Source organism: Rhipicephalus sanguineus, chromosome 10 (assembly GCF_013339695.2).
Source record: "Rhipicephalus sanguineus isolate Rsan-2018 chromosome 10, BIME_Rsan_1.4, whole genome shotgun sequence".
NCBI classification, from domain to species: Eukaryota; Metazoa; Arthropoda; class Arachnida; order Ixodida; family Ixodidae; genus Rhipicephalus; species Rhipicephalus sanguineus.
In genome coordinates, this window is record NC_051185.1 from 75,420,622 (window position 1) to 75,492,710 (window position 72,089).

General features: G+C 46.3%; 2 long non-coding RNA genes and 1 pseudogene across 2 annotated transcripts; all 3 read right to left on the minus strand.

Annotated features, from left to right (window-relative positions):
- Positions 1-4,695: 4,695 nt before the first annotated feature.
- LOC125760165 (uncharacterized) lies at positions 4,696-48,226 on the minus strand. Its single transcript, XR_007417803.1, has 4 exons — positions 47,971-48,226; positions 28,044-28,255; positions 12,559-12,781; positions 4,696-5,263 (listed from the first exon to the last, which is right to left on the minus strand). It is a non-coding gene; the product is annotated as an uncharacterized LOC125760165 (long non-coding RNA).
- LOC119406505 (uncharacterized) lies at positions 23,466-24,314 on the minus strand (annotated as a pseudogene).
- On the minus strand, positions 28,351-33,904 carry LOC119372140 (uncharacterized). The gene is made up of 3 exons (XR_007417804.1): positions 33,711-33,904; positions 30,593-30,693; positions 28,351-28,438 (listed from the first exon to the last, which is right to left on the minus strand). It is a non-coding gene; the product is annotated as an uncharacterized LOC119372140 (long non-coding RNA).
- Positions 48,227-72,089: the final 23,863 nt, after the last annotated feature.

The window sequence follows — 72,089 nt, forward strand, 5'->3', positions numbered from 1 at the left end:
GAATGGCGAGTAGCCGGCAGTGTCGTGACGCGAGGAATTGTAGGCGAACGTCACATATGGCAAATGAATGTCCCAGTCCTGGTGATCAGCCGCAACGTATTTCGCGAGCATGTCGGTTATGGTCCTGTCGAGGCGCTCCGTGAGACCGTTCGTCTGTGGATGGTACGAAGTTGTAAACTTGTGCTTGGTATTGCAAGACCGCAGGATTTCTTCAACGACAGCTGAGAGGAAGGTGCGGCCACGGTCAGTGAAGTTGGCGTGGGGCTCCGTGCACTAAAATTATGTCGTACAGCAGAAAGTCCGCAACGTCGCTAGCGCAACTCGTCGGAAATGCTCGTGCGATAACGTACCACGTCGCGTTGTCTGTGGCGAGAGCAATCCATTTATTTCCGGAGCTTGAGAGTGGGGAAGGGCCAAGCAGGTCGAGACCGACTCGAAAACAAGGTTTAGCGGGAACCTCGATCGGCTGAAGGCAGCCAGCTGGAAGGGCAGACGGTTTTTTGCGGTGCTGGCAGGGCTCACAAGCGGCAACATAGCGTCGAACAGAACGGGCAAGTCCAGGCCAAAAAAACCGACGACGTACACAGTCGTATGTGCGGGAAACGCCCAAGTGGCCCGCCAAGGGAGCGTCATGAAGTTGGTGAAGGACAGTCGAACGCAGATGTGCCGGTGTGACGGGGAGTAAGTCGGAGCCGAGTGGATAGAGGTTGCGGCGGTATAGGATCTCGTCTTTGACGAGATACATTCGTGGAGGTGCGTCACGAGGTGCTGACTCAAGTTGGTCAATGATGGCTCGTAAAGATGCATCCCGGCGTTGCGCTTCGCCAATTTTGAGCAGCTGCGACACAGAAAAAACGTCTGCGATGGTGTCAGTATTGGCTGCTTCCTCCGCAGGGTAGCGGGATAAACAATCCGCATCCTGATGCAATCGCCCTGTTTTATACGTTACAGAGAACGTATATTCTTGCAGGCGTAGCGCCCAGCGAGCAAGTCGTCCTGTGGGATCCTTGAGTGAGGCTAGCCAGCAGAGCGCGTGATGATCGGAGACGACCAGGAATGGGCGCCCGTATAAGTATGGACGAAACTTGGCGACTGCCCACACAAGAGCGAGGCACTCGCGCTCTGTGATTGAATAGTTGCGCTCGGCGGGAGATAGCAGTCGGCTTGCGTAGGCTATAACACGGTCGTTTCCACGTTGGTGTTGCAGTAACGTTGCTCCTATGCCGTGCCCACTGGCGTCAGTGCGGACCTCGGTTGAAGCTGATGGGTCAAAGTGGGCCAAGACTCGCGAAGTGGTAACCAGGGTCGTAAGTTGAAAAAAGGATGATGCTTGATCAGGGCCCCAGTAAAAAGGGGCGTCTTTCATCAAGAGGTCGGTGAGGGAGCGTGCAATGGTCGCGAAGTCCTTAACAAAGCGCCGGAAATAGGAGCACAGCCCCACAAAACTTCGAACATCCTTTGGGGACCTCGGAACAGGAAAGTTTGTAACGGCGCGAATTTTCTCAGGATCTGGGCGCACGCCTGTGGCATCGACGAGGTGGCCAAGCACGGTGATTTGACGACGAGCAAAGTGGCATTTGGAGGAGTTCAATTGAAGTGCGGCTCTGCGGAAAACGTCAAGAATTTCCTCTAAACGATCGAGATGCGAGTCGAATGTGGGTGAAGAAACAATAACGACGTCGAGATAACACAAGCAGGTGGACCATTTGAACCCTTGGAGCAATGAGTCCATCATTCTTTCGAAGGTGGCCGGCGCATTACAGAGACCGAAAGGCATCACCTTGAACTGATAAAGACCATCAGGAGTGACGAATGCGGCCTACTCGCGCTCCACCTCGTCGACGGCTATCTGCCAGGAGCCAGACCGAAGGTCGATAGTTGAAAAATAAGTAGCACCATATAGGAAGTCTAGGGCGTCGTCCATGCGGGGCAAAGAATAAACATCTTTTTTTGTAATCTCGTTGAGGTGCCGATAATCTACGCGAAAGCGCCATGTTCCATCCTTCTTTTTGACAAGCCGACGGGAGAAGCCCAGGGGCTGCACGAGGGCTCGATAATATCTTTCCTGAGCACCTTCTGGACTTCCTGTTGTATTACTGTACGCTCCGACGTGGAAACACGATAGGGACGCCTGTGAATTGGATTCGCATCGCCAGTATTGATGCGATGCGTAACGACGGTCGCTTGGCTTAAGGATGTACCGGCAAAATAAAAAATGTCGCGATAGCGCCCCAGAACGTGGTAGCGAGCTTCAGCTTGATCTGACGTGAGGTCCGATGACACTATCCGTTTAATGTCGATGCCCGAGGAAGGTGATGAAGTTGAACCACGGGCTGAGCTGCAGCAATCATCCACTCAGAAGGGCTCTACATGGTGGCCCTGAAGAGCGGTAATTTGGGCCAGAGACATACCCTGGGGGAGAACTTGTGCAGTCAGTGCGAAATTGACAAGGGGAAGGCAAGTGCGGTTTCCCGTAATTGTCAGAATCGTGTGCGGAACAGCGACACCACGTGTAAGCATCACGGCAGGAAGCGGTGCAACCATGTAATCGCCATCAGGTACAGGTGGCGTGGAGGATAAGTAGACGTGTGTACCGGAGTTCGGCGGGAGGCGTATGAAATCGGTGCAACTGAGACGACTTTGAGGTGGGTCGGTCGGATCGGAAAGGAGAGGCAAATCAAGGTGAAGAGAGCCGGCTGAACAGTCTATGAGGGCAGAGTGAGTGGCTAGAAAATTCATACCGAGAATGAGTTCATGAGGGCAATGTTCGATAAAGGCAAAGAGAACGACAGTGCTTCTATCTTCAATAGTGACCCGGGCAGAGCATATGCCAATAGTAGCGGCAGTTCCCCCGTCGGCGACTCGTACGGCTCGGTTTAGGGCAGGCGTGACAACTTTCATAAGTCGGTGGCGAAGAGCAGCACTCATAATGGACACATGTGCCCCAGTATCTATTAACGCGGTTTTCCGGTCGGAGGCGCTGTGAATACGTCGGAGAGGCAGCACGGCGAGATTGTGGGGGCGAGCGAGATTGACGGCGAGCAGGGGATGGTGAGCGGTCGTAGCGAGGTCTGGTCAGAGGTGCGACAGGAGCAGAGAATGTGGTCGGCATAGAAGATGCAAGTGCTGATGATGACTGGGTGACAGAACTGGCCTGGTTTGGAGGCCCATAGTGTGCCGGTAGAGCCCAGTGGTTGCGGCAATAGCGAGCGATATGACCAACGCGTCGGCAGTTAAAACAGACGGGCTTGTCGTCAAAGGTACGCCATTCGGACAGGTTACGTTGTCGAGAATAGTTGGGAGCAAGTCGAGGAGCGGACGGCCGACGATAAAAAGGCTCAGCAGAGAATACAGGTGAAGCATGATTTAGGCCGAAGTTCAATAATTCCTGACGGACGACGGCCTGGATCAAGGAAACCGTTGTCGGGGAAGGGTCAGGCGTTGGGAATGGAGTGACCACCGGTTGCGCTGCCTCGACTTCTCGACAAATGATGCGGGTGAGGTTGTCACATCGAGGGGCCTGGCGGACGACGTCATCACAAGAGGAAGTAGGCACTGTGTTGGGAAGGCGCGTGATGCTTTGAGGTACGCGGCGGGCTTTAGCCTGTTCTAGACGGCGGCATTCTTTAAGGATCGTGTCGATGCTCGCGATGTTGTTAAAAACCAGCAGATTGAAGGCGTCGTCGGCAATACCTTTTAGGACGTGATTAACTTTCTCGTCTTCCGACATGCGCTGGTCGGCCTTGCTACAAAGAGCCAGGACGTCAAGAATGTAGGAAACGTAGGATTCAGTCGATGTCTGGGCACGCGTGGCGAGAGCCTTCTTTCCAGCGAGCTGACGGCCAGATGAATCGCCGAAAAGATAGCGGATCTTCTCTTTGAAGAGATCCCAGCTGGTTATTTCTTCTTCGTGGGTTTCAAACCATGTTCGCGGAGTGCCGTCCAGGTAGAAAAGAACGTTAGCGAGCATGAGTGTGCGATCCCAGCGGTGCGTAGCACTGAAGCGCTCGTACCGGTTCAGCCAGGCGTCAACGTCGATAGTACCATCTCCTAAGAAAGTGCCTGGATCTCGGGGAGGCGAGAACGTGATGTAGGTTGTCGCTGGGGCTGAAGGGGTCGGCGGTGATGAAGCTCCGGGAGGCGAAGTCGGTGTGGGGTCGTCGGTGTTGCGACCGCTGCGCGTTTCCATGGAGGCACGCGAATCGTACGCCTCCACCAATAATGTTACAGGTAGCTTGTTTAATAACTATTCACAATGCATAGCGCAGGGTGGACAATGTGGCGGCAGTCCAGCAACAACCAGAAATCGACGTCGTCTTCCTCTTTCATAGAGCCACGCTATCTGGTATCAATATTGTCATCACTATGAGCTTGCGATCGATGTTCACCTCCGAGTGATGAGATTTCACAGCGCTGCATTCATTCTCCTTGTTACAGTTAGCGCAATTACATCAGCCAGACACTGCCACGGTGGTATAGTGGTTACGGTGCTCGACTGTTGACCCGAAAGTCTCGGGATCGAATCCGGGCCTTGGTAGCCGCATTTGGGTGGAGACGGAATGCTAGAGGCCCATGTACTTGGATTTATGTTCACGTTAAATGACACAATATGGTCAAAAACTTTCCGCAGCCCTCCACTACGGCGTCCTGCGTGATCATGTCGTGGCTTTTGTTCGTGAAACTCCAACCATTATTAAAAATTTCAGCTGGGGCTAGCAGTGACTTCCTGTCGGTGAAGGAGTATAGCAAATGGAATTATGTTACTAGCCGCAGATTTACAACGTGCCGATCTATGTTAAACATTGGCGACTGTAGATTTATCAATTGTAATCATCCGTTGATTAACTAGAAGGACATGTGCAAAAATAAGAAATATAAGACATCATAGATTTAGTATTATAGTTGCGATACGTTCGACACGCCAAGTTGGCTTATCGGTGAGCCCGATTTTATAGAATAAAGCCGTGAAGTAGTTCAAACTCAGTGAGCTTGTAGGAAATATTTTTTAAGCTGAACGGTGTTATGTAAGCTAACTGCAAACAAACGACAAGTTAACATTCTTTTGTTGTAGTTTGTATAAACATGTTTCTTTTATGGTTCTCGTGACACTAAGCCTAACTTCCGTGAACAATTTCACTTCAACCTCGTTCCCACACTTTATCTGCCAATGAGATATTGTTGCGAAATATTCGGAATTCCCTGAACGGAGGAAAAGAGACCCCATCCACCAGAAAATTCGTAATCAAGCATTCTCGTATATTGTCTGCAAGAAAAAGAAAAGACAACAGATTAAAATACGTAATTTCTGCGACTCGGTAAACGGCAATGAATGTGCATACGTGGCAGATTATAGTGTGCATGATATTAGAAAACGTCAATTTAAGCAAAAAGGAACTGCTTTTTTAGATATTGGCGTCACAAAGGTAAAAATCTGTGATAAGCTTTTAAGACTCTTTTGACGTGAGCAATTCTCTCGCGTTGTCATTCCTAAGCTTTAACAGTTACAGGTATTTATGTTAGAATGTCGTAACATCAGCAAAACTCCTGCGAACTGGCCCCCCGGCCCATTTTGTGCACTTGCCCTTTTCTTCCCTTTTGTTTGAGTTGTAGGAGAGGGTACCAAAAATGCACACGCACGCGCTAAGGTAGGCAGTTACAGCCTTAAACAAAGAAAAGTCCGGCTTGTCGAAACGTTGGCTCTGGCGACACCCTGTGGCACCCCGGCGACACTCCAGCGACACATCCCTTCAAGATTCTATCTTATTCTGAACTAATATGCGGTTGAGTCAGAAATGTACTTTGTGTCATATCACTTCTGCACTGAACGATCGCTTGCGTCCCTTTTTCTAAGGAAAAAGCACCGAAATTACAGGCCCTCTGAACGCAGTCGAGTACACTGAACCCAAAAATCCGCAAAGCAGCTTCAGGAGTAATAGCATAACATAATATCGCGAGCTCATCTGGATTATTTTGAAGTCATTAAATGAATGAGAAACATAAACTGATAATTTTAAGTGTACATTTTAATTCATTGCACGGGATGTGAATTTACTTATAATAAAGTACACGTAGATTTCAGAGAAACCAATCAATGTTTCCGCGCTCTAGATGACAAACCGCCTGAGCATAGAACAATCTGAACCAGCCTATCTTACCATGTCCACTACAGCATTTTCTATTTCAGTGACTAGCCGTTGGTAAAAATATTACGAGCAGATTATAACTACAGATGATGGTTGTTTTACTTTCATGTGCCGTGATGCTTCGGTAAAACCCCCCGCTTCTGGCCGCCAATGGCCGCCAGTGAAAACATATGAGGACAAATAAAATATTTTTGTGCAGGAGGCATGACTTATTCCTTTAGGGTCAGTCAGAACTGGTTTTATTTAGGCATTAAATGAATTACAAGGAAGGAAGGAAGGAAGGAAGAAACAAGCGGAAAGACAGGGAGGTTAGCAAGTTCTTAGATGGCTACCCAGTGCTGGGGTAAGGGGTAAGGGGGATAAGAGATGATGGACGAGAGACGTTACAAAAAAGGAGAGTAAGAAAAGGGAGAAAAAAGCAAGGAGACTACGACACTGCTTAGAATCTGTCTCTAAGACCACTTGTCCGCAAGAAGCGCAATAATGATTTCAAAGCCTTCTGTACTGACAACGGGCGCGGCCGAGGTCCCAGGACCCTTTGTTTCGACTAAGTGTGCAAATGAATTAAAATATTTGTGTATACAGAAGGAGGTCCCGTAGTCAGTGACTAAATCGGAACCACTGTAGTTTGTACGGGCAAAGCAATATCGTGATGAAAGCAACTAAAGGAATCCTCATCCGTAATACTTGCAGGAGCATTTGTCACAGCAGTACCAATTCCTGCCAGCAAATGCGAGACATTTCTTAGCAAATTCTTAAATTTTGAGAGTATCTATCTATCTATCTATCTATCTATCTATCTATCTATCTATCTATCTATCTATCTATCTATCTATCTATCTATCTATCTATCTATCTATCTATCTATCTATCTATCTATCTATCTATCTATCTATCTATCTATCTATCTATCTATCTATCTATCTATCTATCTATCTATCTATCTATCTATCTATCTATCTATCTATCTGGCCGCCTATTACTTGGTGTTCGTGGCCGTTTCGTTAATCATATGTATACTAAAGTTGATATGGAATCACATGAATGCATATATAAACATAAATTACAGGTCATAACTAGAGGCCGGATATTTGGGCAATAAAAAACTCATTTTAGGCCCCAAAAATAGGCAGCCAAAACAACGTTTTAGGCTTTCAAAATCGTAAATATAGGCACAATAAAGTTTCACACAAAGGCAAACAATTTCAAACGAAGACGTGCGCGACCTCTTTCTACGACAGGAATACAATATTGTTATCCCTTAAGATGGCACAAAGGCGCCAACAGTTGCATATAGCCGCGCAATTGTGCTTTGTCCCGGATGGTTCGCGGAACACGGTCTCTCCCGTGCTCCGCACGGTGAGTCAAGTGTCCACTGTCTAATCGACACACTCCCTGGCTTCTCTCTTGTTTCCTTCCTTCCTTCTTTCCTTCCTGAGTGTCTTCTCGGCATAACTGAGAAGGGCACAGCAGGAGCAGATAACCAGCCCTCTAAAAGACCAAAAGAGAAGGATACTTCCTATTGGCCTGGTCAATTCGCGTATAGCCAGGTTCTACCCTGGCAATGAACCACTGGCAAAGCCTGAGCGATGGGGGGGGGGGGGGGGGGGGGGGGGGAGGAGGGGGGTTCATTTCCCGAAGCATTGCAGTTTTGGACTTGTGTATATTGCCACACGCGCTCATTTCTTTCTATGTTTTACGTTACCACACCCTTACACGTGATACTACTGCCTTGGGCAAGCCGCGCCAGGATGTCTGCGAACGTTCGAGATTGTAGTACATCATTTTCTTAAGTTGCGCACATGATGCGAATAGTCAAGATTATTCCAGAGCTTGCGCGACCGCCAGCGATAAGGCTCGAATGTTCGATGCCGCATGTATAAGTGCCGACGTCTTGCCGCGGTTCAGCTTATCGACGGCCGTCGCTCTGTTCGCCGCTATCAGTGTACAGTGTGTATTGCTGTAGTTTGATTTCCGTTTCTCGACTACATGTTCGGCCAAATAAAATGTTTCATCTTGGATATGCCGACTTCTGCCTTTGTCGACGTCACAACCGCTTGACAATATACACGCACGCATACAAACGCACGCACGAAAAAGCAGAAAATATGGTTAACCCGTCCCCGCCTCCAAAAAAGATTTATGGCTACGCTAGTGCAGTGAACACTTTACATATCATTACAAAAACAAAATCCACCTCCACATCACATTTTTCTTCCTGTTGTTTTGCGCTTCACTCTCCTTTCCGCTGACGGTTCTCCGCGGTCTCGCATTGGCCAACCGCTCACGCCATGTGTCTGCGGCGGGTAATGCACGCCGGCTTGTCCCACTTCACTGCTGCTAGCGGTTGTTTCCCGGAGTTTGTTGAACGATAGGGCTATGTTGAACCCCATAGTTCATGTCATGAAAAAATCCGTAAACAGGGGGTGGGTGCTCGAGCCGACGTTTCGACAAGTGGGCTTGTCTTCTTCAAGCCTTGAAGAAGACAAGTGCACTTGTCGAAACGTCGGCTCGAGCACCCACCCCTGTTTACGGATTTTTTCATCGCAGCTTCCATCTTCCACTTCTTGCCTTTTTTTGGATAGTTCATGTCGGTCATTCATGTTACCGTGCAAAAATGTTGCGCGGTAACACGAATAACGGTCTCAGACGGCTGACAGGAGCGAAACTTGAGGGCAAATAGTGTTAATATAAGCGCCACTTTTGAAAATAAGCATTCATAGACATTTGTAAGCATTTGGGCACAAACGCCCAAATAGGCATTTATAGGCACTATAAAAACACTATAAATGCCCTTCTTAACCTCTAAATTATGCTGATATATCAAAGTGGCGCGACAGGGGCGCAAGGAACAAAATAGGCATTTGCCTAAATACCGCTCTCTAATCATAACATGAAAATAATGACACCCGTGTCATGAACGGCATGATTTACATGCCACGGCCGTGGTGCTCTTGTGGCCTTTTAATTAACTTGATATATACCAAAAGTCGCATGGCATGACAGGAGCACATGAAGAACATAAGTGATAGGCCCTGACGTGCAAAGCATGACGCGCATCTCATGTGCGACATGATTTACATGGCATTGTCTCGGTGCGCGCACGGCTGTTTAATTAAATGGATATATCTCAAAACTGTAATGACGAGACATTTCTGTATTACGAGTATAAACGAGAGGTGGTAACAAGAAAATAACAATATCCATGTCATATACGGCGTGATGAACGTGTCACTCTCATGGCGCGCTCGTGGCCGGTTCGATAGCTTGATATACACCAAAATTGTTATTTCGTGACGTGACTGCACGACGAACATAAATGACAAGCACTAATATCCAAATCATGACATACGTGCCATGTACGGCATGATATGCCTGATACTGTCTTGGTGCGCTTTGGGTTGTTTTGTTCTATGGATATATACCAAAATTGGTATGGCATGATATCATAGCGTGAAGAATATAAATGACAGGTCACGCATTGTATATACCAGAATATATGTTTCATTAGCATGAGATATACCAGATTGTGCATGCATGCATGCGTGATAAACATGCAATAGTGTACTACATGTCATGACATGGATGACTTCATTTGCCTCAATGAAACAAGGCGATGTACGCAGCTCCTTGCTGGCTGCTTCGCATGACATCGATTCCAACAGGGCGTGGGAAATACCGAAGTTTTCATGGCAATGTTAAGTGCAAGATGTGGACTAAAGAAAGAAATTGAAGCTGTGACAGGTCACGTGAGCAACTGGAACGTGGTTGGAGAAAAACGGAGTTTGCCGTATATCGTGCCGTGGTGATTGCGAAAAATTGTCCCGACGGGTATAAGTTGGAACAATGACACGAAATTTCTTGTTGTAAACGCTACTAAATATAATTGTTAAAGTTCCAGGTTAGTATTTGTTTTACACAGTTAGTGTACTATGCCTTAGTTCACACAAACCAATTGAAACATGATAAATGAAGTCTTTCTTTCTGCATCGTTTCTTTAGAGCAACGAATTTTTCGTTTGGTGTCTGCTCGTGTCGTTCGAGGACGAATTTCGTAACAGCATTCATTGCTGGCAATGATTTTCAGCGTGAACCCCGCTTCGCTTATTACCCTTTACACAATCTCAATAGCAACCGTTATAACGGCGAAGTTGTTTAAAGGGGCCCTGCAACACTTTTCGAGCATGCTCAAAAAGCGCTGCCGATCGGTAGTCGAGGCTCCCGAGAACACGCGAGCCAAATATTATAGCGATGCGCACGGCCTGGAATTTACAATAAATTCTCAAAGTCAGCTGAAAATCGCTCCCTCTTCTCTCGACAAATGATGTATTAGTCCGCAAAATATGACGCGATTGTCGGCAGTTCCACCATTGGCTGATGTTATAATCACGATAACACCCTCATTATTACTTTCGTTGTTAATTTTGAGTTCAATAAGTACATAATATGTATGTTTATATTATGTTATCGCGTTAAAAACACCGAACAAACATTAATATTAGCACTTCCGGTCTCACCGACAGCTCGTCTGCTCGTAGTTGCGTGGTTCCGTTTTCTTCGCCATGAGCAGTGCCGAAAACGTGAATATTTCTGTGCTTTTGACCATCGGCGGTTGCCGTTGAGAGTGGCAGCCGTTCGAGTGTTGCCTCGTCAGCTGGGAACTGCATCGTCGGCACGTTCTCACGACCGCCCGAGGCAGCCGTGCAGCACGTCTCCGACAGCAATGCTGGCGTCCGGTAATGGCGGCGCTTCGGGGTCGTCTGCCAGTGCCGTCTTACGATGCGGTGTATCGGAGTATGGGCCGAAACCGATCTCAGCTGTCATTCGTTCCAAACGAGCGCGCAGGTTTGCTTCCATGGTTGGCAGAGCGATGAAAACACTACGGCGTTCGAGGTGCACACCCAACATTACCAAACCGACGCGCATTTTTCAAGCACGCGCGATACACATCGGCTCCGCTCGACGAGAACGACGCAGGCCAACCGGAAGTGGCGGCACAGACCACGTGGTTGCGCCCAGACGTCAGAGAGAAAAAAATGAAGAAAAAATTTCCGCCGGCGCTCTTGGGCGGAGCCTCGCTCGTCGGCGCTCCCTCCCTCGAGTCGCTGCCTAGCTCTCCGCGCGCTCGCGGCGTTGAGTTGAGGGAGAAAGCTGCGGAACGTGATCTCTATAATTTGGTAACACCACATAGACTTGACGGATTCGAAAAATTTTTGCGGCATATGACTCGTGAAGAGTCATACGTCAATAATGAGACTATTCCAATATAAATAAGAAAGGTGTTGCAGGGCCCCTTTAAGCTACCGGTAACTTGTGCTCTGTCGTGCAAAACTCCACAGGTGGGTATGCGCCACAGGAATTGGGCAAGCCCTACTAACGAGTACAGCAGGTGCGAGTGTGAAACGAAAACTCTGCTCGACTAAGTGAAGTGAAGCAGGAGAAAGGGAAAGAGGAAAATAGAAAGAAATAAAGGTAATAACGACATAAAAAGAGAGAAAGACAGAGGAAGACATAGAAAGAGAGAGAAAGACATAGAAAGAAACAGACACGAAAAACCAATGGAAAAACAGAGTGCGAGATATAAAGAAAGAAATAAAGAGAATAAAAAAAAAACAGAGAGAGAGAAGGAGATAGAAAAAATATAGAACGAAAGACAGAAAGAGACAAAAGGAGATTGAACAAAATAGATGCGAAAAGGAGATAGAAAACACAGAGAGCAAGTCAGAAAGGGAAATAGATTGGGAAATAAAGAGGAACAAAGAAAAAAAAAGAAAGAAGCAGAGAGATAGAGAGAAAAAGAGGGGAAGAAAGAGTAATAAAGATAGAAAGCGCGAGAGGGAGGAAGAAATAGATAAAGAAAAAAAAAGGAAGCAGTAGAAAGAAACAGATACAAAAGAAATATAGAAGAAACAGAGAAAAATAAATGAATAAATAAAGTGAAACAAGGAAGATCACCAAGTTGCGCTGTTCCTTCAGGCTTGGCGCCAATAGAGCGAAGCTGCCACAATTTTTCTTTCTTGTGCTTTCCGACCCCTAACACAATCTGTCAGGCTGTTTTGCATTCAGTGCTTGCGTCTGTAACTCGAGTATGAGATCTCTTTAAATATATCAAAATCAAGCTTTTTAATATGTTTGCGAAGCTCTATGTTCATATAAGGTCCCAGATCTAAAGCACAGCGGAACGGTTATACAGAGATTACATTCTGTGCTGTTATTTTTAAACGCATCGAACAGCTGGGCGACATTACATTCAAGTGTCCTATATATGGAAAGTGCGTTTCAGACGACATCAAACAGCAGTTCCGAGGCGCTACCATAAGTGCATTACGGCTACATACACGGTTAGGTTATCACAGAAAACACGCCATAATGATCACGCAGCGCTAAACAAACATAAGGAAGTAAAGCTCTCTTACGCCTTCCGTATAAGTTTCCAGAAGTCTGAAGAATTGTCATTGTCAGTGAAGCAGGGTTTAGGTGGTCGCCGAACGGGAACTCAGTTAGCCATACATAGAGATTGAACTGTTGCACTACGTTTGCTCCGTGGGACATCTTGGCTAGGTACGTAGCAGAGGCGTCCTTGAGATCAAAGTGGCATCTTGAACTCACGTGATTGGCTGAGCAATCAACACGGCACATCTGTAGAAGTTATAGGAGATGTATGATCCAGGAAAACTTCATTTTACCCCTTCAAAGATAATAGGGAGTTTTAGCTTGTAATGTATACTTCTTCACGTTACCGTTACCGGATTACGTTTACCGTTTTACCGGAACTCGAGTTTTAGTAAAGCTTTTTAGCTGCCCAAACGTAAACCTTTACGTACGTACGTAAACCTTTACGTTTGCGCAAAGCACTAAATGGTGATGATAATTGCATTTGAACTGCATTTAAACTACATTTAATTTAGATAATATTGAATTACGCTGCGGAAAAATCATAAGACAGGTTTTTAGCGTGCGCAGTATCCCGGTATAAGCGAAGGGGTGTAGCAATACCGGGTTACCGGACGATGGTGTCGACATCTTGTGACGCTTCGTGCAACCGCAATAATGAACACGTTTGTTTTCGCTTAGTGTTCTTGAGGGGGGAAAATGATTAAAAAGGCAACTCATCCGTAATTATGCCGCTGCAAGGCATTTACATTGGAAGTAGAACGTCCGATGTTCCTGCAATAACAATTTTGTGCTTGCCTGGTGCACCATGGCCCCGCTAGATGGCGCTACCTATCCAGCCTGTCAGCGTCTTTAGGCCTCTCACGTTTGCGGATTCGGCATTCTAGGTCACTCTAGCCTCGGTAAGCAGGCTGAAATAAGGGGATCGCAAGTGGCGCTCGCACTTCGGCTTATTTTGACTCGGCGGCTGGAGTCTCCGCGAAGCGGATATCGCGAGTAGCCACGAACGAAGGTGGATTTGCGAGATAGGGCCGTGAACGTAAAGCCTATCCTGCGAGTAGCTTACGTTCCGCAAAAGTTTACGTTCCGTAAAGGTTCGCGCATGCGCAGATTCCATCCGGTATCCGGTAACACGGTAACGTAAAGAAGTATACGTACAGGCTAAAACTCCCTAATGTTATTCGTAATATGATGTTAAACAATGTTAGTGAGACGTAATACACTCGTGATCTACGAAATGTCGAAATAATTTCACGACTGCTTCCACTGCCAACAACTGACATACGTGCAACACGAAAACAGACGAACAGGCGCGTACTAACAACAGGTCTTTTTCCGTGCCAGACACTTCCTGATGTACAACACGTAAACAACATAACAGGAAAAGAAAAACGAACAAAGAAAATGAAAAGAAAGAAACAGCACACACTAAAAGCACATGATACATATCAGTTAAAGGCGTCACCATCCATAAAAAAATAGCGAGGTCCCTCGTGCATCCACCTAAGATGACTCGAAGGCGAAAGCCATCTTCTATTTCTTCACAGTCAATGCTTTAGGAAGCCTACATGAAGGGCCGATCATGTAGGCCCTCTAGATGTATTTATCAGGCCCCGCCACCCTCCGAAAGCTTTGTGCACTTAGCGTGGTTTCGCATTGCCTCCAGGATTGGAGACACCTCACCTGGTTTTGCACTGCCTCGGTGATCAGCCCACCTTTGACTAAGCTACCATGTCATGTGATGACGGTGTAAGCTTATGCCACAGGAGCGAAGGAACGAGACGGCTGAACTAGAATCGACGCCAGCAGGGAACACCAGCCGTGGCTTCACGTGCCTCTGCGAAGCACCGTCTTTATTTTCTTCTCTTGGGGTCCAGCGCTCACCGGTTTTGTTCGCCGCCCAAAGTAGGGCGCTACAGCGGCATTATGTGGCGTTACGTCGCATGAAATCACCGCAGAATTTGTGACGTCATGACGACGTCATATGTTGACGTCACCACGTGATGGTGACTTTTTGTACGACTCGTCCCCGGCGCTGCAGGACGCGAGGCGCCGCTGACAACGCGGGACGCCGACGGTCAAATCTCGTGTTAAGTGAGGCATAGAAGGCTGTCGCTTTAAAACACTTAATGAAGAGTTAATTTTAACTCGGGTCTCGTTCTGGCAGACTTGATGCTTTCAGATAGTATGCGAGGGATTATTGGTCAGCTGCCAGCTCGTAATAAGTTCACGTGCTACGTGACGCCAACAGGCAGAAAAAGAGTCTATCTATCTATCTATCTATCTATCTATCTATCTATCGATCTATCTATCTATCTATCTATCTATCTATCTATCTATCTATCTATCTATCTATCTATCTATCTATCTATCTATCTATCTATCTATCTATCTATCTATCTATCTATCTATCTATCTATCTATCTATCTATCTATCTATCTATCTATCTATCTATCTATTATGTCCGGTGTTGTCGTCGGGTCATAGATGTACACGTGGGTCGCGGTAGTCCGAAAAGCGCAGACACCCTCGGACGGTTAAAAACGTTTATTCCTATTCGGATAACTGCCGGGAGAAACGATTAGTGGCTCGTTTGCGCCGAGTGGGGGAAGGGGAGGAGTCAATGAAGTTGTTTCTGTAACCGGTCTTCCGCAGGTTCGGAGGCTCGTTCGGGAGACAGGGATTGCTTGGGACACCTCTCCTCCCTCCTTAGATTTTCGCTTGGAAGCGATCTGGGGCCGCCGTGGGCGCGTGGACGCTCTGGGCGCACTAGGAAGGGAAGCCTCCGCTCGCTGGGTGTCGTTTCTCTTGTGTTCAGGGCCGGCGGACAGCGGCGCCGATTCATCTGGTGCGAGATGCCAGGCTAAGTGGGACGAAGCTTCCGTCGAGGTGGCTGCTTGAATGGGAGGTTCCCTTGGCAAGTTACCTGAACAACACAGGTGGTTAAGGTGGCGGCATGTGGCCTTTCCGCCGATGTCGACGAGCCATGACCGCAAACCTATGTGTTTGAGTGCCGTCGCTTCAACCCAGCGGGGCTTTCTGTAGAACTGGCGGGCGTATATGCGCTGTCCAATTTCAATTCTCCTGCTACGCGGGAGCTTTTCTTCTTTCGCCGGTGTTTTCGCTGAGGGCTTCTGGACAATTGCTGTTAGCTGTGTTCTCATTTCTCGTCCGAACATCACTTTCTCTGGCGTTTGATCAGTAGTACTTTGAACAGCGTTGAGCTGCCTGAAGAGAAAGCGCGCGATGCGGCTTTGCATTGTCCCAGTCTGATCTTTAGTAAGGGCGTGTTTTAGCTCATCCACGTAGCGCTCGGCTTGTCCGTTCGTAGCCTGGTGGTAAGGAACTGATGTAACATACGAGACGCCGTTGTCGCTGTACAACTTGAGAATCTCCGTAGACACAAACGGAGTACCGTTGTCAGAGACCACCTTGCGCGGTAGGTCGAACGTTGCAAACAACGACCGCAGAGTGTCGATAACTGCTGTGTAGTTGTAGCCATCTGTTTTACCTCAAGCCACTTGGTGTACGCGTCTACAACCACCAGGAATGAACTCCTTTCGATATGTCCAGCAAAATCAATGGGCAGGGTGTGCCAAGGCGTGTCTGGTCTTTCCCATTCAGGAATAAGGGCTCTTGGCGGGCTTCTGTGGTTGCATTGGCAAGGTTGGCAATCTTGAACTGTTGATTCTATATCATGGTCGATACCAGGCCACCACATATAAGTTCTGGCGCACTTTTTTATGGCAACAATACCTCGATGACCTGCGTGGACAAGCGACATGGCCTGTTCGCGAAGTGCCGCCGGAATTACAACTCTTGATCCCAAGGTGACGCAACCGCGATGAGTGCTCAACTCCGCAGCTCGCTTGCGGTAAGCGTTGAAGTGTTCACCCTTTAGCGTCTGCATGTTGCCTTCTTGTATAGCTTCGTAGACTTCCTTCAAAACAGTGCACTCCCGCGTTGATGCTGCTACCGTGTCAGCTGTTAGTGGAGAGTTCGGCAGGGCCTCGAGCATGAGTATATCACCAGGTGGCGGTGGTCCATCTATTGTGGTGTCGAGCGGCAGGCCGCTTAGTGCGTCGGCGTTCTTCGCAGTGCGATGTACGAGTTCGTAATCGTACGACGACATCTTGATGCACCATCGTGTCATTCGCGGTGACATTGTCTGCGGCATTGGCTTCTGGGGACCCATAATACCCAATAAGGGCCGGTGATTTATTATGAATGTCACTTTTCTGCCAGTGACGTAGTAGCGAAAGTGATCTGCTGCGTTGACAATTGCACGTCCCTCTTTATATAGCTGGGAATAATTCCTCTCTGCCTGCGATAAGGTGCGCGATGCGAAAGCGATCGGGGCTTCCCGTCTCTGGTCGTCAGCTTGGGAGAGGACGGCTCCCACTCCGTATGGTGATGCATCACAGGCTAGCAGTAGGGGGTCTCCTTTCGTCGTAGTGTCGCATAATAGTGGACTTACGTAGTAGTTGCTCAACAAATGACCCTTGGTGGCGTGGCGACCAGACTCTACATCAGCCATAAAGGAGCTCCGCAAGGTATATAACGCGCACACTTTCGCAGGTGATATACAGCGTATAACTGCACAGATGCCTGGCCAGATAAGGATACAGTGGATACCACGGGACACCATTTCTGCTCACATACAAGCTGACACCGCCATCCACAGTGAGCTGCCACGTACTCTAGAAGCGCCTTTCCCGAGTGATCCCCGGGTTGAGTTCCTCCACCGCAAGGAGATTCTCCGCCGCACCACACGAGATTTAATTCCACCGTGTGGTTCAAACCTCCCAGGCGGGCTTACCCGCCAGGAGGAGGTGGTGTTGCGGAGACTTCGTGTGGGGATTTGTGGCTCTATGGGCCCCACCATAGAGCATTGTTGATGTATATAGCGGAAGCCGGCCTCTACCTGTATATTTAACTATGTATGCCGTTGGGCAAACTCTCGAAATTAAAAAAAAAATAGATCGTTGGCCACTGTAGCTCGATGTTCAAAGAACCGGTCGGGGAACGTTAATAGCCCTAAGAACAACTGCATTTCTTGCTTGCTAGTAGGCTCTCGTGCTTCGGTGAATGCTCGCACTTTGTCTTCAGTGGAATGGATTCCATGCGCGTCAATTTGATGTCCAAGAAACTTCACTTCAGGAACCGCAAAAACACATTTTTCTTTGCCGATGCGCAAATGATAGCTTTTCCAAAATGAGCTCCAAGCGTTCTGTGTGCTCTTCTTTGGAGGCGCCACCGACAATAACATCGTCGAAGTAGAAGCAAACGCCAAGGAGCCCGCTAATTGTAGACTTCATAAAGTTCTGGAAGATTGCTGGCGCTGCAGCTATTCCGAATGGTAGCCTTTTAACTTTGTAGAGACCCTTAATGGTGTTTATCTTGAGCAGTTCAGACGTGATTCGCTCACCTTTAGTTGATGGTAGGCTTGTGTCAAGTCCAAGGTGCTGGAGATTTTCCCACCACGAAGCGTGCTAAAAACCTCTTCCGGCGTCGGCAGTGGGTAGGAAGATGCTTTTGTCGCCAGGTTGAGAGTGCTCCGGTAGTCTCCGCAGAGGCGTGGGGTACCGTTCTTCTTTCGGACGACAACGAGTGGTGTAGCCCATTCCGAATGTTGCGTCGGTTTGATGATCCCGTGTTCCTGCAGTCGGTCAAGTTCATTCTCGACTGACGTTCACAGGGCGAAGGTACCAACCTATAGCATTCAAAAATTTCGACGTCGCATCCTCCCGCAGCTCCAGTCACTGGAGGTTCGTTTTTTCCTGGTGTTTCTTCGGAGAAAACCGCTTTTCACTTATCTTGAAGCTTCTCCACTGACGGATAGCTGGGTGTGTGGTGAACTACGCCAATGACCACTCCAAGAGGGGTGAATCAGTTTCGCTTTTAAAGGCTTGATCCAGAACCGTGTACGACTAGCAAGGGGAGCTGATGGGTCTGACCGTTGTAGTACACGTCTACGTTGGTACAGCCCAGTAGTGGAATGGAACGTCCGGACCACGTTCTCAGCTGCATGTCGTCTTGCTGGAGAGCTGGCGCACTCTCGCGCCAAGTGGCGCGAAAAGTGTCCTCGCTGATGAGCGTACATGCTGCTCCGAAAGCCACCTGAAACCTGATGGGGCGCTGGTGTACCATGATTTCTGTCGTAATATTCGGTCGCATGCCGAGGTTGACAACGGCGTTTAAGTGATATAGTGCCAATGACGTTAGTGGTGTTCTGCTTGCATCTTGCGTCTGGCCCTCCTGTGCGTCGACATTGTTGCTCCGTTGCACTGAATTCTTCGGTCGTAGTTGTTTGCGCTTAGCGATGCATGACTTTTCAATGTGTCCCCGTTTTTGGCAAAAATTGCAGGTATCTGTCTTGAATCGACATACCTAGGGATCGTGCAATGTCGTCGCATCGCCAACAGCCGTGTGTCTTCTTGCTTCATTTCGACTTTGCCGTGGAATGACCTGACTGCTGACTGGTGTGATGTGCCGGGTCGACGTTCCGTCAAATATCCCTCTGCTGGTGACCGGCGCTCTCCGCTCGTTGGGCGATGCCGTAGGCTTTGGAGAAGGTGAGACCCGTCTCCGCGAACAGGCGTTGTTGTAGGCCTTCGTCACGCAGTCCGCACACAAAGCAGTCGCGCAACATAACGTCCAAGGGGAGCATAGTGGTGTTAGCAAGTGTGGCAGTCGATGCTCCCTCCTGCGCAGTAGCTGAAGTTGTCGAGGTCAACGTCCCGAAATTGCAGTCAGCAGCGAGCTTTTTGAGAACCGCTACGTATTCGGCCACTTTTTCGCCTTCCAGTTGGTCTCGCCGTTTCAAACTGGGTTGACAGTAGACCTCCGATGGCCTTGGGTCATAGTGTTCTTGTAGCGCTGCTACGATGTCGTAGTAGTGAACGGTTGCTGGAGTGCGTGGCTGAATCAGGGCACAGACTATGTCGTATGTCTGCTCCCCACACAGCGTTAGCAGGTTGGCTCTCTTCATTGCTGCATTAGTGATGTTGTTAGCCTCGAAGTAAAATTGCAGGCGTCCAAGCCATGGTGACCATGATGAGCCGTTGAATTCGGGTAGCCGATTTGGGAGCCCATGCGTAGCCATAACTTCTAGCTTGTCAAAAACGTTGCGTACCGCAGGTCTAAATCCACTTCCTCGTCGCCACTGTTATGTCCGGTGTTGTCGTCGGCTCATAAACGTACGCGTAGTCACGGTAGTCCAAAAAAATTTGCAGTGGCTTAGCTCGGCTATGCCAGGATATACCTAGCGTTAGCAAATGTTCAGCCGATTAGTCATCGCTTTCCAGTTTGTCTAGGATTATTAGCCTTCTTCTGTTCATTCTTCGTACGCTGAACCGCTAGTTGCCAGGCAACTACTTCGGGATCCGATGAGATAAGCTTCTCGGCTCTTCTGCGCCATGGAGCAGCATTTGCGCTCTCCTTCTCCATGGCGTTACCCACCTGCAAACGACAGTCAGAGGCGCTATCAAGCGGCCCCAGCGCAGTGTCAGCCGGCGACTGCACAGCGAAGGCGAATATCTGCGCGCGCGCCGGCGACACTGTGTCTATGGCTACGGCGTCATTGCTCTCGAATGCGGCGCAGACCAGCAGCGGCAAGCCGCGCGCGGCGGTGGCGGAGTCCTCGCGCGCCGGCGCCAGGGTGTCTGCCGCGCCTACGACGCCAATCCTCCCGAACGCGCAGATCAGCAGCGGTGAGCCGCGCGCGGCGGTGTCGGAGAGCGCGTGAGATGCCAGCTCCAGTTACCGAGCTGTGGGACATCACTGATCCTCGCGCATGCGCAGCACGGCTCGTGACCCTCCACGTGAAATCGGCTCCGGCTAGGCAAGTATAGCTAACGTTACAAAAGCACAGACAGCCTCGAACGGTTAAAAATAAGTTTATTCCTATTCGGATGGAGGCGGCAGCCGAACGATCGGTGGCTCGTTTGCGCCGAGCGGGGGAAGGGGGAGGAGTCAACATCTCGAAGTTGTTTCTGCAACCGGTCTTCCGCAGGTTCGGAGGCTCGCTAGAGAGACAGGAAGTGCTTGGGACACAACACTATCAATAGTCTCACGCAATTTTTGAAAAGTTTGACCAATAGGTACAATGTACCTGTAGTTTCTCCTGCGCCGCATAAGCTGGCTAAGCTTTGACCACGCATATCAGGGCCACCTGAGAAACCGACGTGCGGAAAAAACACGTCCAGCCCTATGTTACATGCGCCAAGGCATCGTGTACGAAATCCCACTCACTTGGGTAATGGTTCATATCGCAAAAACTTGATGCTTCAAGGATCGAGCACAGGAACACCAGCGATCTGTCAATAATAAATCGCCTTTTCATGCACCTATGCGTTGTAGGACCTGTGCATCACTAGTACTCCAATTCTGGGCAGAAGTTGGAATGAGCTTGCCACAGAACTCTTGGACGCGTATCTAATCAGAAAGAAAGAACGCAACTGTATCAGTGACATGTCTGTTGTGCTGCGCCGCAAAGAAAAAACAGTTCTTCGATAGATAGTTATGATCTGCATTTCTCTTCATCTTCCTATCTTCATGGTTGTTGTACTACTGCAACGTGTCGTGCGCTTGCGCGCGATAAGACGGCCATGTATTTACGTAATGAAGCTTTTCTGAATAAAGCTTACTTGTGAGTAGAGCTTGTCCGATAAATATGTGCTCTTTCTTTGTTCTGCATTGAATTAGCGCTCTCCAGTATATAAAAGTAGTAGGCTAATAGCCCATTGAGTACATGAAGTTTCTAAACTGACACGTCAGGCGCTACGACGTGTGCCGTAACATTGCTTGGTGGAAGCTTTCGAAGTAACTTGCAAACAAGCGGCTGTTCGCCTGCTTCTTGTCAGTGGCGATTTTTTTTAAGAAGTGAGTAACCTCTTGTCGCCCATATGTTCAGAAGCATGCCTCGCATTCGATAACAACTTCTTTCAAATTATCCGTGCAACGATGCGGAGGTCGTGAACGTAGGCTGCCAGTGAAATTTTTACTTCTGAAGGAAGATAGTATAGCCCAAAAAGTGTGCAGGTGCGTCTTCTCCTACCTATTGATGCGGCGAAGATGGATGTAAGATGCATAGCGACGTTGGTCAATACTATGGAAGACGGACGTTCTGAACGACTGTGAGTCATAGTATGGTATGGAATGGCTGCGGCCGTGTAGCCTGGTGGCGAATGATAAGCCATAGTAGAGGGTTTAAGAGTAGTGCTCCGTTCTTACGTTGCCAATATTGTTCGGGTGCATAATAAAACGACGTCAGTGAACTGCACCTCGGAATTCTAATTGTGATAGTTAATAAAATGGCACGTGGCTTTCTTAAGGTATCCTAGTGGTGGTAAAATAAATGGCGGTGTCAATAAATTTTTAACCGTTTTTAACCCCCTTATACAGTCTCCTCTGTCTCTGTAAAATGCCGATATTTGCGGTATTTTATAACGTCCTTAGGAAAGCTATATATTTTGAAAGTGTTCGAAGCAGAATTCTTATTCACTGCTCGAAGCTTTTCAGACAAATTTTGCAACAAATGTGTAGGTCAAATCAAAAATAAAATACAAAACTCACAACAACCTAAATCAGCGACCACAATCATGCCACGCTTTTGTGATTCTCGCATAGCGGGTAATTTAACGAGTAAAATATCAATTTGATGAAGCAACTAAATACATTTCAGACCTGCGTTGAACACTCAGCACAGTCATAGCGTAAGCTGGAGGAGTGGCATTCTAAAAGCCCTATGTAAACTCTCTTAGGCACCTACAGCAAGTACAATTGTGGAATGCCAACTGTGCGGTAACTCATTATGATTTTACAAAATAGCGAATTACCCACTAGGTGTCTGTACACTATGACGTGCACTACTTAGATACACACTTCGTTGATGCGGTGGCTGATGAAGATGAGGCGATGCTAGGTTTTAGCCGAGCCTTTAGTAATATGCGGGTAGTGTTCAACCAAGCAGTCTTTACGCAATTCACAGAGTGGGGCACCTAGTGCGATTCTCGTTTCCGCCACCCAATATTTTCCTAGGTGCTAATACGACACATGCCCGACCTGACGCCTCCATATGTTTTTTATGTATTTTCACGAACTGGCGTGGTTCTTTCTTAGAATACTTGACTACCACGCAGAATAGCTGGGTTTTATTCTGCTTCACACCATGGTTTATCTCGAGGGTGGTGGTGGTCAAGATTGCCACAGAAATCGGCTGTTGGTGAAAACTAACGATAGCTTACGCTGTGCAATGTCACTCAACGCACAGGCATGTCTGAACTGGTAATATTGTTACGAGCCATCAGGAACAAGAATGCTTCAGAAAGACGGTGAAGACGAATGGGCTCGTGCTGTTGTTGCTGTTCCGCCATCTTGGCTGCAGCGGCTTCTATCTCTGTCTGTATATTTTGTAATTATCTTTTTTCCCTTTTATAGACTCGCCCCCATGACAATATTATGCAATTATGCACATTTTATAAGCTGTGGTTTCCGCTTTGAGATAAGCGCGATGTCTGCTTTCGGCAGCCGTTATTGAATAAACAATGAAGACAAAAAAATATTGAGATATCAAGAATCACTCTGTGATCCAATATCTTCAAAATAATTGCGAAAATGCTTTAAGTGTCTTCGCCAATACACTTGGAATCGCCAACATTGTCTGAGTGGAAATGACAAAACTTCTTTCGCTGGCAGAACGTTGGAATATTATAATTGATATGATCATGAAGCAGGCCGTAGTAAGAGATTGCGGATTAATTTCGTCCACCCAGGGTTCTTTAACGTGCACGTAAGTCTAAGGGCAAAGGTGTTACTTGCTTAAAAGTTTCTGGAGGAGGAGGAAAAAACTTTATTAAAGGTATATACAGGGAGTAAGCACGAGGTGGCCCGGAGGCGGCCACCCCTCACAAGCACTAGGGCTCCTCATTACAGGAGCCCATTGGCGATCGCCGCGACTCGAGCTCGGTCGACCAGGGCCTTCTGGCTCACCAGGTCGGAGCAGCCGATCAGGGCTGCCTCCCAGTCCTCCCGGGTGGGGTGTAGTTTTAGGGCGAGGTTCGGGGTTGACTGGCATGCGCACACCATGTGGTAGACGTCCGAAGACTTCTCCTCACAGTATGGGCATTTTCGTGTACAGGCCGGATCAAAATGTTTTAAAAGTGCCGGGCACAGCAGTGTTTTGGTGTGAAGGCGGAGGAGTGTGCGTTCCTCCACCTTTGTAAGGCCCTTACAGGGTTTAGGATAAATTGCGTGGCCCAATTAAGAAAACTCAGTTATTTCTCGATACGTTAAGGCTGGATTGAGTTCGGGATCCATTTCGGAAGGGTCTGAAGGCGTTGCCCGGAGAGTGAGTGCGCGGGCCGCGGTGTCTGCCGTTTCGTTGCCTTCGAGGCCCATATGAGCTGGAGCCCATATGATCATCCGGGATTCGGGGGCCCCGACGTAATTGCTATCTTCTAGGATGCGATAGGCATGGTGAGGAGCGTACCCCTGCTCAATATTTTTGCAGACCCCTCTCGAGTCGGTAATGATGACGCGCGAGTCCTGGTCTGCGGCAGCTAGCGCGATGGCGACCTCCTCCGCACGTGTTATATTTTGTGCCCTGAATGTTAGGCCGTTCACTGCGACGTTTTGTTGGACGACTGCAGCCGTGTACCAACCCCCATGGTGAGGACCGGAGGCGTCCACGTAAAAGATACCGCGTTTGTTCCCATAGCGGCGAGCCAGTGCCTCCGCCCGCGCAAGGCGCCTGCCACTGTGGTCGTCACGTGTCATGTTCGCCGGAAGAGGGCGCTCGTGCAGAGCGTATCTCCAGACTTCTGGGATGCGTACCCGCTCTTCCGTCAATGTTGGGTGGTGAATGTGTAGTCGGGCTAATAGGCGGCGTCCCGACGTCGTTTTTGAAAGTATTGTGTATTGGTTGGTCAAGTGTGCCTCCCGGAGCTCTGCGAAAGTGTTGATCATCCCCAGGCCCATAAGGCACTGGTTGGACGTGGTTATCGGGAGATCGAGGGCACGCTTGTACATCTTCCTCAGAATCACCTCAAGGGCGTTCTCATTAAACTTGCGCAGGTGGAGGTAAGGAGCCGAGTAGAGGACTCGACTGGTCACGAATGCATGCGCCAGCCGCAAGGCGTCTTTGCAACGCAACCCCCCGCGTTTGTTGGAAACCCGGCGGACCATCCGGCCCACCTGGTCCCCCACCTTGCGCAATTTAGCCAATGTTGTGTCTGCTCTGCGATGTTTGTGTATAAACAGACCCAGTACTCTGATCTCATCGTGTTCTGGTAGTGTACCAGAACACGATGAGATCAGATGAATTTTGGTAGTGTACTTTGGCGAGGGGCGGATGTGCACAAATTTCGATTTAGTCGGGGAGCATTGAAGGCCGCAGCGGCGGGCGTAGGCGTCCAGGATCTCCGCCGCTTGCTGCAGATTGGCTTCAATATCTCCTACCGATCCGTGTTTAGCCCAGATGGTAATGTCGTCAGCATACAGCGCGTGCTGTATCCCTTCAACATTCTCCAGCTGAGCCGGGAGTTTCATCATTGCCAGATTGAATAGTAGGGGTGAGAGTACCGCGCCCTGCGGGATACCTCTCGTGCCTAATTGATAGGGGCCGTGTTCTTCATCTTGTATCCGGATATACGACTGCCGGTCAGAGAGAAATTGCCTAATGTACTCAAACGTGTTGTGTCCACAGTTGGTTTGGGAGAGGTACGTCAGAATTATGTCATGTGTGACATTGTCGAAAGCCCCCTTCAAATCGAGGGCGAGTACCACATTGTCATTGAGGGGGTATTCAACGGGATTTAGAATTTCGCGATGTAATTGAAGCAGGACATCCTGCGCGGACCGGTGCGGGCGGAACCCGAACATGGTGTCTGCGAATACGTTTTGGTTTTCCAAGAACTCGCACAGCCGATCTCGCACCATAGTCTCCATCAGCTTTCCCGCACAAGACGTGAGGGAGATGGGGCGGAGGTTGTCCGTGTTTATGGCCTTCCCGGCTTTGGAAATGAAAGTGACCAAGGCGGTCTTCCATTCGATGGGGAGGGATGTCGCACCAAGCCAGATTGAGTTTATGTATGCGAGGAGTGCATCGTAGGCCGGGTCTGGAAGGGAGCTCGTTGGTAAGGATTCGTCTTAAAGCGGTCACAAACCACTGTTTCAAGTAATGATCTAATGACCTCATTATCGGAGTTTACTGCCTCCCAAATCGATTGCCGCAAAAATTTCTCGAATCCGTCAAGAATGAGCGGAGTTACGGGGGTTTGGCGCACGTTCTCAGCGCTTTCTCTCTTTTCTCGTGCCGACGAGCGCACTGGAAGCTCCATAGGGAAGGATGGCACGGGGGAAAGAAGTTACGTCAGCGCGCATCATGAAACGCCATCGCTCTCCCGCTGTGATTCGCGTGCGCGAGTGCGGCTACCGTGTAAATTTAGCAGACTGAGGAGTGCGGCGCGGGCAAGTGGCGGCACCCCGAGGCAAGAAGCTCATCTCATCCGGCTTTCGGCCAGTAAGCATGCTATATCACTAACTTCATCAACACCATAATCACTGGTGACGAGTCTTGGGTGTACGGGTACGACCAGGAAACCAAATCCCAGTCGTCACAGTGGAAGCATTCCACGTCAGCAAGACCAAAAAAGGCCCGCCAAGTGCGCAGCAATGTCAAAGTGGTGCTGACTGCTTTCTCTGACTCCCGTGGTGTGGTACACCATGAGTATACTCATGATATACCACATACGCACCACAGGGTCAAACAATCACCAAATAGAACTACAGGGATGTCCTCCGTCGCCTACGGGATGCTATGCGGCGCAAGAGACCGGAGTTTTGGTCAACAGGAAATTGGCGCGTCCCTCACGACAATGCTCGTGCACATTCTTCGCACTTGATTCAGACTTTTTTTGGGGAAAACCAGACTTCTATAGTTCAACAGGCTCCTTACTCTCCTGATATGGCCCCTGCGTCTTCTGGCTGTTTCCCAAAATCAAGAGGCCATTGAAAGAAGCGCGATATCAGACAAGAGAGGACGTTATGGCTGCAGCGACGGCTTAGTTAAACTCCATTCCGAAAGAGGCCTTCTCGGAATGCTTTCAACAATGTCAGCGCCGCTGGGAGAAGTGTGTGCAGTCCCAAGGAGACTTCTTTGACAGTGATGAGGTTTCCAACGCTCCAGGTTGTGCTAGTTTTTTTATTCGGCCAAAGGTCGGGTACTTTTCTAACAGACCTCGTATATTACAAACATCAAACTTTTATTTTTCTTAATTACATGATGCTTGGCTTGCGTTGTCCCTTCATTATCACGGCTTTATGGTCCGTGAAATGAAGGGATAGCGGTTCCTGTACGGGTTGCAATTGGAAATTTGAAAATACCACGTCTATACACGTCCCTCGGATGGTCGGTGGTTTCATATGATCAAAGGACGTGCACGTGAGAGCTAGTTTGGCTGCCATATGTTGTATCAACCACACATTGTTCTTTACGGTAATATCATTCAGGTCACCAACTAACACAAATGGTCTATTCTTTTACTTGTCATAATTACACAATGCCGTGTCAATGAATGTCTTGATATTCCCACTCAACAAATTGGGTGCAAGGTACATGGTCATGATGATGCATCCATCAAAATCGATGGCAGCATATTCACAGTTGCGGCTCTGTCTCGTTGGTAGTAGTTTCAGATTTTGTGCCTTTTCTGTTTGTTGGACGTATGCGGCCACACCACCTGCAGGACGCTCTGCATCATCGATGCACAAGACTGGAACGTATCCTTTGATATACGGCCTTTTGGCGTTCCACGTTTCGGTATGACAGAGAACGTCCACCACAGTAAGTATGGGGTCCCGTTCCACATCGTCTACAAGCTTGACATGTTGTCTTCGGGCGTCGTTGAAAGCACGAGACGTAGTAAAGAAGGAAGAATGCCACCCAGGCGAACACGCACGAGAGTCTCACTCGTCAACGTCGTCTTCTTCTTCTACTGCATACCAGAACGCGCGCTTCTCACGAACTAGAGGTCGCTACTACAAACAAACAAACAAACAAACAAACAAACAAACAAACAAACAAACAAACGGAGGATGGACAGACTTACGGCATAAGGAGCTTCGCCCCTAAAAAAACGCGCTACGGTTTGCATTTAGCCTCCACAGAAATGCGGCTGCCGTAGGCTGCTAGCGAACCCATAGTTGAAAACATCGAAGTAAACGCGGACAAGATGCAGATAGAATTGGCGATGTCCATGTTTGCTTTGCGCTGTTTTAACTATGGATATGTGCTAACTGGCTCGCATTCACACGCTTGTAAGTTACCTTGCTATCGAACCCACGCCCTCGAGCTTAGCAGTGCGGCACCCTGCTTGCTGAGCAACCACGGCGGGTAGTCGCTGCAATATATGCCACAAATATTCAGGAAACTGCATTTTAGCATGCATATGCCGTTTGAAACATTTAATGAAGACTTATATTGAGAATAAAAATAGAAATCTTTACCTCGGGTTTAGGCGTCAGCTTTTGAGCAATATTTTCAAACTTTCCATATGTCAGGTTGAAGCGGTAAAGCGTACTATTCGGAGGTGCTCCTTCCGGTCGTACGGTGAAATAAAGATCGCGGAGTGCGAAGCCATTATACATGATACCGCCAAAGAGATGCTGTAGCACGTCCAGCCGGTTGCGGTCAGCCGAGTTTTTTGCCCACGTGACACCTTTAAAACCATAGAATATGAAAAAAAAAGGATTATTAATGCGAATTCGATCATATTATACTCAAGATTTCGCGTGAATTTCTATAATCTAAATTACCACGTAGGTGAAAGGGCATAAAAGTCTAGAAGAGGCAGTGAATAAGCATATGTTCGCCGATTTTGTCTTGCGTAGTTTTCATTATTCTGCAAAGAGAATGTCGTAAATTTATCGCTATGAAGTAACAGGCATATTCCTAAAGAATTGACCGTTTTCTTATATTTAACTAGTGGGGCGTCACAGCAGTTTTGTACACTTGCAGCGCCAGGTATCGGTTCTATCATCGGACAATACGGTTGTTGTTAGACTTTAGTTGTTGCTAGCTCGTCGGTGATTGCAAACGACAATAGTATTGGTTACTTCTGCCAATAACCGAGCGCGCAGTGCGATTTGATTTTCGGTGTGCGAAAGGATCATCAGTTGCCTAAATTCCTCGAGAGTTATCTAGTTTACGGGCTTACGTCAAAGAGCGAAGGAAATGTTATACAGTGACGTCAAGAATATACAAATGGCCGCATTTCAGATACTCCTTCAGTTCAGATACTCCTTCTTTCCGGACGTAATTGAAATATGGAATGAATTGCCTATGTGTGTTGTCGAACAGAACGATTTGTCGAAATTTGAACAGACCTTGGAAGACTATCTGTGAGAGTGTAGCGCTTGACCTGGACGTAACCTGTATTTTTGTATCTGCGAATGATGTTCTTTTCTGTTTTTATTACGTTACCCTCTCTGTAAGGACTCTCGCAAGAGAGTCGACAGTATTGTGAAATAAATAAAATAAATAAATATGTGCGTGATCAAAAGCAGAGTGGTAGGCTTAGTATCATGACTACGGAGATCTTTTAGGAAGCAGACCAAAAACTGCAATTTAATCGTGAATCAAGATTTACGTTCTCACTGATACATTCTTTTTTAACGCTGTACTTTTAACCCTATTCCAAAGAAAAAAAAAGATACTGTAAATTGCTTGCCGAATGGGTGCCAGAAATGCTTACCCACGCTCACAGAGAGGAAAGAGTGTCAAGTAGATGACCGTTTCTGAAAACCTATCGACAAAATCGACAAAACATATTTCCGTGCTGTTACAGACGACGAGATGTCGATATATTGCACTGATTGACAAATGAAACAATGCAGGTGGCATGCATTTTCATCACAAAGGCCAATAATTTCAAGGCCCCCTTTGTCAGCTTCTTCAATTTACACGCGGGAAGAGATAAATAATGAAGCAGGGGCAACGTTACTAAAACCACTCAGAATCTAACGAATTTACGAAGAAAAACAAAGAATGTTAGTGCAAAAGTAAAACTGCCATAAAAACATTCAGTAAGAAAATATCTGGCTTTAGAGCAAGAAGACCCTCAATAAGATGGAACACTGGGCGAGTTGGTATCGCTTCATTGCTGCTACACCGTGACAAACACAGATGAAAGACAAAGAAACGGACGCAAAACGGTGCTGCGTTGCGCCCATTTCTTTGCATTTAGTGCGTGTTTGTCGCACTGTAGCAGCAATAAAATGGCCCGTAGTTTATGCATAACCTTCGTAAAGTACGCTAAGCCTTAGTAACCATGTCAACCTTAGCGTTTCTACGCACCATACCTTTTTACGTTTTACAATGACATTGCTTTTGAACTCTGGTGCCCCACTAATTGATAGCGACAGAAATCCGTGACGGTAAAATGCACGCAGTTAACGCTCAATCCTGTTGCTCCCTTTGGTTGGCTCGAACGACCTGGGCTACACAGGAGGTCAGGAAGCGGTGGAGGTAATTGCAAGGTGGCGATGGGCCGCCCAAAAGTTACGTCTGAGTGCGTCGTGGTCTTGAGCCGTTTCTGCATTTTTCTGTTTGACTCTATTGACCACTGATTCGTTACTCCACCGGTACTTGCACCTGGGAGCACACTGTGGGCAGCAGCAGTAGCTACAAGACGCTGCACGAAGTGAGAGTGTCAGCTGGCACATGCCCGATGGCTGCGTTCTCTGGCCTTCTGGCTGTACCATTGGGTCGGCATTGCGGAAGAAAGCGTGAGCGATTGTTCTTTCTTTCTGACACGAAATTTTAAATTTCTTGTTATATATGTACTGCAATAAAATGAATGTCAACACGAGCCTTGACAATAAATCTGCAAGAATTTTGATGCACAGCAGGTGTTTCACGGCCTCTTTAAGAATAACGCTCTTACACGCTTAGTTTTCAAAATTCATTATATCTTACTAATACAAAGTTGTTCCATGCATTCGATGACGAAACTGCCTTCTAGAACATGTATCAATCATGAAACAGTGATATTTACCTGTTATAAATGCTGCAATGACGTTACTCAATAACTTCATTCTTGAAGAGCAAGTAGCAGCACTTTATTCAAAGCATGCGTACGACTGGAACTGAAGATCGCTGCAAAATGTAGATACCACAGAAAGCATCATATCGCGGTTTTTCGTCGCATCAATTCGTTACCTTATAAGTACGTAATTCTATGCTATGAACAACCTAATAAAACACTGATAAACGGGTGCTAAATTATTGCTAGGCCAAGCGAGAGTATAACATGACTGCTCCTTTCCTTGTTTTTTCTTTTCATGGCTGGCTGCATGCTTGTTCATTGAAAGAATGCAGTTAGAGGTCTACCATACGTACAAGCCGTGTAAATGGTCATTTTGTGTCATAACGAAAGGAACAACTTCCTCAAATCTGTGTAGTCCTTTCTTTTGTCGTAATATTAATGAGAACTAATGAGTTCTCATTAATATTGTGTCTAACAAAGATAAACGAGCCCTTGAAAAATCATCTGCTTTCCTTCTTTCTTTTGTCGTATGATTCACTTTGTCGGGAAACAGTTATTTTTCAACAGAAAAACCTTCCTTCATTACACACAATGCTAAACTTTAGTTCTCTATAAAAGATGTCAATGTGGGGCTGAAACAAATAAAGCATCCACTCTATAATATATTGTGATATTGAAGTGTATTTCGCTCAGTAACACTAATTGTTTTTCAGAATGCTGTGATTGGTTTGAAAAGCTAGCCTGTCTTCCTTTTCAATGAAACACAGCTTTGTATCAAGGGCGAAGCAATGAATGCGATAGCAACAAATTGGAATGTCACATGAAGAACGGCAAGCAGCTCGAAACTTGCTGCGCACTGCTCAAGCACAAAGGATGCAGGAGAACACACACAGGGCAAGTGCAAACTAAGAATTGTCAAAGCTCGACACTTGCAGCACGCTGCTCAAACACAAAGTACGACGCACGAAAATAACGCACGTGTATACACACGACGAGCGCGAACTGTCATAGTTGTTACTTCTTCTAGTTAGCAGCTCACTCCTTTCGCAAACGCGTTCGCTGCAGCGAGCGAAGTGACCTTCCTGTAGTCTATAGATTGAACGCAAATTTTGCCGGGAAAGCACAAGACGTACAAACCTCGCCTTCAAGAGATAAGCTTGCGAGCACGGGTGGCTACTCCCTGTATATCAAAGTACACGTCAGAGGCACACATCATAACTCCGGCGAAACACTAGAGAGATTCAGAATTGAGAATCGAAGGAGCTAGGGAACCCAAGAAATTTGCGAGCCGACAGGGCGCATGCGCAGAATGCAAGCCACTCTCGGACTCTTGCGCTCGCGCTTTTCCAATACTTAAAGGGACACTAAAGAGAAACAATGAATTGGTTTAGATTGATAACGTGTGCTCGGAGAACTCTTGTGTAGTTTATTTCACCACCATAGGTTTATTAATAAAGGAGAAAACCAAGTTCAAAGTTTCATTTTTAAATTTCGCGCCGAACTTTGTAATTCGTGACGTAAAAGACTTCAAGGAGCATTTAACGTATTTTGGCGCCACTGGCTCGACGAAATTTCCACAAACTCGTTATGGACAATGTACTTCGATTAGTTACAGGACAATGTACTTCCATTTAACCGATTAGGAACTACGTAGGCCCAAGCAGGCGCCGTCAAAAATATTAGATGCAAAGTACTTTATGGCGGAGTTCAATCCGGTGGTGGTGGTGTGCGGCGTGACCACCCTTACTGCGCATGCGCATACCCTCTCCACTCCTCTCCCCCTCCCCTTCCCCCTCTCCACTTTCCATCTCCCCCTCACTTCTCCACTTTACCTCTCCCATCCCCTTTCCACTCTTCCTCCGAAACGCGGGCTAGACATGCCGAAATTCTCTCCTGCGCAACGCCTCGCTGAGCACCAGCGCATGCGCGTCCCCTCCCCCTCTCTCTCCTCTCCTACGCTGCCCCCCTCTCTCACGCCTGTCGACCGCTTTCCGCGCTCGCCCTGTGAGAATTAACGGCAAGGCTAGAGGGAAGACAAGACGCGCGTAGCGTTCCTCTTCGCGTTCCACGACGCGAGGTCGGTAGTATGCCAAAAGAACGCCAACGGAACGCGATCGTGCTAGTGCTCCGGCTTCGCATCGCCTCATGGTCCCATTTAGCGGGAAATGGTGTATGTGACATCACGACAAATGGTGCGGGAATTCCAAGGTGGCGTCGCCACCTGTATTTTCTTTCTGCACGTTTTCTCGCTTATTAAGCGTCTTCTCGCAGCAAGCGTGGTGTTTTTGGTATTGTGGAAGACTACTTTACTAATGCGAGAAAAATCGTTTTGCTCTTTAGTGTCCCTTTAATGTCCCTTAATGTGTCCCTTTAATGTGTCCCTTAATGGAAAACTAGCGTGGGTCACCAGCGATACGGCGCAAACCCAGCACGGGCGATGATGCAGCATGGCCCGCGTATCGCATAATTTTAATTTCGCCACGTGTGGCGTCCAGAGCCTTTGACCCAACGCCGCGTGCGTTTGTGTTCTGCGGCTAGTATCCTGGATAACGAATGGCGCACGGAGTAACTGACTTAGGCGCTCCGGAGTGAGAGGTCGAAGCTTCGAATGCCCGATCACGCGTTTTGAAAATTTTTCTGCTGAATTATTTCTATTTGTGGTTTTTACATACACATACACACACATATACATATACGGCACATTACGGCAACAGCGAGGGTGACGGCAGAAATTCGCCGAGAGTGTACACATAATTGCTATCGCAAAAAAAGAAAGTACACTTTCCTGCAGTGGCCGAATAAGAGCCTAAATTGTAGTTCCGTAATATTCTCGTAGCACCGCCATTAACAATTCAAAATTAATTTTGTAGTTTGCACGAAATTTGCCTGTTCAATGACAGCATCCACTTAAGACGTCATCCATAACTCAGCATAAGTTGAAGTTCAGCATAAGTCATCCCTTTAGAAAATGTGGTAATGTATTGTGTTATGAAGTAGCAGAAAAATGTGTATAAAACTACTTTGAACAATGCAATATGAAATATAATGCAGCACGATTAATTTATCCTCCAATTTTAAGTTGCCTACATCAACCATGGCATTCATAATATACACAAGAAAAGCTTACGTCCCACGGAAAGCAATCGATATCAACAGGAAATAACAATCAGGGAATTTATAATTTAGAAAACGCCGTCTGCCAGTGGTACAGGCCTGAGGAGCCAAGGCATTAGTGTCGCTGACGGCCTAGCATCGGTGCCTTTTATTCAGTGCTCGCATCAGTATTGCACTTGTGCGAGTTCTCTGCCAGCAACGACTTTACATGCAGAGACTGAGAAAGAAACTCATGGATTACATGAATAGGACAACGTGTTAAACTTTTTATACTCTATAGAAATGTGAAACATCTAAGTAGCTTAGATTCATACACGAAACGATAATATATAGCCTCAATATGAAGGGCACTCTGAAGGTGACAGGACAAACGTTGATAGCAAGCATTAGTTGCATCGCGCGACATTTGTTACTAGTGGTAGCTCTGTAAATAAAAGTCTGTCTGAACTTCTCTGTGGGTTCAGGCCATTCGCTCCACTATTTCGTATAAAGACAGCAAAGGGCATCAGAGGTGTGGGCATGAGTACAAGAGCTCGGCCTCTTTTATATGTCGAAAAAGCGCAGGCGATTGCTATGATGTCTCGCAAAAAAAAAGAAAAGAAAACTTAGCGCAGCTTGTGCTATGTCGCTCAAGGCTGGGTCACAGCAGAGCCGGCAGGCGCCCAGCTGGTCCTGTAGAGGCTAGGCTTCTACCCTCTCACTTCTTCCATTTCCGCACCTTGTTATACTATACTGTACACGGCTATTAGGGGCCGCCCGTTTCGGCATCTCTTGTTGACCAGCTGTAAAGAGTGCTTGGGCGGTGATTGAACCATGGAGGAAGGAAAACTCAGGAGAGGCCCTATCGTATCCCGATGCATTGCGCGGAAAGTGTGGCGGAAGTTACGTCAGATTTATGGGGCAAACAAACCGGTATGGGGCAAACAAAACAGCAGACGCCCCGCGGCGTGCTCTCCGCGGTGGTTCGCTTCTGCGCAGATTTGTAGTCCCGGCGTCAACTTCGCGAGTATTGTGCGGTTCGCACGCAGTAAAATGTTGCAGGCAGACGTTTACCAGGCTGTTCGTGCGTGGCAGGCCCGAGCACTCCGTGCTGAAATTCTTCCTGGAGCGTTTTTTACCACAGTACAGAAAGTACCGGTAAGTGCCGCAATCAAAAACATTCAGCCCCGGCATCATCGTATTGTAACTCGCCTAGCAATGTCTCACGCGTTCTGCTGGGCGTTAGGCCTTTCTTTTCCTTTCACGTAGTCCGATTTCCCGATCTATTGCCCCATTAGCGGTTCTTCGCTCGTGTATATGGAGTTAGCGTAGCTATTCGGCGCAACGTCAACCTACAGTTGACGTAACTTCACGTCGAAAAGGGGACACCTTTGTATTGTATACGCGATCGTGCGCGTAAAGTTTGTAATTCCAGTGCGCGCACAACTACTAGCACGCAGCGAGCGCACAGCGCACAATGCATACATCGCGTAGTCCGATAACAACAACAAAAGTTTATTTCCCTTCCGTATGAACGACACAGCCTCTAAAAACGCGATACGATGCCTTCGGTGCGTGTTATGTACGGCGCGTCAGAAGCCAAAAACAAAAGTTCACGTGTGTTCCGAGTTGACACAATGAGTAAGAAGCAACAAAGCGCACATCCGAGAGCTTCGCATGCAAATACCATGCATTAGTGATCAGCAATGAAGCGAGCGTACGTACACATGAAAAGTGACACCCGGCAGGCACTTTCCGCAGTGCACGCGATTTCCACCGGGATAGCCGGCCATTGCGTAGCTTTCCTAAAGAACACAGAAGGAGCAGCATGCCTGAATCGATTACGCCGCTTGCACGGCAAAAAAAAAAAAAAAGAAAAAGACTGCAAAAGTTTCGCGACTCACTCGATGCGCGTATGCGCTTGCAAACTACGCGACGGAAATCGCGAAATGTTTAGCTGCTCCTTCGCTAGGCGGCGATGCAAGTGTTTGCGATGTGGAGGCTTCACAAATGTGACGTCAGGGCCTCTCTTTAGTATTCCTTCCTCCATGAATTGAACGCGTGGCGGTTCATGATGATGACAATGTTCTATCTACGACACACGGCAAACCTCGAGCAAAACAGCTCTGCTGTAATATACCATGCGGGAAAGCTTGACATGGGGAGAAACCCTGTGTGCAAAGTGTACACGCGCGCACGCACATACGTACATACATACATACATACATACATACATACATACATACATACATACATACATACATACATACATACATACATACATACATACATACATACATACATACATACATACATACATACATACAAGCAATGTTTTTTTTAAGTCCGGTGATTAATAAGTAGAACAGACAGGGTCCCTTTTGCTTTCGCCGAAGGGGCCTGGATGGCGAAAGCCTTGTCTTTTATTTTTGTTATTAATAATGAATTATTTTTAATTATTTACTACCAAATATTAATATTTGTTTAGATAAATCATTGATTGATTAGTACCCTCAAGTCCCGAAGACATTAGAGAGAGGAGTGGTACATGTGAAAATACTTAACAGATTAACAGCTATACTGGAGTAACAATACGATATGGAGAATAAATACCTTGTTATATATTATTAGCTAGTATGGTGTAACAGCAACGCAGCACTACATGTGAGAGTAACAAGGGATAAAATTGCGTATGGTACAGTGCAGCTGACGTCACGTATCGCATGACCATCACGGGCAAAAAAAAAATAAAACGCTTTTCACACTCGCCGCCATGGCAGCGAACAGCGCTGACTTACACTCCTAGGTTTGCATGCGCACAAATGCCCGATGATATGGACGGGAGCACGACCGCTGCCGTGGGAGTGCGCGTCGTCTCCGGATCAAAATAAAGTTATTTGCCTGCCTGCCTGACCGCCACCGTAGCTCAGGTGGTAGAGCATCGGGTGCGTTATCCGAAGGTTGCAGGTTCGGTCCCTGCCGGCGGCAAGTTCTCTTTTCATCCATTTCACTTTCTTGACATTTATATCCTAATTACTGCAATAAAGTTAAACAGACTACGAATAATCTCTCGTATACCTTGCTTAGCTTCATAGCCTGTTGGTGTTCCTTAAAGGGGTGGTGCCATCAAATTTCGAGGCTATAACGAGCCTGTTGTGGGTTTCCTCTGTATGCAAGGACACTCCACACGAAGGCTCGGACACAGCAAACGTTTAGAATATGTTTTAATTCACTTCCAAAGTGTACCTAAATGCCCATTCTCCCGAACGAAACCCATCGCTAGCGCGCCAACTCTGACGTAGATCTATAGGAGGGGCAACGAAAGTTGCAGTGACGTCACACCAGATCTGCTGTAGTGGCGTGAGTGACCTCCGGACCTCCGCCACCCTCCACAACGTACGTACCGGCTGTAGTGAACTAGAATATATTCTAGGTCACTACAGTACCGGCAAAGCAGCGCTTGCTACATCACTAACCGAGTTTCGATCGCTTCCTGGCAAAGTGCGTCACAGCCTTGTGTGGTCACGTGACCAAGCCTCCTACACTTCTACTTCACTACCCAACCTCGGCGCCCAGAAACCGAAACCGAAAGTTGTCCACATCAAAAGGCGATATTAAATTATTTAGCGAGAATACATGAATCTCGGTGCGTGCATCATGCTTCCTAGAACTATAGGAAACGCTTGCAGCAAAGAACGCGCAAGCCATAAATTTGGTGGCACTACCCCTTAAGGTTGTGTCTACCAAAGAAAAAAAACGGGCCCTTCAATTCTCTGCTTTCATATGTCACGCTCTTTACATAAACGAAAGAAGGGGCATTGTAAGGGCTCGTTTTTCTTTGCTAGACAAAACATTATTTAGAACAGGCCAGAAAGCTACGTAATGATGTAAATGCAAGGAATGTAAAGTGGACGAAAAGGTAACTTCTCGCCTGCAGGGACCGAACCAGTGACCTTCGAATAATGTGTCCGATGCTCTATCACTGAGCTACGGCGGCGGTCATCCTCCCGTCCACTTTATGGAGTACACATATGCATTTAAACCTAAGAATGTTAGTCAGCGCCTGTAGTAGCCATGAAGGCTAGTGTGAAACTATTTTTCTGCCTGCTGGCGTCACGAACACGTGATGTTTTTACGAGCTGGCAGCTGACCAATAATCTCTCGCATACTACAGGAAGGCGTCCATTCTGCAAAAACGCGACCCTCGCTCCGAAACAAAACAAGGGGAACTTTAAGGGCAAGAAAAAGGACAAAAAAAAGGAAGCCACGAACAACGGCGCTGGCGTATTAGTCGACAACACCGCCCAGTAATACTTCCGCAGCGCAAAACGAAGGAAAGAAAGGGCAGTGTTGAACAAAGGATAACATCAACCAACTATCAGCATCTTCAGAGTAAACCATGCATATTTCCTTTCCTGTCGAACCAATTGAAGGCCTGCTCACACACACGCTGCCCAGCCTAGCCATTTCCAAAGCCGCCATAATTTCTCGTGTCAGCTGGTCCCGAAGGCGCTTGACAACCGGACAAAGCTGATACTCAAGAACGCAGCCACAGTCGCAGCAGTGGATACCAAGGTGACCAGATACCGCCGCAGAAACGCTGTAAGCGTGTTCTTTTAGACGCTCATTGAGACACCGGCCAGTTTGGCTGATGTGCCACTTGCCACAAGACAGTGGTAATGAATACACCACGCCTTTAGCGCATGGAACACACTTATTTCGATGCTTGGTTCTGCAAGCGCGGGTTTCCCGATCATTAGGGTTGACGGCCCTGCACAAGCTAGCCAACTTCTCAGGGGCAGAGAGTACTACATAAACCTGGCATCTGCCGGCTAGTCTCTTCAGATTATGGGACACACCGGGGATGTAAGGAATGACGACAAAATTTATATTGTCTGGTGCATTTTCACGTGTTTGAGCGAGCGTCTCTGGGCTCGTTTCACCCCACCCATTCCACGACGTTGCGGCGGATCGTTCAGTGCCGTGGCGGGTATCGCGTGCGTCCGGCGGTCCGGTAATGGTAGCAGGTATATATCAGCGGGAGGTCGCACTTAAAGAAATAAAATTCTTTCTACCCCAACGGTATAACAACCGAAATTGTCGGATGGCAGCTGCGGCGTTCGCCGCACGTCGCATTTTTCGTTCGCGAAAAACACGGCATGCGTTTCCAGCTCTAGTTGCTAGAGTTCTATTGCCGCGTTCGCTGTCTTGGAAATTCACGTTTTCCGCGAAGCGGTGGTTGAAACAGCAATTCCATGTTGTCTTGAAGTTGTGTAGTCCCGTCGATAGGTGTCCGCCGCCAAGTATTTTTCTCACACCGTGGTATCCGCTGCCATCGTCGCACCAACGAGCGTCCATCGCTGTTACTTTATCTCGTCGATCGTGTCTCACAAGTGTCCTCACTTAAAAAGAGTATAAATTGCACCGTGAGCACGACAAAACACGGACAACAGCTCGAAACGCCACTGACAACCACTTCGGTAACTCCGCTTCCTTAGCCGAGCGAGAATAAAAGAAGCAAAAAATCGCCAGATCCCACGTACCGTGCGAATCGACGTTAGGCGAAGCATGCGCGGGATGGTGACTGTGGCGTAATTTTTCACATTGAGCGAAACGAGAAACGCCGAGCTAAGCCACTGCTAAATTTTTTCTTAGCGTTCTCGCATTTAAAAGGCTAACGTGTGTTCTCGCCGTTCTCGGGTAGGTATAAACTGTCAATCACCTGTGGTGCATACCCGCACTCCGCCGCCCATTGTAAACGGGTATGTGCAACGCGTGTCTGCAGGAAAGGGTTTGACGACGTACGCGATAGGGTTTTTATGTTATTCATGTCATGACCCGACAGTCATATTCGTCACATCCTCTTACCCTCCCATGCTAATTTTGGTCTACACCAAGTTCAGGAGGCGATCATGAGAGCACCAAGACCTAGTCGGTTAGATAGATAGATAGATAGATAGATAGATAGATAGATAGATAGATAGATAGATAGATAGATAGATAGATAGATAGATAGATAGATAGATAGATAGATAGATAGATAGATAGATAGATCGGAAGATAGATAGATAGATAGATAGATAGATAGATAGATAGACGGACGGACGGACGGATGGACGGACGGACGGATGGATGGATGGATGGATGGATGGATGGATGGATGGATGGATGGATGGATGGATGGATGGATGGATGGATGGATGGATGGATGGATGGAAACGCTCAAAGTGCCTTGGGTTCGCGAAGAAATGCTTCGCATTTCAAATTACGCCACAATCACCTTCCCGCCGCATACTTCGCACAACATCGATTCCCACGGTACGTGGATCTCCAGAGTTTTTCTTTCGATCTTTTTTTGCGACGCATTCCACACCAGTTGCTCCGCCAGGATCGGCCGAGCCAAGCGTCGCATAGCAACGGAAGCGTGGCTCTTTTTGTGGATCTCACTTCGCGCGCCTAATCTTTCGTGCTGCTTTCGGCGGCTTTATCATGCAGTGTTATGACCGGCAGTCGGTTGCGAAGCGCTGACCATGAGAATCGGCGGACGAGGCGTTCTCACACTGCTAGAACACCTGCGTCCTTCCTGGAAACGAAATTCCTGGGACGGCGAGTGACCAACAATGGGCAGAATCTCGGCCTCAAAGTCTGGGACGGCAAAGCCGGATACAATGGACCACCTGGGCTTGGCTTGGTATGCTGCCTAAGCCACCTGACGGGTATGTTTGGACGGGAGTCTCCGCAAACCTTTTGCTGCCTTCGGGGAAAGAACTTCAGGGGCAAGCACGAGGAACCTGTTGTCCTGCTTCCCCCACCTGCGTGCCGTCAACCGCAGGACTCTTGCTGCTTCAAGTGTGCAACGACCCCTCCGCGACAGTGGAATGGACTGTGCTATGGTGGGAGGTGTCGTGTGTGTGATTGGTGGTCATCAAGAAGGAGGAGCCAAACTGAGGGGTTAAAACGACGGTGCTGAGTGAGAAATGGGGCTCTGAGCCCTCGGTAACAGGCTCATCCAATTCGCTCGTCGCTGAACTCTGTCCTTGTCAAGATGTAATTGAGTGTACGAAATGTGCCAGTAAACTTGTTATTGTTTTCCCATCTTGCTATAGCATCAGTTCCTCAACCCGGAGACTCGACTACGCTACCAAACGGAGTCCGGGTACGACGCTGCCCTATCGTAGCAACAACCTGGTTGCCGATGAGGGATGGATTCAGACACACCGGCACGACAGCAGCGTACAAATACGCAAAAAGGGTGATGAGAACGTCCACGGAAGATGTCATATCTCCTGCCCTTTCCTGAATGCACATGCTTGAGCTTTCGAATAATTCTGGCACATGTCTGCTTTGGGAATGTTAGTTGCGGTGTTCATGGTAATATATATCTGTCTCCCTCATTGCAACAAAAACACAGAACAATGTATTTGCATGTGGCTTAGAGCTTCCAGACAACATAACGTTACACCGTCGACCACAAACATTGTGTCGTTCACATGTGGCCTCTCTCTAATACAATAATCAGCATTAGGTGGTGATGGACAAATATTCGTACTTATGAATTATGCCATACGCGTCAGATTAGTGTCCTCTCTTGAGCCGATCACGTAAAGTTTTAAGCATTACATTTTTCATCTCTCACTAAGACATGAGTGTTCCTATGATCGATATGCGCTGTTCGTATTATTCTATTTGTGCGCATGCAGCGTGACTTGCTGACTGTTTACGACTATAGTCAGAAAGTAAGATGCTAAGAGTCGACTGTAAATACGAATGCCAAGCAAGGTGAAAGAAATGGTGATAGGAGTGGTGCACGTTGGTGACCATTACGTGCTAGACTGCATGATCCAAATATGTGTAAATAAATAATAAACAACACGCATCACTAAACACAACTTGCAATAAAGTGATCGAAGCTCCTACGTAGATGACAAGTTCTAGTCATATACAAACAAGGGACTGATTCGTATTGGGCCAATATCAAAATATTGTGATTTCATTTCGTGCAGGCAAAAGTCTTGCATGAATGGTGAAATAAGATATATTCGCTGCATTTAGGGCTGTCATTCTTAAAGATAAGGGAAGGATCAGCTTTCATGCAAACATCTACCACTCTTCAATACTCTGCAAATATTTACATCTCTTCACGATCTTTCTCTATCTTATGTTACGCTTCTAGTAAACGTTTTCGGCTGCTATCATAGCATATAGTGTCGTGTTCCATCTCTGTTTATGCGATTGCTACCGGCATTTAAATGAGATGAGCTCAGCCTTTTCACTTTCTCTTCTATGATGTATAGTGCATTCTTGGCGCACGCACAAAGACGGTGAGTGAAACAGGGAAGGTCTTCGCTCTGAGGACAAAGCGGCATATCAAATCGTGTTGGTGAATCACGCTCATCTACTTATATATGTCACACGTTTATGTAGTGCTGATGAAAGGACGCTGCGCCGTAACATCTTATTGAATTTCTGGCACATTCGCCTCCACTCGGCTACTTTAATTGTTAAAATAGCTGCGTAAAAAACCTAAATGAACACCACAATGGCGCACCTTAACAGGCTTTGGCTTTATATGCGATTCCCAAACATAATCAGTTTTCACGTATTTTGTTGGTTCTACCAGCGGACTCCAAAATATTTCCGCTTTTTATACGTGTCTCAAGCATATCCTGCTTTTTTTCGCCAAGAAAGTCAACGTCCAAAGGGCGCATGCTTTATGAGCACACAATGCGATATGTTGTTTTTAGTGCGTAGCACTTTAGAGATCCGGCTTTTCGTCCATCCATCTTAAGTGGCATGATCACGCTCCCAGTAAAGCGCTCAATACACGCGATAACAAGGCTAGCAATGCTTAAATCCGCGTTAAAGTGAATTAACAAACTTTGAAAGAATATAATTAACACAAAGAGCGAAGAAGTAATCGCATTAATGAACTTAAAATCCCTATAACATTTCGGAAAGATCGGTCTGACTCCGACGGGGCGCAAGAGAGGGCACCACCACCTCGCCGAGCGAACGAATGCCCCTTTCCCTGCGCCGCCTCTGCGTCGGCGTTTCGCCGGCGCGGCGCTGCGTCGCTATGTGACTACATCTGATAGGGGAAACAACCTGACGGAACTCGCTGCAAACGACGCGTATTTCAACTGCCATAACAAGCAGAAAGTTGATAAAGCAGAGCAAAAATTAGCGCACATGTCGCACACCGAGTTGTGTGAATCTGCCTCACAAGATTCTACTTGTGCCGATGAAACCCTACATGCTTACCTCAAGCGTTGGCGTCATTGACGCTGTGGTAAACGTATCAGTGAGAACTCTACGAACGGGAATAGCTGAGCGCCCGCACGACACACTTCCAAAGGTTTCACAGTTGTGGAGCTGCCATACATTTTTTAGCCCGAAGGCTGATATTAGGCATTGCATATTTACATTGATAGACCAAGCAGTGTGTGAAAAGTAACCGAATAAGATACTCCCATGCAGAGAATCTAGCAAGAAACGCAGTAATGCTGCATTGACTCAATCTGGTACATCGGAGAAGCGGCGCGGAGCAGTGTTGGTGACGTTGTACATGCAACCCCAACGCGAATTCGCCGAAGTGCCTCCTCTTGTAAGCGAGTAAACCATCTTCGAGGTCGGAACCACCAGGAGGTACGAGTACACAGAACAACGCCTTACGATGTGTTGGCACGGCAGCTGGCATGAGTGTCACTTCTGTTGCTGCTGTGCCAGTGCAATTGCGTAACTTTCCACTTCAATACTCGGCGCGACGCTGCGTATGCGAAAATAACAATCTCAGCAAACATATACACAAAGGGCGCAATGCTCTGCGGTGCACGCTCACGAGAGCCAAGCTAGAAAAAAAGAGGAAGATTCTAGCTGACACATAAGAATATGTAATTATACCGCAGGAGATGTAACAGTTGGCTGATCGCTTGGCTTGTCGTCCGGCAGAACTTTATTGGAACTTGCGGTCATAAAGCTAACACAGTACATAGAGCAGCACGATTGCTGAAATAATCATGCCATATTGTTGTACACTCATTCGCCAAATGATTTATTCTCCACAGATGACTGTGCAAGCTGTCAGCGTGTACTGCGTGAGCGTAGTCATCACTGGCATGTGCCCTTCCTGATGTCCCAATCAGCAGCAACATGGCATCCGCCGGTAGCAATGGTTTGTGGAGATAAAAATGTTGCAATGGGCAAGAGCCGGTAGCGTCCATGCGGCTTCCCGCATGGACGGTAAATGTGAAAGAAATTTATACAACATAGAATAAAATACAGGCTTCAAAAATCGATTGAAAAAAATCACAGCATATCCACGGAGTGAATGATGAGTGGGCGAAGCTGCGGAGGTTCATCGGTAAACCGGGAACCTTCCGTGAATTCTGCCCAGTACATCATCACCGACGTGAGATCGGGCGCGTTTATACTAAAGGTTCGATGAGTTATGACGACTTGCAGCTCACTTCAATTTTACATGTACGCTGTGAATTTTCATTGTTTAGAAAACCATTGCTTTAGAAAACATCAGGCGTCTTTCGTTAAGCAGCTGGCGTGTTTTCGTTTGGATTAGAAAACATCTGGCGTTCTTTCGTTTTGCTTTTAGAAAACATATGTCCTCTTTCGTTGGTTTATTTCATCAATCAACGGCCTTTTGAACAAAATTTTTATTGTTTAATCACGCACAGGAGAAATCTCACCAGGCACAACCTTGGAGGTAAACAATGGCTGCTAATGGGAATGAGACACAGAAGAAGTCGGCTTTTAGCTAACACTTACACTTCTACTTCTACTAACGTTTCCTACTGGAACATGCCAATGGCTGCTAATGGGGAATGAGAGACAGAAGAATTCGGCTTTTAGCTAACGCGCACGCTGCGAATTTTTACAGCGAAAGCTGTTATGAGATCATTTCACCGGCCGTTTTTTGGCGCCGTAGTTGTCCGCGGCCGCCGCCGCCGCCGGTGTCCGTAACCAGTATCGCTCGAAATAAGAAAAAAAACGAAATAAGAAAAAAAATTCCAGGATGGAACGAGGTTCGAACCTGGGCCCTCTGCGTGGGAGCCCAGCATTCAACCTCTGAGCCATGCCGGTGCTTGAAATTGCTTTGCAAAAAGGTCCTATACAGCCTTCATGTCGGGAAGGAACCACATTAGCATATGCAATATAGCGTGGTAGAAGAGTAAAATAAGCACCAAGCGTCGCACAACGCGAATTATGTAACCAGACGTCACCCAATGCGAATTGCGCAACGAGTAAGTTGTTGAATGCTTCCAACCCATTACAAAGGGCTCTGCCATAATTCTTCGTCATCAGGCACAGCATCAACAAAGTGAGCATAATGCATGCATGCGTTTATCAGGTACCATGGCTCTCCGTAGAATGACGAAAAATGGCACAGTGCCTGTTGCCCCACTTCTCAAAAATTACAATGATTTATAGCGTAGTGGGTTACTCGCAAGTGCAGTGGTATTGGTTGCCAAGGAAGCCCATAAGCGCATGATCCATTTCCTCGGGGTCTTAGTAAAATTACAATGATTCAGAGCGTAGTGGGTCCCTCGGAAGTGCACTTGTATTGGTTGCCAAGGAAGCCCATAAGCGAATGATCCATTTCCTCGGAGTCTCAGAAAAAATTACAATGATTTATAGCGTAGTGGGTTCCTCGCAAGTGCACTTGTATTGGTTGCCAAGGAAGCACATAAGCGCATGATCCATTTCCTCGGGGTCTCAGTAAATTTCTTCGCCCTCCCCCGTCTCTCTCCCACGTCGACGTACGTTATACAGCATGACGGGCGAGAGAAATAGCGACCGGGCGTCACCCAATGCAAATTACATAACTGGTGGGCCGTTTAAACTTTCCAACCCATTACAAAGGGCTGAGCCTTAATTCTTCATCGTCATCAGTCGTCGCGTCAACACAGTGCACATAATGCCTTACAGACGTGTAGCTGGTGCCTCGCTTCTCCGCAGAATGACGAATAAAGGCTTAGTGGGTGCTTCCCAGCTTCACAAAAATTGTGATTTATGGCGTAGTGGGTACCTTTCTTGTGTACTTGTATTGTAGCCCCAAGAAAGCTTACAATGGGCTCCAGAAACGCCGCTCTTCCAGCTTTCGCTGTGACTGTGCTGCGATTTCAGCGCAGGCCTGGCGTTTTTTATTGTTCAACAACGCACAGGAAAAATCTCCCACCGGCACCACGTTGGAGGTCAAGATCTGGTACTAGCGTTACGACTGGTTGCGCACTACTACGAGGGACGAACGGGTGCCGCCTTAAGGAGCTTCCCCCCTAAAATTTCAAATCATGTCTGCCGTGGTCCGCTTCAATTGCTTGGTCAGGCCCTTCTTTCGTGAATGGTAAACAGTTCAAGGTTGATGCCGGGTAAACCAAACGCGCATATTGTCCTCAGTAACCTTTGACAAGATGGCGTGGCCTCATTTAGTAGGCACTTGAAAAGGAGCACCAAGCTTCATTGCCACGTTAAGCATTAAGAATTTGGCCACAAACCTTCGCCGCGGGCGTCTGAAGGACACAGCCCCGCCACGGTGGTCTAGTGGTTATGGCGCTCGACTGCTGCCTCGAAGGTCGCGGGATCGAATCCCGGTCTCGGCGGCTACATTTCCGATGGAAGCGAGAATATTTGAGTCCCGTGTACTTAGATTTAGGTGCATGTTAAAGAACCACAGGTGGTCAAAATTTCCGGAGCCCTCCACTACGGCGTCTCTCATAATCCTATCACGGTTTTGGGACGTTAAACCCCAGATATTATTGTTATTTTGAAGGCCACAGGTTCTTCTGTCTTGTCCGTTGCTGTTGCCCTGTGCCTTTTCCTCCATTTTCGTGGCTTCCACCTCCCTGTCTCACCCTTCACCGCGGCCTCATCGTGTTTTTGATCAATATTCTTCGCGTACTCCGCAAAGTTCGCTTCGCCTATTTTCTCGTCATCAGCATCCGCGCCCTGCAAAACTTCGCCGGCCTTCATTCGACGCCCAAAGCTCCCTGTGTGATTTCATCACTTTCTTCTCTTTCTCTTCCTTTTTGATCGTCGCCGGCTCACTCGCTTTTCAACGACGCATCTGCCTATCTCCTTCTCCTCGTTTTTCACGTCCTCCGTACATACGGCGTCAGGTGCACCGTGAGGACAGCCTCCGATATCGCCGGTGGACATGCCGGACACCGTTGGCTAGTCACTCATCTTGACTCGAGGGGAGTTCGCAGCTGCCGCGGCTACTGGCGGCATTATGAAATGAGGCGCCAGGCAATGTCCTTCACTCTCACCACAGTGTCCAGAATTGCACCTGGAGTGGATGTCCTGGAGGCAAGTGGCACCATCTGAGACGCATATAAGACCGAACTGCTCTTCACCGCTGGGTCGCTTCGACAAATCCCGGGCTGCGGACACCCTCAAGTAACATCACAGGTAGCGCGACCTTTCTAGGAACACTGTCTTTCCCGGAACGCTCCAGCGCCCCACGACGGGCCCAGTGTGGGAGATGGTCGTGACTCCAGCAGACTAAAGTCGAAGTCCATCAGTCCGGCGCGGCCGAGCCCGCCAGGATGCGCTGCGTCCGACAGCTTTGAGCCACAGCCCCAGCCATGGCGCGCGCATCTTTCACCTCCCGCACACCCCGGTGTCTTTTTTTTATCGCTCCTTCACGGTGTCCCTCCAGCAGCTAAGCCCCACAATATTTAAATAGGACACAGCCACATATGATGGTATGAGCACCATCTATTCCTCCGGTAGCCAAGCCCCACAATATTTAAACAGGACATAATAATATATGTGGTGGCATTAGCAGCATCCATTCATAACGAAAACTGAAAGGGTCCCTTATGATTTTGCCTAAGAGCACTCTCAGGTGAAAGCCATCGTTTAAGTGCGGAGCACTTTAGGGGCCCGGTTTGTTGCCCATCCATGCATCTCATGTGGCGTGATCACGCTCACAGTAAAGAGCTCAATACAGGCCATAACAAGGCTAGAAATGCTCAAAACCGGGTTAAAGTGAACGAACAAGGCGTAACAAGTTCTTGCAACAAGTTTTACATTGGGCATACTAGTAGGTGCGTAAACATCAGAATCCAGGAGCATGCGCGTAATGTGGAAAACGGCACAGGTTCTCATTTGGCCATTCATTGTCAAAGAAGTGCTTGTAAACCTTGTTTTGATAAAATGTAAATCTTGCATTGCCACAGAGACCAGCGCTCACGGGAGATTATGGAGGCATTTTACATGTCACTGCTAGGTGATAATTCAGGCAGCCTTCGTTAGCACTATCAAATGCAGAAGTATCATACCTCACGGATAGCTTGCGTCACGTCCACGTCTCATCAGCCACATAGCCTTTCGTTGTTGAGCATGCACGATGGTCGTTTCTTTCCTTAGGTTTTACTGATGTTATTTATTCTGGTTCTTTTCGGAATAAAATTTAGTTGCGAGTCAGCGCTGTAGTCTGTCTTTTCTATTCTCGTCCTCGCTTTTTGTCGCGCTGATATTCGTTCAAAATGGAAGCACACCAACTCGCCCAATTGACAGTTCTGATGCAGTATAATTTCCAACCAGTCTGTTGTGTCGGCAGGCATTCCATGCTTATATCTAGACTCGATTGTGCGAGAGGCAGCCATTTTTATTAGCTTTTTGACTATCTCTCTTACTTTGACAAATTATTCGCGTTGGCCGTTTCCTCTGCTATATTCGACCTCAAGGTCCAATATCCTCCATAGGCGTCTTGCATTGAAGTTCAGCTTCATACACGCGATAATATTTGTATAACGCCATAGATCAACACGGCTATCATGTGTCATTGCCCTTATTACCAACGCGTCCTTTCTCTTGACTTCTTCTGACGACTGACAATATCAAGTAACTTAACCTCTCGTGAACCATATTACTTTATATTCATTATTCATGCTCTGCCATTATTCTTCTGACTTTTGGCCAATTATCAATAATGATTGTCTGGTTGACCTACTATGATTTGCAAGTTGAGCGAATAGGAGAAAATGCGTCACGCAGGCTGGTCGACGCTTCGTAGGGGGGTGATTCCACGAGAGATCGAATATGCCTGTCCGGTCGATATTTTTGTTTTGCCGGGGTTTTTTATATGTTATGTGGGCACATTCAAAGTGCACGAAACGGAAAATTTTATTTCGAAGAAACGCTCCCAGCGCACCAAAAATAATATTTGAAGGTGGCGGCGCGGGACTCCTGTTTTTGCTCGCTGCAATGTTTTTCGGATTTAGCGGCCGAATTTAACGCGAACTATAAATGATGTGTCGAAATTTTTTTTGCTGGTTTTAATACGCATTACTGTGAATTACATCCATGCTTTCTTTATGCCATGCTCAAAAACAAGAAAATGTGAAAAAATGGCAAACACGGCCGAAATCAAAAAAGGGTCCTAAGTTTGAGGCGCCTTGGCGCCTTTGCTATTTCAAACAGAAACTTGAAAACAATGTAAACTATAGAAAAGAGCCTTTGAAACATTTATACGGAATATCATTTTCCTACGGGCAGCACAAAAAAAGAAAAAAATCGTTAAAAAGCGAGTTTTTTTTTCAAAAAAAGTACATTTTCAAAAAATAAAATAAAAAAACTCCCGTCTCAATTGTGACGACAATTTTTTATCGAAGAGCGCTTATGTCAGTGAACACACGGTTTTAATATAATATGTCCTCTTTTGCTTTGTTTACGAGATATAACTGACCAAAATGACCCTTGCTGTGTGTGCTCACTTCAGTGCGACTGATGGTTGTTATTAGCTTGCATTGTGCGTAAATCTCAGTTTTAATTATTCTGCTGCAGCAAAACCTTGCTCTGGTGGCTTTTCGTCAAGAAAAACATGTTCTCAGATTTTATTTGGTTCTAGCGTGTGCGAAAGGGGGCTGCTGCCGCCCTCTAAATGGCTAACGTGTAAACACTTTGCAGCCTACAACCTCGCCTACAATCATCAGAGGAAGGATGGGCGCGCCTGTTCAAGATATCAATCGCTTCTTCTTCCCGAAGAAATGCCTGGTCTACCTCATCACGGTTAGATGTAGACAGGTTTTCCTGGAGGAGCGTAAAGCAATGCAAGCAGGCTTCGCAGGTGTCGCGAAGATCCTCAGCCTATGACAGTAGCTTCTGTGGGTAGGCAACAACAAAAAAGCAAAGAAAAAAAAAATTGCGCAAAGAAAATGTTTTCCTCAGCAATCTTCTTTTTGTGAACGCGTAAATAATCGGCAAAGAATAATCGGACGTAGCCATGGGCCGCGCGCATCGCGTGTAGTGAACAGCTAGACCTAGAGCAAGTCGAAACTTTTATAACGAATGGCGCCGCACAAACTATCTCACATCTGCGCAGCTGTCATGAATGCGTTTCCAGAACTGCTCACGGTTTAACATTTTATGACTAAGGGTGTCTAAGCGCTTTGGGCCGTAATGATTCATTTCTGAGTAGCGAATACTGGCGGGGTAAGTTGAGGTTGTAAGCTGCAAACTGCGTACGCGTTAGGCCTTTAGAGAGCGGCTGCAGCCCACCCCCGCACACGCTAGACACAATTAAAGTTTGAGAATGCATTTTTCTTGACGACAAGACACCAGAGCAAAGATTTACTGCAGGAAAATAATTAAAACTAGATTTACATGCAATGCAAGCTGATTACAGCTATCAATCGCACTGAAGTGAGCACACACAGCAAGGGTAATTTTGGCCCGTTAAATCTCGTGAACAAAGCAAATGAGGACATACATATTAACACGGTGTTTTCACTGACATAAGCGCTCTTCGACAAAAAAATGTTGTCAAAATTGAGGCCTGAGTTTGTTTTTTTTTTTTTTTGAAAATGTACTTGTTTGAAAAAAACTCGCTGCTTTAACTATTTTCTTTTTATTTTGCGCTTCCTGTAGGAAAACGATGTTCCGCATAAATATTGCAAATGTTCCTTGAAATACTTGACACTGTATTGAAGTTTCTGTGTGTAATAGGAAAGGCGCCAAGGCGCATCAAACTTAGCAAACTTTGTTGATTTGGACCGGGTTTGCCATTTTTTCTGACATTTTCTTTTCCTTTTGAGGACGGCATAAAAAAGTATGGATATAATTCACAGTAATGCGTATTAAAACCAACAAAGCATTTTCGACACATCATTTATAGTTCGCGTTAAATACGGCCGTGAAATCCGAAAACATTGCAGTGAACAAAAACAGGAGGTCCGCGCCGCCACCTTCAAATATTTTTTTGGCACGCTGGGAGCGTTTCTTGGAAATAAAATTTACGGTTCCGTGCACTTTGAATGTGCCCACATAACATATAAAAAAACCCAGGCAAAACAAAAATATCGACCGGACAGGCATGTTCGATCTCTCGTGGAATCGCCCTTTTGAGGGCGGCAGCAGCCCACTTTCACACACGCTAGAACCAAATAAAATCTGAGAACACATCTTTCTTGACGAAAAGCCACCAGAGCAAGGTTTTGCTGCAGCGGAATAATTAAAACTGAGATTTACGCACAATGCAAGCTAATAACAACCATCAGTCGCACTAAAGTGAGCACACACAGCAAGGGTCATTTTGGCCAGTTATATCTCGTAAACAAAGCAAATGAGGACATATAATATTAAAACCGTGTGTTCACTGACATAAGCGCTCTTCGATAAAAAATTTTCGTCAAAATTGAGACTGGAGGTTTTTTTATTTTATTTTTTGAAAATATACTTTTTTGAAAAAACTCGCTTCTTTAACTATTTTTTTTTCTTTTTTTGCGCTGCCCGTAGGAAAATGATATTCCGTATAAATGTTGCAAAGGCTCTTTCCTATAGTTGACATCGTTTTCATGTTTCTGTTTGTAATAGCAAAGGCGCCAAGGCGCCTCAAACTTAGGACCCTTTTTTGATTTCGGCCGTGTTTGCCATTTTTTCACATTTTCGTCTTTTTGAGGACGGCATAAAAAAAGCATGGATGTAATTCACAATAATGCCTATTAAAACCAGCAAAAAAAATTTTGGCACATCATTTATAGTTCGCGCTAAATTCGGCCGTGAAATTAGAAACCATTGCAGTGAGCAAAAACAGGAGGCCCGCGCCGTCACCTTCGAATATCTTTTTGGCGCGCTGGGAGCGTTTCTTTGAAATAAAATTTTCAGTTCCGTGCACTTTGAATGTGCCCACATAACATATAAAAAACCCAGGCAAAACAAAATTTGCGACCGTACACGCATGTTTGATCTCTCGTGGAATCACCCAGGAGACCTATCTTTGTCAAAAGCGCCTTGTCATCCCTGGCGTGTTAGTTTTAAGGGGTTAGTGATGACTTCATGTCCAGCGGTGGCGCGTCTGTTGCTAACTCCTTAAAACTAACACGCCAGGGATGACAAGGCGCCTTTGACAAAGATAGGTTCCCTATCGAAACGTCGGCCAGCTTGCCTGAGGCGTTTTCTCCTGTTCGCTCAACTTCTCCGTGTATCCATCTGTCGGCTCCCTTCTTGACTTATGATGTGCAAGTTACACAAAAAGCTGTTGTCATATAGATATGCTAGAGCACTGTCTTTAACCTGAACGTGTTTGTTTTTTCCACATGCCTGATCCCACAGTTCTTAGAATCGTTCTTGGGTCACCCATACACAAAGCATTGCGACCTTTGCGCCTCGAGGAACAAACTTTTTTTTGACGGTCGTGGCCCGTGTGAGCTTACCTTGTAAATCGAAAGCGCTGGTTATCATTAGATAGCATTTGCTTTTTTGCGCCAAGAACACATCACCATTGCATGTTGTGTTGGCATGTCGAACACACCTGCGATGAACTTGGCGATCCGTATGAAGAACACATGAAGTACATTGCTTGCATTTGCGAATGCGGGCTGTCTGGTTTGACACAAGCTGACGGCCACGTTCTCATATCCTATTTTCAGTATCCATTCGTTTTCCAGGCTCTCAAATTACACCGCAAGAACATTGAGTAAGCCGTATAGGCTCGAAGAATCAGTAACATTGCCCGTTCTTTCTTTCTGTGGTGAAAGTTCGATGATAGAGAATTACAACGTCTCGTGCCAGCGCCTCTTGGCGAAGCATGTAAGCAGAAAGACGAAGCGTCACAGAGGAGTCGCGTGTACTCAAGCACCGCCGTTGCCGGTGGTCTTTACCGAGGAGTCTGGTTGCAGCATAATGCCTCTCCTAAGATTTGCATGGAGGATGTATGCGCTAGGCGGCCGGTAGAAACGTGGTTTTATTATGCAAAATCCTGGTAATGTTGCCATATGCTGGTAAAGCAATGCAATTAGACTATGGAAATCACAGACAGTAAACAAAACGAGGAAGCACAACATGGATAGTCTTTGTAGGGTGTTACCTCATTGCTTAAAGCATAAGAAATGTGAATACGCGTACAGTTGCTTAGCATCATTCCTAATGGCACTTTAGAGATGATTAAAATTGAAAATGGCGCATAAAAATGGGAGCACGATTAAGCTCCCCTTTAAGAGTTGAACGCTATAGCGGTATCCACCACCGTCTGCATGACGCTCATACCCAGGAATTCGGGACATCGGTTCTAGTTCACCGTTTTTCACACCGCGTGGCGTACGGACCTTCAACGTTCAAAATTCGCGCGATGACGCTGCCGTAATCGCGCGGATTAAGAAAACCACAATACATAAAAAAAAGGACGAGGACGATATCCGCTACAACCAGCGAGCGCGAACCTCAATCGCTGAGTGAGTGATAACTGCAACGCATGCGACGAGCGGCCGATTGGGCTGCTCGACTGTGAGTCAGCAGTTCTGTTGCACTGAAAGGGTGCACACATACAAGTCGCTTGGCTGTGCTTGATAACTACGAACTCTCGAAAGAGCGTGCTGCCCTTCTCATCTCCTGCCTCTTCATTATATTTCGTCCGATGATATTGCTGTTGGCTCCGACGAGTTTCTTAAAAGAAAGCAAGAACGCGTCCTTTAGCGCTGCTGTTTTTGTGATGTGAAAAAAACTATCTCCCAGAAAATAATGCAAGCTTGGGAGGCGGTGATGACGATCGCGGGTTTCCGAATGTGCAGAGTCTTGACGTCCCAAATTTTTGTTGGCCTCAATTTATGAAATCAATATTTTGCGCTATTAAATGAAGACGCCTGGCCGTGTTATATTCGCTGCACACAGACATTTTTCTTTAAAGCTCAATAAGCAGCAGAAGTAAAGAAAGAATACTTTTGCAAGCAGGTTATTGTTCGATGATCTTCTTAAAAACAATGGTTTTAATAAAGTCACTTTAGTTTCAACAGCGTGCTTTTTGTTTCTAAATAACATAACTATACGTCAGAAAGTGCATTGACTTACGCATGACATGCTACACAGGCCGCGTTTCCCTTTCTGCTAAGGGCTGGTGAAAGAGTAATGAAACAGATTAGATTCATATAAAGTATCGAGAAAGCCGCCTTCTTGTTTGACTGCCTATGCTCGTCCGCAGAATTGTAGGAGGTCGCGGCTTGAAACCCGGCTCTTGCGGCCAGCTTTATTCGGGACAGAATAGCGCGTTTCTATTTTTACATGGTAAAGTTCGCTAAAAGTCCCCTCTTCAGGACCCGTTTAATATATTGATTACGAGCTGCAATATTTCATTTATGTGAGCAAGGGACCTGAAAAGGTCTCGAAAAGCCGTTTTATTTTTATTCTCTGTGTCGTGTGTTTGTTTACCGTAAGACAACGTAGCACCTCACCAGGCGATGTTTGGCGCAAGCGGAGCAACCTTTCACGAATGTCTTTTTTTTTTTTTTTGGTCAATAAGTTCGCTGTTCACTATTACAAGAGTAGGAAGGCATTGAACTGCCCTGTTACCGTGCCGCCAGAAGGTAAACATTGCTATCAACGCAGGCCTTGTCCGCCGCGGTGGAGCAGTGATTATGGAGTTCGGCTGCTGACCCGAAGGTCGCGGGTTCGATCCCGGCCGCGTTCATCGCATTTCGATGGAGGCGAAATGCTAGAGGCTCGTGTACTGTGCGATATCAGCGCACGTTAAAGAACACCACACGGTCGAAATTTCCGGAGCCATCCACTATGGCGTCTCTCATAATCATATCGGAGTTTTGGGACATAAAACCCCACATATTATTATTAACGCTGGCCTTACCTTTGCCAAGGTGATGCAGGGAAAGAACTGTGCAAGCGGAGTTCTTTCCCTGCCTCCCTTACGTATCGTAGGCAATGTGCCCTGTTTTGCTTACATGACGAGCCCCACCTTCTTTCTGTTTTTCTTTGCGGCGCCTTTAGAGTGACCGCATTGAGCGTCTCGCAATAGGAGGTTTGCTGAAGTCACGTGCTGTCATCAATGATGCTAAAAGCAGTGTGCTGTAGTGCGCGACTCACATCTCGCAGGAAGTGTGGCCCCCTCTGAGATGCACGGACTACCTGTTATTTTCATACTTGGCAGACACGATGTTCACGTACTAATCTACTGACCTCTTTGGTCAGAAATCTTAGATGACGAAATTCTTCGGTTTCCTCGCATCCCTCATTACCATCGTCTCAATCATACAGTAATGTCAATAAACACTTCGCACCGTCAGAGGGTGCTAAGTAACTATCATTCATTAAGGCGAGAGCGTTGTCGCGTTCGTCATTTTAAAAATCCGGCTTTCGGTGGCGCGAACACCATTGGTACCAAAACTCGAGTGTGCAGATACCCGGAGGCTGTGCTACAACAGGTGAGGTGGAATATGCTTCAGGGTGAGGGTGGGACGAACAATTCATTTGACTAAGGAGCACGTTAAAGTAGTTTAATTATTGAATGTCTCTCCAGAGCATAGACTACTGTGGTCTCCTTAGCGTCAGCTAAAGGGGTTAAATTTTATTACAGCACCAACGACATAATGTGTATCCGCCGTGGGAGCCGATTGGCATAAAGTGTGGCACTGCTAAGTGCGAGGTCGCGGGTTCGATTGCCTGCCATGGCGGCCGTATTTCAGTGGGGACGAAATGCAAGAACACCCGCTTACTTTGATGTAGGTGCACGTTCAAGAATCCCAGGTGTTTAAACCTATTACAGGATTCCCCTCTGCGGCTTGCCTCATAATGACAATGTGGTTACGGCACGTAAAATCCCTTAAATTATTATTATTTACATAGGCCGCTACAGGACAACAGAAATAATACGTGAAAAAGAACCCCGTACACACGCTTCATCATTAACGCGATAGTGTCACATACCGAGTTTTGCCTAAATTAATGTTGCGTATGTTCTATCATTTGCTTATTTTAATAATTCGCAAGTAGCCACGTGAATGCGCACGTGGACGCTTCGGAATTACAGATGCTCATGCTGCAGGATAAAAAACACATATATAAAGGCAGAAGAATTATGATATTTCTCTAGTTTTGCTTGCTTTGCTCGCTAGGCCGTCTTCTGGCGCTGCTGTCGCATGCGAAAAGCTACACCGCAGTGTGTATTTTCGCGGGGTACAAGTCAAGAAGTGGCTTCTCCTGGTCTTTGTATTTTTTTTTCAGTCATATTGCAACATGAGAAACACAAAACACGACTAGACGCTTAAGACGAGTGCGGTTTAAACCAATGCACTGCGGAGAAAACATTAAACCAGGTTGAACATAAAGGCTTTGAGCTTTCTTTTTTGGTAATTCAATTTACATAAACCAACACTCTACCAGTATCAATTGTTAATAATAATAATAATAATAATAATAATAATAATAATAATAATAATAATAATAATAATAATAATAATAATATTAATCAATCAATCAATCAATCATTTATTTAACGTGCCCAGGAACAACCATGATGTCTTTGTGCAAGCGCACGCAAAAAAAACAATAAAAATAAACAATACAATGCAGACAGTCTTCAGAAATAAAAAGAGCAAAAACACGTAGACAAAGAGAAATGAACTCAAAAGGGGAGGAGTAAAATAAGACAATATGAGAAATATTGAAGGGGAATAAAAAATTGGATTGCACATATACAACTATGCGGAAAGACGGAGAAGGGAAGACTTTGTACATTGTGCCATACTATGTCAAAACAGTGCAAAGCTCGGATAAAAACAATGATTGTGGACTATGAAAAACGTCAAGATCAAGAAAATTAATATTATAAAGACTTTGTATTCTGTGAACGGTAGAGTGTTGGAAGAAGCAGGCGGGTACATGAAACGGTCTGTTCTCTCTGGTTAACTTACGCGGAATTCGAAAATTAACACAATTGAGAAGTACAGGGCAGGATATGATACTGTGGACTAGCTTGTAAAGAAATAAGAGATCAGAACGATTTCGTCGGCAGTGAAGTGATGGCAGTGATAATGATTCAGCAGTATTTGAACGAGATCCAGAGTCATTTTTAGCAAAGCGATGGTTATATATGCTGAAGAATTTTTTCTGGACTCGTTCAATGGTGTTACCGCTGGATTGAGCAATGCCATTCCATATCACGGACGCATACTCAAGTTGCGGAAGACATATTGCCGTGTACAATTTGTGTAGGGCCATGGGAGACCCGAATTCTCAAGATATTCTACAGACACATCCGAGAGAACGAAGGCCCCGCATAGCAGCACGCTTAGCGTGAGAAGAAAAGTTTAACGCGCTGTCAACAACAACACCAAGATCACTGATTTCATAAACCTTGCATAACGGCACAGAATAGACAGAGTATTGAAATGACACGCTAGATGTTTTGCGAGTGATAGACATGAATTTTGTCTTTGAAGTATTTAGAGAAAGGTTATTGCCGTTGCACCATTCGGAAAGAGAACACAAATCTGACTGCAGCAGCGACAGTCGTTGACTGAATGAATTTCCTTAAATATCTTGATGTCATCGGCATACAAGAGGAAAGAAGAATTACGAATGGCAAAAGAAACATCATTAACGTAAATTAAAAATAGGAGTGGGCCTAATACCGACCCTTGAGGGACCCCACTAGTCACTTTATACAAAGAAGAGGTTTGGCCATTTACGGCAACATAACAAGATCTATTGAGCAGATAGCTGTGCAAGAGATTCACAATCGACAAGTCAACGTCAAAGTTCGCAAGTTTAACCATAATCAGTGTGTGGCTGACTACGTCAAAAGCCTTGCTCAGGCCACAGTAGATTACGTCAACCTGTCCTCTCTGGGAAATAGGTGTGGAGATCTGCGTCATGAAACTAGCAAGATAATAATAATAATAATAATAATAATAATAATATTAATAATAATAATAATAATAATAATAATAATAAGAAGAAGAAGAAGAAGAAGAAGAAGAAGAAGAAGAAGGAGAAGAAGAAGAAGAATTGTTGGGGATTAACGTCCCAAAACCACAATATGATCACGAGGGACGCCGTCGTGGAGGGTTCCGGAATTATTGACCACCTGAGGTTCTTTAACGTGCACCTAAACCTAAGATTTATTCCAGTATTTTTAAATATTGTTCGTGGACGCCCTGATTCCGTAGCGCCTGCGTAACTGCTGATACTCGACCAAATCAAATGCCTTCTCGTAATCTATGAAGGCTATATATAGGGTAGCAAAACATCTATCTATCTATTAATTATTATTTGCTATATATAGGGGTTGGTTATATTCCTCGCATTTCTCTATCGCCTGATTGACAGTGTCAATGCGGTATATTGTCGAGTAGCCTGTACGGAATCCTGCTTGGTCCTTTGGTTGACTGAGTTCTAACGTTCTCCTAATTGTATTAGCTAACATCTTTGTAAGCAGCTTGTAGAAGAACGGACAGTAAGCTGATCGGTCTGCAATTTTTCAAGTCCTTGACGTCCCCTTTCTTATGGATTAAGATGATCTTAGTATTCTTCCAACATTCTGGTACCATCACCGTTAAGAGACATTTCGTATACAGAGTGGCCAGTTTTTATACCACAGTCTGTCCACTCTTTCAACAGATCTGATGCTACATGATCCTCACGAGGGAATTTTCCTCTTTTTCTCTCCAAGGCTTTCTTTATTTCCCCTGTCGTTACCGTTGAGATGTCCCATTCCTCTGGGCTACTACCAACTCTTACATTATCTTCCTGGTTGCCCCTGCTACTGTACAGATCTCCGTAAAACTCCTCAGCTATTTAAGATATCCTACCCATAGTGCAAGTACCTTTGTCTTCCTTGTCCCTTAGTGCATACATCTGGTTTCTGCCTGTACCTAGTTTTCTCTTCACCGCTTTGAGGCTCCGTCCGTTCTAGATATGACTAATAGAAACATAGGACGAAGTTAGTCACGTGCGAGCCTGGCAATGTCCCCTGCCCCTACAGCATAAATTAAATAAAACAATACAATTCGGCTTCCTAGATGAAGTTCAGGAGCGGTCTATGCTATTTGCGGATCCATTTGGAATCAACGTCAATCGAAACTGTCGACTAGCTCAAGGTGAGGTTGTGATATTCAAAGAGTACTCGAGAGAGCATAGTCGGCGTTTACTGAAGTAAAGCATACATTGAAGTATGAAGTATACTGAAATAAAGTGTAGATAGACCGCGTGCGCGTCGCTCCCAGCATATATGCATCAAACGATAAGCTTTTACCACCCTTCGTTGATACTAACTGCAGGTGTTGCATTTTAGAAACGCTGGTTGTGCCTTCGCGTGTTGGCTAGCAGGTGAATGTATGCCGCAGATATGTATAGTCGTGAGAAAGATGACCTGCAACTCTGAAATTACCTTTAAATAGGCCATAGCGGCTAAACGCAGCGAGCAAGCGCAAAAGTGTTCAAGACACCAAATGCTCAAACGGAAATGTGCCTATGGCGATCAGTACGTCACATTTACATAAGTGCATTACCAGTATTCGTACATTAAGCAATAATTCGGTGTTCGGCTCATATTGATGACAACAGAACCTCTTGACGGCATCGCCACGCGGTAACACACGTGCCATTTAAGTGCTACGTTCGATATACATACATACGCTCGGCAATACCTACACTGACTGCATTATTCCTATCACATTTCATGCGTAGAGATACATGCAGATGCGTTCGCATATGTGAATTGTTTTCGATGTGGGAATATTCAACGTGTTCCTTTCGTTTCGTGCTCCCACTGCGCCAACGAGCAGCGGGTGAACGAACGGCTGGCTCGCTCAATGTACACACTTTTCCCAAAGCGCTTCACGCTCCCGCGGGGCGGTCTGGGATTACTTGAAAACAGATTATTAGCAGGAATCTCCCAATGGGCATTCACCCTCTCTCTTTAATAAATTTTTACTATATATCTGCACTTAATTATTATTTGCCTGTAACTATCAATTCAATTATTTACTCCTTTAATTTGCAGAAGGGTCTCTTGAAGGGCCAGTTGGTATACCTGTTACTGCGTTGAAAACAGCGCGAAAACAGGACGAAGGGTAACAAACAACACAAGCGCTGTTCTTATGTTTTCTTAGCATTCGGGCCGTTTTCGCGCTGTTTTCAACGCAGTAACATGTAGCATCTGGCCCTTCAACACAGCCTTCTGCAATTTGTTTCTCTTGCATCAGGCTCTTTCGCACCCAGTGTTTTGCATAACTTATCAATGTACCAGCCCTTGTGTTGTTTTAAATGCGAAGCATTTCTTAGCGAACATTTGACACTTTGAGCATTTGTATCTATCTATCTATCTATCTATCTATCTATCTATCTATCTATCTATCTATCTATCTATCTATCTATCTATCTATCTATCTATCTATCTATCTATCTATCTATCTATCTATCTATCTATCTATCTATCTATCTATCTATCTATCTATCTATCTATCTATCTATCTATCTATCTATCTATCTATCTATCTATCTGTCTGTCTGTCTGTCTGTCTGTCTGTCTGTCTGTCTATCTATCTATCTATCTATCTATCTATCTATCTATCTATCTATCTATCTATCTATCTATCTATCTATCTATCTATCTATCTATCTATCTATCTATCTATCTATCTATCTATCTATCTATCTATCTATCTATCTATCTAGCCGCCTACGTCTGGGTGCTCTCTTGATCGCCTCCTTACCTTGGTGTACACGAAAATTGGCAGGGGAGGGTAAGAAGATTTGACGAATATGACTGTCTGGTCTTGACGTGAATAACGTGAAAATCCTGTCGCGTACGCCGTCAAACACTTTGCTCCAGACACTTGTGGCACATACTCGTGTACCACGCGCCGTGGTGTACGGGTATGCGCCACAAGTGATAGAAAGTTTATGTCTACCCAGGAACGGCGAGAACAGACACTGGTAATTTAAATGCGAGAGCGTTAATAGAAACCGACATCGGCAGCGTTGACCTGACCCAAATGGAAAGAATAAAGATTAGGATCTCAGCAGGAATCGAACCCAAGCACAATTCTGCGTGGCAGTCAGGCATTCTACCACAGTGCCACGCCAGGGCTACAAAGTGGCTTGGAAAAACGGAATATGCAGGCGTAATGTCGGTGCGACATCCATTGTGGTTGTTGTGCTGGCTATCTAATTTTACAAGAAAGCAATAAACACTACATATGTACTCCTACGATACAGGCGTCATATCAGATTAACGTCTGCGGTTCCAGTGTTGGCTCCGCTTTTATAGGAGTCTAATAAACATTACATTTGTATTGTTGCGATTCAGCAAGCTATATTGAAGCATCGCTCGGCCCCGGAGGAATACATTAACGGAAGTTACGTATGATATTCCCATGACTGCAGCATAAAGTGCACTTAGTTTCGATAATACTGACGTATGTGCTCTAACGTGAGGGCTGACGTTACGTCGCACCATAATTTACCCTTAAACGCCAGTATTGTCGACGTGCCTGGTAAGCCCACGATGTGCACACAGCTACTACACTTACAAAAGCACGTCAATCCACCTCGTAACGCTTGGCTCAAAGCCATAAAATACAGCATAGAAGTACTCGATGACTGCTTCGCATGAAACCGATTCCAACAACGCGTGAGATCTGCCGAGTTTTTTTCCTTGGCCTTCCTCCAGTTTTCGCGCTGTTTTCAGCGCAGTACTCCTTTAAATCGTGATCTCTCGTAAATGTTCCTTGTGGCACATGTCAGTGATAAAGGACATCTATATTAAACGAATAATTATAATTGATTACGAAATAATTATATTTATCGCCGCTAATAGATAACGATATTCTATTATTTCCCGCCATCGTAATATAACTGCATAGATTGATATACTAGCAATCTATCTGTCTTAATTATGTCCTACAGTGACAGCTTTCACCCCTACATTTAAAATATATTGAATTCATCGTCGCCATTCATTAGTTATGCACTTGACGCCAAGGTGCGAATGTAGATCAACATTCTAGTAAGTCATTCTTAATGTGAATTCCGGGCTAACCTAATTTTAAAAATTCCTGCAGCTTGCACTGAGTCGCGCAAATCTGGGCTAGAGGGGAGATGATCGACACTTGGCTGGTCCTGGCTTGACCAGCCAAGTGTCGGCACGTGCATTCACACGCCGATGCAGGAAGTGTTCATGGGATCACATTGTAAATTGCGTGCATAGACTAGGTCTTGATAGGGTTCGATTGGGTATCGCTTGGCAATCACAAGACCAAGTTTGTCACAACAGCAGCAAATCACAACACCAAATTAATCGGAAGTACCAATCACAAGTAAATCACAACACCAAATGAATCTGGATTAATCAGAATAATTAGCTTAATAGCATTGTAACAGAAAAACAGCGCGAGAAGACAGGGACGGAAGGGGCACACACACAACGCTCGTGTGTGTACCCCTTCCGTCCCTGTATTCATGTGCTGTTTTTTTGTTACAATGCTACCAAACCAATGAGCCCACCGACATGCAATAGCTTAATAGGTCTTAGTGGCACAATGGAGACTTGGTCTCGATTAGCTTGCATTCATTGTCAGGCTATCCTTAATTATAACTTAATTGGCTTAATTCGCCTAACTCGCACATTCGAGGCTCGGCCTCGAATAGCTCGCATTCCAAGGAAATTTAAGCCTAATGAGCTAATTAGCTCAGTATTATTTAAGCTTAATTAGCATTTGCTCGACACATCTTGCCGAGCGCGGCATGACTATGCAAAAATAATCTCAACTCGGCTTAACTATGGCTAATTATCCTTTGAGTTAATTATGCGTGGCTAATTAAGCTTCGCCCTGTTCAACTAGGCTTAATTAGGATTGGCTATGATTCACTTCGATTAACTAGGCACAGTTATGCTGAACACGCCGATATTTTGGTGATTGTTTGTCTACATGGCGAGGGTGGGCACAACAGCTCAGCTGTAAAAATAAATACTTTAATTGTGCTGCAGAGCCCTTATTGCCAACTAGCAAGACATTCTAAATCTATTCAACCTCTCCCTCTATGCTTTCATTTGATGCATTACAATGATATCGTCCTATTAATTCATTGACCATCTACCCACACTTGATAATTGCCTACAACGATCACTAATAAAGTATAAAATATGTTTCTCTTGCATAAAGTTTCGTTTGTCACCTTTAATCACTCGGTTCTATAGATTTTCCCCCAGAATCATCCCTGACTACTAACCATCGATCACTTCCACTAAAGATAATTGCGTCTTATTATCTATCTGTGATCTTAATTTCATACATTGAATACCGTATACAGTTCATGTACGTATGTTTCTATACTGAAAACCTTCTATTATGAGCTTAAAATTGGTGATTTCATCGTTACAAGACTCCATCTCATACATTACAACGCGATCTTCAATTAGTTGATTCTTATTTACCCCTTTCCTATTTAACACTAAGTAATAATATTCCAGAGTACGATTACCATATCTTTTATAGCTTTTATTAGTAAATAGCTATAACAGTAGCTACTGCTAAACAAAACTGCAAATTGGGCTAGATGGTGGGGTTTCATTGTGGGTGAAGCGCAAAAAACGTAGGCACAGATATGCTAGTTACATGCGTTAGCCATCTGGTATCAATGGGGACGTTGCAATACTACTATAAATATATATATGATACATATGTCCTTCTGTACTGACCGCTTTCACCAATAAGTCCTAAATAAATTGTTAACTTCATTAGTATTTTTGATTACATATAATCAATACAGGAAGAATCGCATGCGTATCAATGTCTCTTGTTAATTCTTGCTTCCTTTGATTTACGAGGAACTATTCTCGTTTTTGATCATCTGCTCTAATTAACCTACGATTTCTCATAGCTAATTATCAACTTAGGAACTCCACAGTATTCATACCCTCCATATCTTGAGCAGCTTCAAGAAAAACAAACTTGTATAAAAACGCTGACATTTGCACGTGTTTTGGGGCCACCGAAAACACCATGAAGCGCATGCACCTCCATAAGGTGGTTTCGCTGCAATGCATCTTTTAACAAAAGTTCCCGTCGAACCTCAGAAACTTCGCCAACATCAGCCAAACTTCACAGGTACGAAGATTGAATCATCGATATTGGATCACTTTAGTGATTTAAGCAGGTGAGCGCGCATTGTTTTTATATAAATTTTCAAATTCTCTCCTATGGAGTTTCACATAGCACATAAAAGTGGTTCTCGAACCCAGGAAGTTTATGGGAATAAAGCAAAACTTCTCGCACTGTGAGATGATGACTCCCAGATTATATGGACGAAGTGATTTAAGCTTATATTGAGGCGTTGCACTACAATAAATGTATAAAGGTCGTTTCCCATTCAGTGACGCTGCCACTCGGCAGCCAACGCAACAGATGGCGCTAGTTGTCGATGTCCCGAATTCCTGGACATGTTCTTTCGCTTGGTGTTTTTGCGAAGTAGTGCGTATGGTGCCTACGCACCTGCGTGGCAATACTCTTTTTTCATGATGTGGTTGATGATGCAGAAAACAAATTATGAGTGAGCTTTTTAAATGCGAATCGTTTCTTAATGAACCTCAGGCACTTTAGCCGTTTCTATCTATCTATCTATCTATCTATCTATCTATCTATCTATCTATCTATCTATCTATCTATCTATCTATCTATCTATCTATCTATCTATCTATCTATCTATCTATCTATCTATCTATCTATCTGACTACGTCTGGGTGCTCTCATGATCGCCTCCTGAACTTGGTGTAGACCAAAATTAGCATGGGAGGGTAAGAGGATTTGACGAATATGACTGTCGGGTCATGACATGAATAACATAAAAACCCTGTCGCGTACGTCGTCAAACCCTTTCCTCCAGTAACGTGTTGCACACACCCGTTTACAATCGGCCGCGGAGTGCGGGTATGCACCACAGGTGATTGACAGTTTATATCTACCCGAGGACGGCGAGAACACACGCTAGGCTTTTAAATGCGACAACGCTAAGAAAAAAAAATAAGAGCATATCCACGTGGTGAATTATGATGAGTGGGGCGAAGCTCCGGAGGGAATCATCGGTAAACCGTGAATCTTCTGTGTAACGCCCCATCAATCATCATATAAAGAGTGAGAAACACTTTATATTACCAACATCAAACTTATATTTTTCTTAATTTCACAAACTAGGGGTGGCTACTACAAACAAACAAACGGAGGATGGACAGACCCACGGCATAAGAGCTTCGCCCCTAAAAATGTAGCAGTGGCTTAGCTCGGCGTTTCTCGTTTCGCTCAATGTGAAAAATTACGTCACAGTCACCATCCCACGCATCCCTCCGCATAACGTCGATTCGCACGGTACGTGGGATCTGGCGATTGTTTGCTTATTTTATTCTCCCTCGGCTAACGAAGCGGTGTACTATGCTGCATTCACAAAAAACAAGAGCCAAACTTGCGTTCTACGTATATCAGTGATGTATTTTGGTAAATAACGAACAGGCAATAAACAAATTTCGAAAAGGGCACCCAAAGTGTAAGCAGCACTGTGTGCGCTTTGCGTTCGTGGGCACCATAGCATCGTTGACATTTATTCACTGCTCGCGTTAGCATTGCACCTGTGCGACACCAGTACGGCTGCAAAGCATGATGGCTTCAGAAAGTAATTCAGAATTAGTGCGTTTGTTAAACTTTCAGTGCCCCATAAAAAGATGAAACATGTCGTAGGTAAGTTCAATTCTTACATAAAGCAACAATCGATGGACTTAACATAACGTGCGCCAGAAAGGTGACAGGACAATAACTACTGGAAAGCGCTCTAGAACCTCATCTAAATAGTGGTATTGCACTTATGTTTGTAGCGGCAGCGCTGTAAATATGCCTTAAGTTCGTCAGGTCATTTTTTTTTCATGCGTTCAGGCAACTTATTCCACAGTTTCATAAAGAGCCATCAAAAGTCATCAACGTGTCTTCATCAGTAAAGGAGTTCAGCACCTTTTCTGTTTGAAGGAAGTGCTGAGCAATATTAGTCCTTGCAATAAAATTAAACAATCGAGAAGAAGCATCATACAACCCTGTCTGCAAAGCAGGGTGTTGGAACGAAATGTTTTTCGTTTCGGTTTTAGTTTCGTTTCACCGCAAGCAGTTGTGTTCCGTTTCTGTTCCGGAACAAAAAAAAAAATAATATTCTGTAAAGGTTCGTAACTGTTTTTATTTGTATGCAAAAATTTCAAGTTAAAGTATTCATCAGAAATATTGGACTTGTGTTATAGTTACTTGCACTCCTCTGAAGAAAAAGTGACAGGGGTAAAACACGTTCTGCCCACGTATTTTAGGGGAGTGCAAGTAACTGCACCACGATTGCCTACCAAATAGCGGGTTCAAATTCCATCCGATCCTAGAAATTTGTTTCTCATTTCATTTTTCCTTATTTTGCGCGATAGCGGTTACGGACACCGGCGGCGGCGGCGGCGGACAACCATGGCGCCAAAGTCGGCTGTTGTGATCTCGTTACAGCTTTCGCTATAACAAACATCAGCGCCGAGAATGCCCTCTCCACGCTGGCCTGCGTGACAGGCACGCAAAAGGCGACTTGCGTTAATAGAAACACCTCTTGTCGCACAATTGGGACATATCTTGTCTTTGGAATTCCTGCCTTAGGTGCGTGCTAATGCTGTACCCTGAGATATGCATAATTGCTCACGTTGCATGACATCAGTTGTTTCGGATTGCTATGTTTTGTCGTGAATCGAAAAACGATTTTAAAAATTTTGGTTTCACCTTGGAACGAAATAGTAGATAAAGTTTCGGTTACGTTTTCTTTCATGTCAAAAATATCGCCGTTTTTTCGTTTTTCGTTTTTGGTTTTCGTTTCCTTTCGGCACACTTGTGCAAAGTACACAAACACAAAATACCTAGTCTTTTTCGAAAGACAGGAAATGACGTACACTGCCATAAACATCCTGGCAGTCATTCGTATTTGGAGCATATCAGAAGAAAAAAAAAAGACATGCCATGTACACTATCTACAAAAAGTAAAGCAACCGAAGTGTAAAAGGCTTAGAGGTTTGAAAGTGGCACTCCCACCGACCGTGTTGGTAAATTTGTGATTAGCGTTGGGCCTACTTCTTTGTTTAACACGAAAATCTTTTAAGCAGGGGTCCACCAAGAGTTCCGTGGCGTCATTTTTGTCACGCAAATAACGTCTGTGTGCACACGAACAGATGACAAGAAAATACTACAGAGAAAATACTACAGAAGAAAGTGGTTCATTGATACTGGTGACCTGGGAGTCGTACCCATAATTTCTCGGTCTACGATGATAGGTGTCAGGCGCCCTGCCCACTGTACTATCGACACACGTGCCTAATCGTTCTCAAACGCGCTTTAGATATCTCGCACCTTCTCCCAAGCCCTCACTGTGCTCTTGGTTGGTAAAAGTGGCGTCGCCGTCTAGGAGTAGTGAAGTGAAGTGCGGGACCACGACACTATCGAGCGCCGACAAGGAGCGTTTCGGTATTCTCAGAGGAGCGGAGGCTAGCTCCCCCATTTCTACTCCGGCTTCATATCAATAGAGAGCCTGAGAAGTGGGGACCCAAGACACTGGGTCCCCAAGGTGCGTCGGGCAGGCTGCTCTTGCGTTCGGAGGATCAGCAGAGTTTGATCATTGGGACAAACGCACGCTGCGTTGGGTCAAACGCACGAGGCGGCACAAGCGGGAAAATTAAAGTATGTGAGACGCGGGCCATTGTGCATCGTGGGCCGCGTTGCTTCTGCGTCGTCTCCCTGGCGACAAAAGACGCCTTGGGGCCCCACGCTAGTTCTCGATTTTTGGGTCTCGGGTCAACGCGAGCGGAAGAGCCCTACAGTGGCTTAGGTTCTACTCACGCGCCCTAGCGGCTCGCACATTTCTTGGGGCCCCAAGCTCCTTGGGGCCCCAGTTCTCATACTCTATAATAAAGTTTATCCTGCCACCGATGCTGCCCCTGCAACGCGGCGATTCGATTCCGTGCCAGCGCAGCTACGTCCTTTGTGTTCGCTTTGTTTCTGTTCACTCTCTTTCACCTAAGGAGAAACAAGATAAAACGCGTACACAGTAAACTGGTTTGCACCCTTAAGGAGTTTTACCCTGTCTATAACTAACACGCTGGGAAACGGCATTTTCACGAATCAAAACACCAATACCATAGGGAGATGCCAATCGTCTAAATACCTTTACGACTGAAAAGAGTGAAAAACAATGGCTACTAGTTGGAAACCATACACAACATAGCATATTGTAAAAGATCTCATGGACAGAGCGCTCGCGCTACACAGCCGTACACCGACCATCTGGTGTAAACCCTTGTATCATTCAGTTCCGGTGGAGATATTCCTGATCCGCATAATTTAACAATATGCCTTCACGGAATGCACGTAAATTCATGGTGGGCTTGTAGATAGCCGTAAAAGAGACAGATCTGTTAATCTAAAGTCTCCCTATATTCTACTCCTTTTTATTAGCAAATCCCAATTATCAGCTGGCACAATGACATGTGGGCCACGGGTGTTTCTATAAGCCACAACAGCATGTTATGTTTCAATAAACCATACTAGTATGTAGTAACATTTCGTGTAATATCAATTATATATGTATACACTCTTGGTGGACTTTTGCAGTCGCTGTCATGTTCCTTATCAAGTCCAAATCAATAACTTCCCCTCGCGCATCGTATGTTCTATGTGTGAGTAAAAGCAGCTGAATTAGTTGATAAAATGAGCCGGACACCTCCATCACGCGATGGGTCCATCGCGTGATGGAGGTCGCGATGTTCCTCCCTGTCTGCTTGAGCAGCCAGGGAGGAGCGTGAGGAGGTGAGGGGGCTGCGGAGCTCGGGTAGAATCTGCACATTTCGATTAAAAAAGCGTGGTCGCGCGCGTACGCTAGCGCGTTCTCTGGACAGACATCAGTAGGCGGTTCCTTCCTTTGTCTCATTATTTACTTCGCATTGAGGTGACAGAGAGCACGAAAACTACTTTGCTCTCTAGAGCAAAGCAGTTTTTTTCAGCGTAACCCTACGACTTCGTATGACGGAACGTATCTCTACAAACGCCAGCGTTTTGCAGAGTTACGTGGCATCGGATCCTATGCCTCACTTCGTACAACATTCCAATTTGTTGCCATCACATTCGTTGCTTCGCTCTTGCGGCGAGACTGTCTTACAACAGAGCTCTTATGCTCGACATTTGCCCCTATATCGTAGAGAGAAAATTAGTATCATCAGCACGCGCTCTCTTCGGCCCCGCCCCCAAACACGTGCGCCTATTTTTCCGGCATGGGATGCAATAACTCTGATGGGCGACAGAGCGAGTAGAGACACCATGAAATAGAGAGAGAGAAAGAAAGATATAGAAAGAAATTGCTCTCGAAAAAAAAATTTTGTGTAGGTGAGATTTGAACCGGCGTACCCACGATCCGAAGGCGAGGGTCGTAACCACTCGGCTATCCAGGCACGCTAGCAGAGCATAGCATAGTCTTGTATAGCACACTATAGAGAAGAGCTCGGAAAAGGAAGTGAGGGTGAGGAGGAGGGGATGGAATAAAAAATAGCAGAAAGAAAGGGAAAGATAGAAATAGAGAGACAGAAAGGGAAGAATGACAGAAAGAGAGAGAATCAAAGAAAGAGATATGAAGAGAGAGAAAGAGAAGGAGATAGAAAGAAACACCAAGTAAGAAATAGAGAGAGTGAAGAAAGAGAGACAACGATTGAGATAGCGAGAAAGAAATAATGAGCAGTTGTTCCGTACAAGAATACAACCGATGAGCGAAGCTCCTTAGAAATGGGACGGAAATGACTATGCCCCTGATCTCGCTGCTTTCTTTCATGAAGGTGGTAGGGTGGGGAGAGCATTTGCTGCGCTCGATGGCGACAACGACTAAGCGAGAAGAAAGAGATTCTTTATTTGGGAAAATTAGGTGAATAGTGGGGGTAAGTGACGCAGAAACTGTCTCTCAGGCGAGGACACCACAACCGCGACACCTGGGGGGAAAGGGGAGAAAAGTATAGGAGAAGTTAGAGTTAGAGTGGAGGAGGAGGCCTGGTAGAGTTAAACACTTCATTGGGGGGAGAGGGGGAAAAAGAAGGGAAAAAAAGGGAACACGCGTTAAACACATGACTGGGGAAAAAAACCACGGAAGTTCCGTTTGTTGGGGGCTTGGTCGGCGTAGTTGAGAGAAGACGGTCGGCCAGTTGCGCGGCCTCGATGTAGTTGAGGACCGCCCGCAGGGCAGGGCGCACGCGATGGGCTGATCCTACCGGGTGTAGAATGTCATCCACCGTGGCAGACGGAAGTCCCAGCTGCTTGAAGGCACGAGCGAGCGCTTCGCGGTGGGTGGAGAGGGCGGAGCAGGAAAGGAAGACATGCGCCACGGTTTCCCTCTCTCCGCAGTCACTGCAGAGGGGCGAGGGCGCACCGCGGAGGCGGTGCCGGCGCTCAGCAGGCCAGACGGAACCTGTCCGCAGTGCGAGGACGAGGGACCGCTCTCTCCTGGTCAGCATGTTTTCCGATAGAATGCGTGGTGGAGAGCCGGCGGCCGTGCGCTCGTCGGGGTGGTTTCGCCCGAGCTCTCGCCAAAGGTTTCGGCGCGCTGAGTCCACGGAGTCCGCGCACGTTGTCAGTGGAACAGCTGGGTCGTGTGCTGTCTTTGCCAGGTCATCGGCAGCCTCGTTCCCAGCGATGCCAACGTGCGACGTTATCCACTGGAGAGCCACGTCGCATCCGTGTTCGCGCAGACTGTGGAGTGACCACGCCACACGTTGTGCGAGTGGGGGGGCGCGTTCCTCTTTGGCGAGCTGGCGGAGCGCAGACCTCGAGTCGGTTAGATTGTCGCGCGTGTGACTTGCGGCGTTTCACGGATGAGGTCGGCAGCAAGGTGTATTCCTACCAGCTCAGCCGTGGTGGAGGAGGCGCGGTAAACGAGCCGGCATTGGCGCTTCAATGCCAGCTGTGGTGCCGCGCAGGCAGCGGCCGCAGAGTGGTCCCGAAGCACGGAGGCATCAGCGAAAAACTGTGTCCTTCCATCAAGGTCCTGGTCCATTCTGGCTGCGGCTTCCTGTGCGATAGCACAGGCCGGTGTGTTGCGCTTCGAGCGCACGCCTGGGAGCTCGAAGCCGATGGGGAGCGGCACTCTTTGGTGAGGGGGAGGCCACGGGGGAATCTCGGGTGCGGAGTCCACGACGATAGAGTCAAACGTGTCGAATAGTGTTCCGACACGCGAGTTGGGCAGTGGTGAGTGTGCGGCACGCGCAGTGCAGGGAGAGGGAGACAGGTGGGAGAGAGGTGCGAGCGGTGATCCAGCTGGGAGCTTCGACGGCGTTCGGCGCGCGCAGCGTTTCATTTTTGCGCCGGCGCCGGGTGGGGAGAGCGTGTGCTACTACCTAAAAATGTAACTTAGCAACGTTGCTTGTTGGGCGAGTTGGAACGAGTCAGTCATAACGTAGTTCAGCGCAAAAAACAGGCAACAGACGAGTGAGAGGACAAGGACACAGCGCATGCGCTGTGTCCTTGTCCTCTCACTCGTCTGTTGCCTGTTTTTTGCGCTGAACTACGTTATAATACTACCTGAAGTTGACAAAACAGTCGTAGTGCGCTAGAATGATAGTTGTTGTTTCACAATCTACGATAAAGGTGATGAAAGTGAAGACGACATTATAACCAGTTGTGCACAGAGCTTATTTCTTTTAACCTCGAATTTCTGGTGCGCTAGAACCAAACCGCGCAAGGCCTAAACATTTTCTCTTAAATCACTGGCCACTGCAACCTAAAGCGATGCTTAATAAGAGACGGGAGCTTCGACGGCGACGGCCGGGTGCAGGCCTAAGGAGCTTCGCTCCTAAAAGATAGAAACACAGACAATAAAGAAAATAGAGCAAGCGTAGCCATGTATAACATAGTATAGCAAGGGATGGAACGGTGACAGGTGAGAGTGTAAAAGCCTAGATAAGCCCACCAGCTCTGCTGTGACACAGCCTTGCGCGGCTTAGTGCAAGCTGGGCTAATTTTTAATGCAATTATTAATTTTCACATTTTAAGTAACACATGCTTACGATTGTATAATGGTTCTTCCACCGCAGTTTGGCTGCCTTGTTGAGAGCCTGTCAGGCATCTCTCTGCATCATAATTTCCGGAGC